The sequence below is a fragment of the Hyperoodon ampullatus genome (genome assembly GCF_949752795.1).
Source record: "Hyperoodon ampullatus genome assembly, chromosome: 10".
Classification (NCBI taxonomy): domain Eukaryota; kingdom Metazoa; phylum Chordata; class Mammalia; order Artiodactyla; family Ziphiidae; genus Hyperoodon; species Hyperoodon ampullatus.
The window spans coordinates 19,427,311-19,499,399 of record NC_136923.1 but is presented as its reverse complement, the minus strand read 5'-3'; the positions used below and the strand labels follow the sequence as shown (position 1 = coordinate 19,499,399).

General features: G+C 44.7%; 1 protein-coding gene across 1 annotated transcript; it reads right to left on the bottom strand.

Annotated features, from left to right (window-relative positions):
* Window positions 1-32,033: 32,033 nt before the first annotated feature.
* On the bottom strand, window positions 32,034-68,804 carry EIF4E3 (eukaryotic translation initiation factor 4E family member 3; the record flags this gene model as incomplete). The annotated part of the gene is made up of 7 exons (XM_079713562.1): window positions 32,034-32,080; window positions 36,416-36,571; window positions 40,532-40,598; window positions 43,232-43,292; window positions 44,907-45,001; window positions 53,970-54,042; window positions 68,635-68,804. 7 exons carry the CDS (start codon window positions 68,802-68,804, stop codon window positions 32,034-32,036), a joined length of 669 nt encoding a protein of 222 aa, XP_079569688.1.
* Window positions 68,805-72,089: the final 3,285 nt, after the last annotated feature.

Genomic DNA, 72,089 nt, shown 5'->3' with positions numbered 1-72,089 from the left:
GCACTTGCTCAGGAAATAATCAGTGCAATAAAAAGGGCTTTAAATATATTCAGAGGCCACGAACTCCTCTTCTGCTATTTTACCACTGGGAGTGCATATAAGCCATAACATGTTGAAGGAAGTCTAAATAAAGATGGTTAAAAAAATTTACATTATGTGGCACTATGTATGAATTGGTCAAACTATAGCAACTGCACCTTAGCCTCTGGGCAGCAAGCAAGCCTTCAGTTTAGATAAGGAAGCGCACATTTCCTTCCAGAGGAATGAGGAAGTTTCAAAAAGTAGTCTGGTTTATCAAATGTATACTGGGTAGAAATGTGACTCATGGTCAATCAGACTGAAAATCAGGTAGATTAGGGTTCCTGATAGTCTTAACAGCTTAGAAATGAGAATCGGCTTAATGTGGAGGAGCCATTGGACAATCAGGTGAACAACATGGTGGATGTTGGAATTTAGGAACTATACTCTCCAATTTCACAGGACGGGCTGGTGGGTTAAGACCCCGAGAGTGGGGACAGTAGTAGTTAGAGGAAGAAAGGCTCTGACAGTGAGGATGAAAAAGAACCACGAGGGGGATGGACCCTACTGGTTTCAGTGACTGCTGGGATGGGAAGTGCGTTAGGTCACGGATGGCTGATTGTAATTCATGAACAGGAGAATGGAGACGAGGAAGAGGATCTGGATTAGAGAGGAATGTGCGAGGTTCCATTTTGGAGAGGTTGAGTGTGAGCAGCCTGTGGAATATCCAACTGGAAGCTGAGGTCTTGTCTCTGAAGAGAGACGCCACACCTAAAAGTCTAGATTGTGTAATGGCCGAGATGGAGGTTATGTCCAGGTTTTGGCAAAGAATAAAGTGGCTGTGAGTACAGGGAGGAAGGGAGCTGAAGCCAGAACCTGGTAGGACAAAGCTGGAGTATGGTGAGTGAAAAGATGGGGGAAAAAGGAGGAAACCCAAGGCATGTAATGACATAGATAACAGGGAAGAGGGACTTTCAAAAGGTGTAAACAATTCAAGTTAGTTCAAGAAAACACAGAAAGAGGTAAGTGGCGGGGGTGTGTGTGATATTTGGGAGATTGGGATGGACATATACACACTACTATATATAAAATAGATAACTAATAAGGACCTACTGTAGAGCACAGGGAACTCTACTCAAGACTCTGTAATGGCCTATATAGGAAAAGAATCTAAAAAAGAGTGGGTATATGTAAATGCATAATTGATTCACTTTGCTGTACACCTGAAACTAACACAACATTGTAAATCAACTATACAATTTTAAACTGTATCATACAGTTTTTAAACTCAACAAACAAACAAACAAACAAAGAAAACACAGAAAAAGCCCACAGGATTTGTTAATTAGGGAACTGGTTTATTTCTATTGGGTCAGATTGAAAGTGGATGAGCATTCTGCACAGCAAAGGAAACCACCAACGAAATGAAAAGACAACCTACTGAATGGAGACAATATATGCAAATCATTTACCTGTTAAGGGGCTAATATCCAACACATATACAGAACTAATACAACTCAATAGCAAAAAAACCAACTCGATTAAAAAATGGGAAGAAGATACAAGTAGACATTTTCCCAAAGAGGACGTACAGATGGCCAACAGCTTCATGAAACGATCTCAATGTCACTAATCATCAGGGAAAAACAAATTAAAACTGCAAGGAGATACCATCTCACACCTGTTAGAACGCCTACTCTCAAAAAGACAAGAGATGACAAGCGTTGCCAAGGATGTGGAGAAAAGGGCACCCTTGTGCAGTGTTGGTGGAAATGTAAATTGGTGCAGCCACTATGGAAAACAGTAGGGAGTTTCCTCCAAAAATTAAAAATAGAACTACCAAAGGATCCAGCAATTCCACTTCTGGATTCTCAACCAAAGAAAATAAAAACTTTAATTTGAAAAGATACATGCACCTCAGTGTTTACTGCAGCAGTATTTATGATAGCCACGAGATGGAAACAGCGTAAGTCTCCATCAGCAGATGAATAAAGAATATGTGGTACATATACACAATGAAATGTTACTCAGCCATAAAAAAGAAAGAAATCTTGCCATTTGCAGCAACATGGATGGACTTTGAGGGCATTATGCTAAGTGAAATAAGTGAGACAGAGAAAGACAAATACCATATGATCTTACTTATACCTCGAATTAGAAAAAGAAAAAAAAAAAAGCTTATAGATACAGAGAACCGATTGGTGGTTGCCAGTAGCAGGGGATCAGGGCGAAACGGGGAAAGGGAGTCAAAAGGTATAAATTTCCAGTTATAAAATACATAAATCATGGGGGTGTAATATACAGCATAGTGACGATAGTTAATAATACCGTATTGCATATTTGAAATGTTGTTAAGAGAGTGTATCTTAAAAGTGATCATAAGAAAAAAATATTTTATAACTATGTATGGTGACAGATGGTAACTAGACTTACTGTAGTGATCATTTTGCAATATGCACAAACATCGAATCGTGTTGTACACCTTAAAACTAATATAATATTACACGTCAACTGTACTTCAATTTAAAAAACGTGAATGAGGAGACGGGACAATATGCAGAGGCATAATCTGTGTGGCTCTTTGGAGAGACAGGCGAGTGTAGGAAAGGAGAAAACAAGGGTGCATAAGGGCATCCTAGGACTGAGGCCCTCAACATCTCATTAGTGGGATAACAGGAATAATGCAAGGTCTAGGCTAAAGGGGGTCATTCTATTATATCCAACACACAGTTTAAATACATGGCCATGGGTGTCAAGGTTGAGTAGGGAGGCCATCAAAGCCAGAGTGGAGGGGCCTCCCTGGTGGCGCAGTGGTTGAGAGTCCGCCTGCCGATGCAGGGGATACGGGTTCGTGCCCCGGTCTGGGAGGATCCCATATGCCGCGGAGCGGCTGGGCCCGTGAGCCATGGCTGCTGAGCCTGCGCATCCGGAGCCTGTGCTCCGCAACGGGAGAGGCCACAACAGTGAGAGGCCCGCATACCACAAAAAAAAAAAAAAAAAAAAAAAAGCCAGAGTGGAAATGACAGCGACCACGAGAAAGCAGGGAGAAACTACTTGGGGGAAGGTGAGGATGATGTGCTAACGAAAACATCCCAGGTGATATGCTTTGCGTGGAATGTTTAAAAAATTGAATTATTTACTAAGATTTAAAAGTTGAGAGTATTTCAAATAATTTTTTTCTGATTTATCTTGATGAGGGCATGACCTGGGATATTCTCCCATGTGGCAGCAGACATCAGGAGCTGCCTGGTTGTGGGCGCCTCCTCTGGACACTGCGGGGCTCTCCTTTGCCCTGGTCCTCACCATTCCCTGTTGTCTACCACCCAGTTCACAGTATCTTTCTGGTCTCCTTAAACACACGAGTTTGCAACCTCGTGGCTGGAGGTTTTAATTAGTCAGTAAGAAATAAAAAGTAGAAAGTGATGGATATATAAGAAATTATGATTAGAAGCAACTTCAGAGCCAGACCTCAAAGTCTACCTTTCTACATAATCCACAGATTTTGAATGTAACTTCAACACCGTATTTCTTCTAAAATATAAACACACTTATACAATATAAAAACAGATCCACATTCCCTTATTCATAATTCATAAATTCAAAGTTTTGTTTATTTTTCTAATTAACTCAGTGTTGGCAAGACCTGACCTGATACTGGATCTTTATAGATGTTACTTAGACCATTAACCTGAACATTCACACATTTCACCGTAGAAATATTAAAGTACCAGTTACAGGGTACATGATGTATGGTCCATGCACCATCATACCTTTATAAAATCCCTCTGATTCTATATTCTGGCACCAAGAGTTTCAGGAAAGGGATTGGGATCCTTAAGTATCAACTTTCACACACCTATGAACAAAGATACAACTTTGTCCATTTGAGAAAAAAATGTCTCGGAGGGTGTCTAAAACAGTATTTTCAAAATAACATTTATGAAGACAATTAGCAAGAGTTGGGAGGGGTAATTCAGTATTCTTAACTAAGCAGGTAATCAGAGGAACAAAGCAGGTATGAGATTTCACAACAGATTTTTGCCAACAGAAGCAGAGGACACCGGTGTGTTAAGAAGCGAGTCTTTTCCCTTTGCTCCACCCCCAGGCAAACCTCCACTTAATGTTCTCTGAGAAACAGACATCTTAATACCACAGTGATTTTACAAGGGGAGCTGAGAGGTTGCAATGGTCAAGTCTACTCACTAGAGTGAGATCGGTCATGCCTCCATGTGTGTGCCATAGACTCTCTGGCATGGGGCTTACCTGCCAGAGACCAGCCAAGACTGTCTTCCCCCAAATGGAGGCTTAACCCACCAGAGAGAAAACCCATCGGTTTTCGCATCAGCTAGAAGTTGGGCTCTCTGGGCTTCCGAGGCCACGTTACCAGGCGTGGGCTTTCTAGCCTACAACATCCCCCATGATGCATCTCTGATTCGTCTTTGACCAGTACTGTCAGTTGCCTGATATTCCCCCTATTTTCTCTACTGGAGTGATGGGGGTTAAAAATCATTAAGAAAAGGAGCCTGATGTTCTACATAAAGCCAGGCTCCCCAGTGACCTCCTCTTAGCCAAGCGTAGTCCGCTGTTTGCAGGGATGCTAAGTGCTTCCAAAAGCCATCTCATGACTCCAGCAGCATTCAGTACCTCTCCCGAGTGTACGGTATTGAACAGGGCCTGGATACCTGCTTGCTAAGCAGAGAAGAGCACGTACCTGCTTTTATTCCAAGCCAAAGAGAGTACCCACTTGGTATCACAATAGCTTAAGATCTCCAAGAAACTGATTTTTTTTTCCTCTTTTTAAAGAGCTTTTCTATGAAGCCAGAGAACACACTGGTGAGACTGCTGTTTTCCACTGCACCTGAAGCTATGACGTTTCTGCCCCTTTCCTCTATAATCTCTAAGGGATTGCCACTAAACCCAGGGCCACTTTGGCAGAGGCAGCACTGACTGACCCCTCTCAAACAGAGCATGGCAAAAAAAAAAAAAAAAAAAAAAAAAGCAACCAACAATGCCTACTGCATCAATATCCCAAAATACTTTTATTCCCCAATGCCCATCTGTAAAAGGCAATGCTTGCTTTGTTAAAAAAAAACAAAACAAAAAAACACAAACCAACAACAAAACCGAGGGGATAAATGTGCTGGCACCGACATTCAGACACCACAGCCAGGCCCTGTGGGGTTGGCCATTTTTCTAAGATTGCCTCTCTCCCCCTCCCGGGATGACAGGGAAGTCAGAAGAATGGGAAAATGGTTCAACAATCTTTTCATTCTGACCTCAGTTATTATATTCTTGAGACAGAACCCAGAGTGGAAAACACCTTCCCATTTTTTCTGTACCTGCAATTGCAGCTTGATTTCTCTTTCTTAGTATTTTTGAAATCTTTTCTTTCAGGTTGTATTGAAATTCATTTTCTCTGAAAATGTAAAAGGGCTTGTCTGCATTGAATTCCTGGACAGCGTCTCCCTGATTAAAATCCAGTGAGTAGAACATGCTTTTAGCACGTTTCCTAGTTAATGCAGCTCTTCGGGAATAATTCCCGTCTGCTCACCTGCAAATCTGGCGCTCGACTTATTCTTTCAGTCCTTACACCACATAGCTGACTCTTCCCATAATTTATGTTACAGTGCCATCTTATGGTAGTTTATGACCACCATTTATGGATAGAAGAACTCTGGACTGCCTCTTCAGCGTTTTAAAGAAAGATATGGGGTTAAAAACCATCTTTAATTAATCACACTAGGTAAATGTATCATAAACGGAGGTCTGTAAATAAAAAGCTGTTTCATTGCGGTCTGCTGATGGCCGAACACTGCAGAGAGTAAGTGAGCAGCCACACAAGCCTTAGAGCCAACTGATGAATTTTTTTCAAGGCATTTATGTTCTCATTCAGCGACCATTACTGCATAATCTGACATTAGGAAGCAGTATTTTCCGCGAAGGCCATGATGTATTTGGGAGGCATTTATCAGAGGAAGAGGCTGGTGTAAGTTAGTGACTTGCTGCCCAGAATTTTCAGCTCTGCATTCTCATGGTGCCTTATTTCTTCCTTCTCATCTTCAAAAAAAAACAAAAAACAAAAAACAAAAACCCACCCACAAAAGTCTCTGGGCCCCTATCAGCAAGACACAAGGAAACCCAATCCCACTTTTAAGCCTGATCATTTGCAAATGTGTTTCAGACCCAGGTTTAATTCGAGGAGAAGATTCCTTGGAGGAGCCTCCTTCTGGAAGTCTGCCTGCCAGTTTCTGGAGGCTTTAAGCCGTGTTTCCTCTCTCTTCTCCAGGTTTCTTTCCACCCACAAAGTGAACGTACATCGTGAATGGACCTGAACTGAGCGCCTTCATCAGAACTTGGCAGTTCTGTGGCTTCCACTGCCCGTCACTCTCAGGAGGGCACGAGGGAAAAGACGGTTTCAATTCCAGGTTGGTCTGGTGGGAGAAGAGGGGGCTCTCCCATTCCAGGTGGGTTCACGGAATGCGATGGGGATGGGGGAGATCTGGGGTGGTAGTGAGGGTTTTACTAAAGTCATGTCCTATCCTCTTTCATGACAACAAGTCTAAGACCTAACAGAGTACTCCACCTCCAACTCTCACATTCCGGAATTCTTTGTTCACATCCCATCTCCCTCCCAGACCGCCTCACTTATTTTCTCATCATTCCTATAGGATCCAGAGGGAAAGTCTGAGTTGCTGGTGCCAGGCAGTTTTCCATCTCTGGATGCTTCTTTTCTCTCCATAAAGAAGATACCGAGCACACAGTGATTCATGAGGAAGGAGGCAAAATTAATATGCATTTCACCAGATCTAAAAGGAGAACTTTGTCAAAAAGGCAATTTTTTTTTTTTTAAGGCATTCAAATGTCCAATGTATCTCGGGTTCTTCCTGCCCTGTCACAATGGAACTGCTTTCCTTTTTAACTGCTCCATTTTCAGTAATTGTGGGATCACAGTTCCAAATTACACATCTCCAACATGTCACGGCGGGTCTCGTGGGCTGGGTTTCCGCTCCCCTGAGTCTCTAACCCCTCCCCGCTTCCACCCCCTCCCCTCCCCCAACTCTCTTTGGCTCATAAACTTACCTTTGCTGACCTTTCTGCCCTCTCCTGGCGGGGGGTGGGGGGGTGCTATTCTTGCTTCACTCCCTGCACGTGAAATGTTCTTCTCTCTTCAACCGTCATCCCCAAATCAGCAGGGACACGCCTGGTGCTCACATTTTCCCCATCTTTTGTTGAGTGTGTGTTTGTGTGTCTGTTATTGTTTCCCCTTCCCGCCCTCCCCCCGCCCCCCGGTCAGAAGAACATGATCAGAGACTCGAACACACTGAGCTCAGAGTCTAAAGTGCCCGGAGCCGTTAGGAATTCTTCAAGCGCAGATCACTCTACAAAAGGACCCTTTACAGGTGCAGAAGCAACATCATGGGTTGCCTCACCCCGACCCCACCCCCCAACATGTATGGTTTTTTCCTTGCTGTTGCAATTTAAATTTCTCAGTTTACCAGTCAAAAGAGATGCATTTTCTTATCTCCATCCTGCAAACTCCATCTGGGATCCCCCAGACAAGCTGTGGTCTTCTGCCTCTCTCACATGCAGGAATTAGAAAAAGTCTGCACAGGAGCAGGGACCAGGTCAGGCCTTCTGATCCTGAACCAGGAGTCTCGATGACTGCAAGCACGCAGGACAAGTGAGCAGGGAAGATGAAATAAATGCCTTCCTCCAAGTGATTTTTTCCCCCCATCCAGCCTGCTGATCTTGCGCTAATTACCTTGGGAAAGCCCAAGTTCCAGTCCTCAAAAAATCAGAAGCAAGGAGCATCTACTATCATTGCAATTATCCTACGACGTCCATGCATCGCGAGATATTATTACCCTTCCAAGTTGTTGGCCTAGTGTCTCATGTGAACAGAGAACCAGATGGGAGTTTGGGGGGCTAAAATGCATACACCAATTATTTATAGATTCGGACTAAAAATCACGTGAACTGCCTTCTGTGGAGTTCCAACTTCTGAGAAAAGACTTGAAATAGACATAGTTGTGGAAAGTCTCAGAATCCTTCAGAATAATCCTAAACATGATATTGCAAGTAGGCAGTGGTGGAGAGAAGCCTAAAGGCTTTTAGAAGCCCCTTAATGAAGAAGAACATAGTTTTAGAGCTATCTTTTGGAAAACTCCAGAATGAGACCCGGTGGTTCAACTTTATATCCAGTTGGTTTTAGTAGCATTGCCCCTAGTCACTTTTACCTCCTAGAAAAACCTTTAAAATTTGACTTGACTGCTTGCGTAGCTGGATTTCACCAGCTTCTGAGTAGAAGGAAATTGTTCCTAGCACCTACACATGACAGGCGCTCAATCAACATTGACTAAAGGGATGAAAGAATAAAAACAGACTCTTTTATTAATACTAAGTATATGACTATGTCTTATTTGGGGAAGTTTCCTTAAATTCTCAATTTTATTTTTTAACTTTGACATATATTTAAGCAATTTTTTTTTTCCTTTTGGGGGAGGGAAGTGGAAGGGCAATATTTCTTGAAGGATTCCTTTGTGTTAGGTATCATACTAAATACTTTACCTACATTGCTTTATTTCAACCTTATAATGACCAACAATCTTTCGGACATCACAACAGTGGAATCATAACCTGGCTGAGGTTAACCAGCTTGCCTAGGTCACCCAGCCAACCTACTCTGGAGCCCAAGTCCTGACCGCTCCCAACACAGCCCGTTCTGCTCTGATTCAGAATTGAGAAATGCTGCCTTCTATTATTACTCATAAATCGAAAATCATGATGGAAGAAATTTTTGGAGAATTGCTGAGGACATTAAGATTTTTTAGGGATGCTTCCATTTTCATAGCCAAAAAACCATTTAAGGGAATCAGCAAAAGCTTTTGCTTTTTTTTTTTTTTTTTTTTTTTTTTTTAATTTATTTTTTTGTGGTATGCGGGCCTCTCACTGTTGTGGCCTCTCCCGTTGCGGAGCACAGGCTCCAGACGCACAGGCTCAGTGGCCATGGCTCACGGGCCTAGCCTCTCCGCGGCATGTGGGATCTTCCCGGACTGGGGCACGAACCCGTGTCCCCTGCATCGGCAGGCGGACTCTCAACCACTGCGCCACCAGGGAAGCCCAAGCTTTTGCTTTTGTTTGTTTTTTTAAATGTCTTTAACAGTGTCCTGAAAGACAGGAACAGGCAGCCTAGGCTCAGCTCTCAACTCTCTCCAGGCTCTCCTCTCCATCAGAAGACTATTTTGGTCCACAAACTAGTGAAAAAGCTTCAAGGAGAGAAATTTAGAAATGTACTTCTCTCTGGTGATCTCAATACTTGAGTTATGGTGTGCATCTAAACCACCTGTCTGTACTGATCTACCTTTTATTGATATCCACTGAAACATACAGAGCATCATTAAACACGGGGGAAGTAACTTGGATTACCATTTCCTTTTGACTTGGGGGAAAAGACCTCCTGCATCAGAAATGGAAGATTCTGCCACTCTATCAAACTCGCTTGGAACCAAAACAAACTTTTCTATTTTCCAGTCAACTGTCATTCTCAGGGGAAAAAGCACTCAGTTTCTCCCCTGAAAAGGGAACAACGGTACGCCAAGTCATCTCCCTGACCCCCGACGCATAAGTGATAACTGGTCCCTGAATGAGGATCTTGAGCAATGATCTAATTCTGGGCCCTCTTCTCCGTGTGGCTCGAATAATGTCAGGTGGAAGAAATAGACTTCATAAAAATTACAAGAAAGCAAAAAACAACATCACAAGAAAGCTTTCAATGAGTTCTCAAAACTCACTTGGCGTGGGGGACATTTCCAAGTCAATCACCTAAAATGAAAGAAACCCCTTTAATTTTATTTTAATGACACTCGCAAAGTTGCAAACGTGGAAACCTACCTTTCCACTTGGTTTTAAATCCCTTCATTCCACAATTAATTTTCCAACTGTCACAGCGTGGAATGTCGTGGGATTGTGTGTGTGTGTGTGTGTGTGTGTGTGTGTGTGTGTGTGTGTGTGTGTGTGTGTGCGTTCCCTGCGTATTCTTTATACTTCCACCAAACGCTACCTTAGATCATCCTCGACAAGAGAGTAAAGGTTATCATTAGCATGTTGAATAATGGACGGCGTCCATTGTATTTTCTTGTTTAGGACAATAAATCATCCTGAAAACTTTTATTATGTTCTCTATAAAATGGAAGCACATCAGCACTTGTTATGTTTGCCTCTCCTGAGTTGGTTTGGCAGGGCGCCTTAGGCTGGAAAGAACAGCCAGGGGTTGCCAAGCAAGGGCTGACTTGATTCTGTGCCCATTCCTCCGGGGGATGTAAACATCCTGCCCTGGAATACTTCACCAACCTGTAGCGAGAAAACTCCCGTCCATGGTGGTGCACCCGGGCGAGCTGGAAACCGTGAGTCACAGCACCGACCAGGCCCTGCTGGGTAACGAAGAGGTCAAAGGTGGAAGCCACATCTACCGACCCCAGCCAGCCCCAAACAGGAGGACAGCACTGGATTCCATGGAGAACCAGGCAGGAGTCAAGTGCAGACAAAGGGCAAGGGACACTAAGATTTACTGAGTACCCACCAACCACATGCCGGAGACTGTAGCAGACACTTTCACGTGCCTTATTTCATGTACTATCGAGGAAGGCTGCTCAGTGGTTAAGGCCATGGGAACCAGAGTGACACTCCCCTGGGCCACCACTCACTGGCTGTGTTGTCTTGGGCAATTTGCCTCATCTAATCCTCAGGATTCTCATTGGCAAAGTGGGGACGGACCAGTTAGATACTGACATCCTTTCATACCAGACCATCCAGAGCAGCGCCTTCAATCCCCAGACCCCAAACCCTCCCACTGTCCTGGCTGCACCAGCCCCCCACAGGGAACCTCCCCATCCACCGTGGGCCACCCTGCGATCCAGGAACTAAAGAGACAGGCGGGCACAGCAGAGCCACTGGGGCCTCTCCAGTGATACAGGCTGGTTTGCTCTCATTGGTGGGTATCTGCTCCCATCAGTCATTAGATAGCTTTCCAGGGCTGTCCTAGGGACAAGGGTGGAGTCTAGAGAACCTATCACATGACAAGCCACCCATCAACGATAACAATAGCTGTGCCTATTATACAGATGTGGAAAGCTAGGCTAAACAAGGTTCAGTAACACGGGGAAAACCAAGGAACCAGGATATGAGTCTAGGTGACTTGAACTCTCAGCTCCACGTCTGTTGACCACGATGTATCAACTGAAGAATCCTAAGAGCCCCTTTAAAGATGGTATAAAAGAGCTTCCCTCCTAGAGAAAGCCATTGCTTCGGCTAGATTTCAAATGTCCATGCTCATTTTGAATGTCATCCTTGAGGATTTGATAGAAGGGAAGCCTGAATCCAGTTGTAATGACAATGTTTTGATTATATTATCAGACTTCTTACATGGAAATTGCTTTTCTCCAGCCTGAATGGAACAGACTGATCTCAGCTGGGGAACGGAGGGTAACAAGCACACAGCCAGCCTTTTCAACCACAAGGGACTTGATGCTACTCTTATGTTTGGGTACTGTGAGTGACTGCTGAGTTGTTCTTCTGTGCTTCTCTGCGTTTTTGAGGATGGAGGGAGAAAATGCATTAAAAAGATTTAAATACCTAATTTTATACTGTCAATGAAGTGATTTTTAAAAAAATTCTTATTGAGGTAGAATACTGTCAGGATACATTAAAAACAGTTAACGGCTCACCAACGGCACATGGGATTCGCATAGTCATCACAGCGTCAATCTATACACCCTGCTCTCAAAGATACAGGCTTCTGATTCTACGTCCTGCTTATCTATCAGCTGTTATCACTTGAGTATGAAATAGTCACCTGGGGACAGGAGGGTGCTTCTACAGGAATAGAACTTAAGGCAGTGAAGTTTTACTAAGAGAAAGGAGGAGATATAGGAACATTACTGGCGGGTGGGGGGAGGCCAGAGTGGAGATTATTCCAGAAGTAATGGAAGACTCTGCTGCTCAACATGGGATTCATGGACCAACAGCGTGGACATCACCTGGGAGCCCGTCAGAATCTGAGGCCCACCCCCGGTTCACGCATCAGAATCACTATTCTGATCAGATGCCCAGACACTTCGAGAAGCCCTGCTCTAGGGGGTCCGGTCTCTGCTCACACTGGGTGGAGAGGAGGGGATGCAGGAGTGGCGTGGAGCAGAAAATGGAGCTGTGAGAGACGGGAAAGTACCCAAGTGTTCGCCTAGGAGGTTAGCTTGTCTGCATCAGCTGGAGGGGAAAAACCTCTGCTGTGGGATGCTGGGCAGGCCGTCACGGCGGCTGCACACAGCATGGTGGCCATCTGTGTATCAAGAGAAGAGGAACACTGTGCCGGAGTGTGGACTTGTGCGGAGCCTAAGCACGACCAGGTGTTTGAGTGGGAAAGCCAGTCTCCGAGATCAAAGCCACGTCGACTGTAAAGAGAACATCTTGCCCACCAAAGCCAGGCCCTCCGAATGGAGAGAGGGCAACGTCTGAACAGACCACATGTCAGCAGCCAAGGACTCCGGAGAGCCCAGAATAAACTCACCACAACAGCTCGGCGGCATCAAAACCTCATTATCTGCCAGGCTTACCGCTAAAGACAAACACAGGTTCTACAAGCAGGTGGGGAGATGTCCCCAGCGATCCGTGTGGTAAATGGGCAGGAATTAATTAGAGGGCAGACGCTGAGGCCCCCAAAAGTAAGCTCTCTTTTGCAGATGACAAGGGAATGTAGTTTTTGAAAAAAGCTGGGTGAGCACTTGGCACTAACCAGTCTGGGGTCACGCAAGGCGCCGTCCCCGCAGGCCTCTGAGATGGGCAGGCCAGTTATTTTTGTACAGAAGCCTGGGTAGTTCTGGCTCAGAAGCTTCCACCCCTTCGGGCCGGGACTTTAGATCCGGTGCCACGACCCTGTCACTCCACCAGCGACCCAGCGGCCTCTCAGGGACACGGGCATCTCACCAACTTGTGAATTTTCCACAAGTATAAGTCGGTCTCCTCTTCACTGCCCCCACGGAGATTTCCCTAAATACATTTAAATAGAATAATTATTACTGTTATTCTACTTGCTTCTTCTGGATGGCAACTTTCCTACAAGCCGCTCAAAGAACTGTTCTGAAACGATCCAGTTAATCTTTGCAAAATTCCTGGGAAGAAGGTGGGTGGTAGTTTCTCCACATTTCCGGAGGAGAGGGGAGACGTGGAGGGAGACTGAAGGGGCGGGGCTGAGGGGGGCGGGGCAGAAATGGAAACCAGGCTCCCGACCCCCATTCTCCCGGACAGTGCTCTCAAGTTCAACGTTGTCAAAGTCACCACTGCCTAGACCAGGGCCCTCAGCACACAGCTTGTATTCAGATCCTGGTGCCAGCCCTCAGTAAGACACGTGGAAGTGTCTTTGTGCAACTGAATGAGCCTCCCTGGGCCTCAGCATCCCTGTCTGTCGGATGCCTCGCTGACACACCGTCTGCTTGGGGCAGGGCTCTAAGCTGGGACCCTCTTGCTGTACTGGGTAGCACAGCCTCTGGCGTCTACGCCCGCCGTGGGCTCTTCTGATGTTTTACGCGTTGCAGTGTCAATGGTAAATATATATATATTTTTGGCATGGAATGGAGCAGGGGCTCTGAGATCGGCTTTGGAGATGAACAGCCTGGCTCAGCTCTTGACTCCAATTCTTCCTAAGTCTCAGGACCTGGGCAGGTCACTTAATCGCACTGAAGCTCTGTTTCGTCATCTATAAAATGGGGATGGGGATGAGTCCGTGAGACAGTGCAGACAAAGGGCCTGGCACTAGTAGGTGCTCAGTGCGGGTTATACAGAGACAGGGTTAAGAGGAGGAGCCTGCCGGGGGGCCACCTGCATTTGAATCCTGGCTCACCACCTCGAGCCAACTGACCTCAGGCACGCAGGTCACCTGACCTCACCATATACGGAAGGTTCCTGTGAGGCCCGACCAATTCACAGATGGAATTTACAACAGATTTGGGCAAAGAGCTCGAGAAATGTTATTAATCATACTGCTATTATTGTTTAATATCTTTAATGTTATCTGGGGAGCCATGAAGACTGGCCTCCACTCCCAAAAGAAAGAAGAGATGACTCCACAATTTGAGGGCGATGTGGAGGGGAAAACAGCTCAGTGTCAGGCCACGTTCCCCCAGTAATTGGACTAAGAGTCTCTCAGCTGGACAGTGCTCCCTGTGGAATCAGAGGGACCGCGGGCTGCCACTCACTGGCAAAGTGATGCTAGGCAAGTCTTTCCATCTTCCTCTCAGTCAACCCATCACCGAAATAATGGTAATACACTAACCACCTTGACTTGTTACAAAGGTGACCTGAGCTAATGTACACAAATGCCCTTTGTCAACTCTTACATGCTACATAACATTTCAACGGTTATGAATTCAAAACACATACTTTCAAAGTACACGCGGGTCTGAACTGTCATTCGAACAAGGGGACACTAAACACTTTTCTATGCGTGCTTTTATTTTTCATTGCTTTGAATTTAAAAAAAAAAGTTTTCTTTAAAGCTCCTGTCTCAGGTAGAAGAATGAAGACACTTTAATTTCCGGTGGTGCCAGCGCCCTGGATTTGGGCTTCACCCCCAGCTGCTCTCAAACCAAACCAAAACCAAACAAACAGTATGTCCACCCACCCGAGAGACTCAAAGTAACTCTGGGTTTCTCTTTGCCGAGTTTCCTGTGGGTACTTCAAAGCCTGGAGACTCTGCAGATGTCTTGGTGGTGATTTCCCTTTAGCAAACACATGGGAAATACTCCAGTAAGAGAGAGACCAACTCCACGAGAGGAAATTTGGCGGCAGAAAGAGAGGGAAGCAGGCGTGCAAGCCGAGCTGACGAGCACAGTTGCCCAGATTCATTTCTAAGACATACGGCATGCATTTGCAGCTGGGGTCTAATCCTTTAGCTCACCTCCAGCATTTATAGCAAGGAAGTATTTCTAGCCTGTGAATAGTCAAAACCCAACCTGACTAGAAAGAATTATATTCCCTACTTCACCTTTGGCAAGACCCTCCCTGAAAACTGCCACCCCCATGGGAAGAACAGTAGGTTCTTCTACTCAAGAAGGGGGAGGGGGCAGCCGGCAGAGGGTGGGTCCCATCAACCATCGTGTTATTTCCAAATTTCTGTTTCTTTGACATTTTTGATTCTCCTACCAAAGCCAAATTCCCTTAACATAGAGTCAGAGACATTTTTACTTTGAGCAGCTCTAACGCTTTAACACAGAAAGTAAATCTTGACTTTCAGGAAAGTTCTTTCGTGGATTACAATCTGCTTTTTGAATCAGGCAGCAGCTCATCCTTTGAAAACAAGAATTTATTACAAAATAACCTGGCCTATAAACCTAGACATGGACTGTTAAGAGTCTGTGCAGGCAGGGCCCCGGGGTTTGTTCCAACGGTGGGATGGTACGGGGCTGAGGGCACTCACTCCATGTCCAGCTCACTCTCTTTGGGCATCTATAGGAGCCCATGCAAGGCAAGCGGCCTAGACCTGGGGTGATGACTGCAGCTACAGGTCAGCACGAAGCCCCCTCGTCCACCGGGCAGCAAACCCTCAGGACCAACCAGGTCTTCAGCTGGGAGATGCCCATCGGCTGGCCTAGTGCTCACCCCTGGTTGTTTTACGTTCCAGAAATCCTTTGAACACCTGCTATGAGCCAATTCTGTCACCCAGTATTAATACCCCCTTGTCTGGGGACCACCACGACTTCACTCCTGCATTAAGGATGGGTATGTAACTTAAGCCTGCCCTGTCACCGCATGGCTGTGCCCTGTCCACAGTAACTGGCTCAGAAATAAGAATGAGAACCAGTTAGAGGCAATGGTACACAACCTTGGAACTTACTAGGACTCCGGAGAGAGGAGGAGAGAAAAAGTCTGTATTTTTGCACTTAAAACTGGGAGGACATAGGTTTAGACCTGGAAAATGAAGACAACAGAAAAATAAGAACGAAGACAACAGGTCTCCGGATCAGACTCTGCCTAAAGCCATTCCTCCACAACTTTTCAGTTATGTCATTCATAATTTTTTTTTTTCTTTAAGACAGTCTCGGTTGGTTTTTCTGTCACTTGGAATGCAGTAGCCCTAATGCAATGGTGATTATGGTGACCTTCTCTCATTGTCCCCTAATGTTTTAAACTACTGAAGTTAATTTGGTGTTTTACTTAATTCTTACTTTTTTTTTTTTTTTTTTGCGGTACGTGGGCCTCTCACTATTGTGGCCTCTCCCGTTGCGGAGCACAGGCTCCAGACGCTCAGGCTCAGCGGCCATGGCTCATGGGCCCAGCCGCTCTGTGGCATGTGGGATCTTCCCGGACTGGGGCACGAACCCGCATCCCCTGCATCAGCAGGCAGACTCCCAACCACTACGCCACCAGGGAAGCCCCTAATTCTTACTTTTAAAACGTGTTTTTTCCTCAGTGAAAACTTCAGGCTTGGAATACACAGAATTCAGAAAATAAAGGCAGAATAGAGAACAGGGATGTGTGATTTAAACAACTACAAAATTATAGTAGCCTAGAGAAAAGGAAACTGGATGTGGAATATGGGGAGTGTGGTACAGATTCTGCTCTGAGGCTCACTAGCTCTGTGACCTTGGACAAGGGACCTTTCCGCTCTAAGTTTCAGTACCCTCAGCTGAAATAAGGGAGTGTCAGTAGATGGGACCCTGATTCAGGTCAGTGACTGCTCTTGAATCATCAAAGGATGACCAACACGGATTTAGGAAGCCCATTCATATCCAAAGGTAAATGGCAGTTTATCTTCCTTCCAACAAGGTCCACACCTGTGTCTGACAGGTGCAGCTGAGAAAGGTTCATCATTGCGCTTGCTCACAGAGGTGGGATTAAGTAACTGACAACCCCAGAGGACCTAACTTGTACTGGATCTTGGAAATCTGCAATGGCGACCCTGGGAGAGGGTCTCCAACCTGCCAGAGTCCTACTGGGCTCAGGGGACCATACCTTACCACCTAACCGACGGAGAGAGAGGACTTTCCTGGGCTCACCTTCCACCACCGTGGAATCTCTCTAGAACGAACCCTCACCACGAGTTTCCAAGGCACAGCTGGTCTTGGTTGTCTCCTGATGACTCCATCTAGCTAATTGGGAGGAGGCCCGCAAGGATCTCAAAAAAACCACACTGGTGAGTTTATCAAGGTTGACGCTGGCGGGTTACACATGGGTAGTGAATTTGAAACCATCTGATGAGCTGAGTGCTTTGTTTACCTATTCGGCTAAAAATTAACCTTAGAATTTCTGCAGCTTTTAAAAATAGATACTTTTGATCTATTTTGAACTTCATTCAATGAGGAAAGTATCTTTAAGAACTGGAGATAAAGAAGCCAGTCACTGTAACAGACTGAATGCAAATTGCTTTCAAAACCTGTGTTCTCTCCCAGGTAAACATATTTTGTCCTCCAACAGCTCAATCTAGGAACTCATTAGGTGTTTCTGTCTGCAAGACAAGATTTAAAATTTTGTAAAAAATAAAATAAAATATACAAAACGAAATGGATATGTGAAATGGCTACTGAGCTTTGTTAGAACAAGGGTATGTTATAACCAGGAGTCACTGATGCCTTTCCACAGGCAGAAGGCATCTTCTCAGCTCCCATGGCACAAAGACACACACACACACACACACGCAGTCCCGGCAAAGTCCTCACACCACTGCAGCCTCTGCCATCTCATCTGAAGGACATTCCAGGGCTGCTCTGTCTGGGGGCTCCACGTGGGCAAAGAGACGTTAACAACCCACCGAGGAAAACCAAACAAGGAGAAGACCAAAGTAACTCCCATTTTCAGCCTCTTAGAATCCAACACATTCTCCAACTCTAGCCGACCGTCCAGCAGAAACCATTTACAGCGCACAACTCATGTCACGGGGACTAGAATTCAGCAACATAAACACAAGAGGCACAAGCCGCTTTGAAAGACGGGCGAGATGCAACATTGACAAGAGAAAGAATGAAAGACCACAAACCTCCACTGAAGCTTCTGCAGGGCCCCAAATTTCTGCCTCTTGGTGGCAAGATGATGCGACGAGTGTCGACGAGTGGGAGTGACGACTTAATTTCTAATGTGGGGGGCGCTCTGAACCCCTGAAAGGGCAAGAGGGCTCGCGCAGGTTCTCTGCCTTCAAACCTCCCCTCGGCGAGCAGAGTGAAGGGGTGGAGCTAGGCTTCCTTTATAGGCGTAAACACGGGGAAGAGACAGGTGTTCCTAATACATTACTTACTCGTACCACCTGCGGTAAGGCGGTGCCTCTGCGCCAGGCTCAGCGCGTTCCTTGGGTCCTTCCTCTTTCCTGCTCGCTATCCCTCACTTTCTTTACGTCTCTGCATTCTCCTCTCGACCCAACCCTGGCCTGAAGCAGCCCACTTTTCTTGCACATCTTCAGATATTCATAAACACTGTTACTTCCTACTAATCATTTAGGCATAAAAAAGCTGATGGGGAGGCGGCCAGCCACTATTATTATTGTTCACGTTTGCTTAAATGAGCGTGTACTACTTTCATCCTAAAACAGCGAATTTTCATAAAAATAAAGGGTTTCTGGACCCTACTTTAGAATGTGATTGTAAAACAATCAGCCAAATGCCTAAAAACCGAAACAAAATAAAACCCCAGAACAACACAAAACACCCAGGCCTACCTTGACCAAAACCCTGCAGTACCATGAGGCATGAGCCGCAAAACCTACACAAGAACAACGCTTAACGGCTGGTAGTGGGCCTTCACGCGTAATTTTCTCATTTACTCTTCCCACCCCACGACGGGGGCGTTCATCCTTCCTGTTACCCAGGTGAGGCGGAGTGTGACAAGGCCTGGGGACGCCTGAAAACGAACACGCACACCAGAATGACGCAAGGGTCACGGGGGTGGGGTGTGCGGAGTAAAAGACACTCAAGTATCTCCTAGACTCCGAGACGGGAGGGCTCCGCTCAAGCTGGAAAGCTCAGAACGAGCTCGAGCGGGGAGGGGGCCTGGGCTCAGCCCCAGAGCGCCAGACAGGGGTGAGCAGGGAGGGATGGGGGCGGAGGGTTTGGCAGCTTGGAGCCTGCGTGTCAGAGAGCAGGGGTGAGGACGGCTCCAGCTCACGGCTAGGTGGCGGGGGGCGGGGTGGGGGCGGCAGAACCCTCAGTATAGTTGGCCCGTTGCTGGAATCTAAACGACAGCCCTAAATTATTAAGGGTCCTGGAAGGCCACAGACATTTTGAAACCTACCTGTCAGGATCAGAAAGATAGTTGGAGGACGGATCTTCAAACCAAGTGTCCGCCGTGAGAGGTGGACCCCTGTGACCCCACTTCCCTCCACCCTCCACGTTTATCAGCCATCAGTCGTCGGGCCGGGGGAGGGGCTCTGGGCAAGCGGACCCCGCATTGTGTACTTGTGCGTGTTTTGCCTACATTATTAAACGGGAAGAAAAAAACCTTCCGGGACTGCTTTCCAAAATTGTGATCTCAAGGTATGAACCATTCTTTTCTGTGAAGGCGTTTTGGGAAAAGCGTAAAGCTCGCCCAGGACAGTTAGGGGACCATATTTCGTGCAACAGCAATTCTTCTCAATTTAGAAGGCAGAGCAATCACAAGAAGGATGCAAACTGTCCTTGGATGCCCCACAGAACCGGCAGATGACAAAGCTGCTAGGAGGGTTCTGCGTTGCAATCCTGTGCTCCCCGATTTAGCAGAAGGCTTCTCTCACTCTCTCCTTTGAGTGCGCTGTCGGCGCAGACCCACAGCAATTGCACTTTGAAGCCCATTCCTTCACCTTGTGCTAGGCCTGCCTTCACAGGTACATAAATCCCCTGCACTCGGGGAATTCCCTTTTTAGCCAGGTATTAGTCCATTTCCTTATCCAAACTCAGGGCTATCTCTAACGCTTGCCAGATATCACAGAGCAATTTCTTTCTTTTTTTCTAACTTCATCTTCACAGCAGAAACATAAAAGGAGAGATCTATAAACATTTCAGATTCATAATATACTACTTCCTCTCAGTCCTTCTAAGCGGAAACTTTGCTCTTGAGTAAAGGTGAGCATCTACTAAGAAGTAATTTTCTCTGTCAGGAGGGCTCGCCATGCACTCAGTCGCAGCTGAAATGTGTTTTAATAAGGCCTTTCTCCTTTACAAGCCCGGCTTGCTTTCAGCTCCGTCCCACAGCCTCGAGCAGGAGGAAGATGCCTCTCAGATATCCTTTTGTTACTCTAATCAGAGCCAGAAGGGCTATATTGACTTTCGGGCCTTGGGGAGTTGTAGTTCTTTTGTATCCATCTCGTACAAGAAATCAAGTTTGATTAATTTGTCATCAAGGAAAATGTGTGATCCGCTCAGAGCCAGGCCTTTGAAGTGGGAGGATGAACTGGGGCTTGCGAAAGCCCGGGTCAGCGGGCAAAACAGCAGAGGTGCCCAATCGAACACGTTCTGCTCCGCAGAGCTGCCTGTTCTCATTTAAAACACTTACACACGCGCACACACACACACACACACACACACACACACACAGAGCCTTTTCCACGTAAACGTTCAGGGTTGGATTGCTCCCTGGCCAGGGTCTCCTTTTGTTTACTTTAATTTTGAAAATTGAGTCATCAGGGCTACAAAGCAAGACCCAGAGAACATTTAGCCATGCCACAAAGCGTGGGGCTGGAAGGATTTGACCTCCTGCCAATCTTAAAAGACCACTAAGAGTGGGAGAGCCGAGAGGGCTGAACTCGGTGTCAGCACGTGCTTCTGGAATGAATAATCGGAGGGGTCTCCAGCTGGGTCATGGGACAGATGCTCATTTATGATGCTCTGGTCTTGTTAACCTGCACTTAGTGGAGTTCCCAAACTGCTGAAAATGCATAAGGTAGCAGCCCCAAGATATTATTTAATCCTAGACTTAGTGTCATATTTCTTGTTCAGATGCTATATATGCTTTATAAGGAATTACAGGGCTTTTAAAAATGACAGAGTAAGCAATCTTTAGACATTCCACAGTGTAAGAATGCCCATATTTAACATGTTGGTGCACAGGCTGTTTCATGACGGTTACCCCTCAGGTAGAGACAGAAAGACACAGTGAATTACTGAGCAAAAGTCAGGGGCTCGCTTGGCTTTGAAAGATGTTTGAAAAGCACCAACAAATTATAAACAGCCTTTGTGGTTACGGAATTCATTGTCAAAACTATTACCAGAGAATTTTAGAACAATACTGAGATTAGTGAAAACACTCAGCTTTAGAGATCTAAGGATATTTTGATTTAAAAAAAAAAACAAACCACCTCTGCTTAGGGTAACATGCAAACATTCCTTCATTCAAACCTGCACTGAGTCTGCAGTATGTGTAGGCATTTGGAACTCAGAGATGTTTAAGATCTACTTCCTGTCTTTCTTACCGTGGAGTTCAGAAGTTCTATGATATTTACCAATCCCCTGAATTGTAAGCTACACGAAGAAGGGATGATGACTTGTTTATATTTGTATCCCCAGCGCCCGGCACATCTTAACTAGGATACAATTCTTACTTTAACTAAGATTCAATACATACTTGCTGAATGAGTCAGTATCCCATATAATCCTTATCTCAGCTATATTAATGCCTATCAACGTTCCTTTAAGGTATCCAGGATTCAAAGAATATGCCTGTAACTCAGGGAATTCCTGGGAGCCTGCTACAATCTTCGTCCAGTGTCATGTTTATGTGCCTGCAATCCACGCTGGACAACACGGGACTCATGCTTCAATACGAATTTGCTCGGCCTGGAAATATTTTCATCTACCGAACTTCCTTCTTAATACATATTCCTGAGGAATGATGGCAGTCATGTCCTTAAAAAATAATTAACTGGAAGGTTCATTCAGGTTTTAAACCGGTTCATGGCAAATGGACTCAGAAGCCAGGTACACAGAGCAGGTAGCTTTGTTTTCCCCAATATGGTGTGCTGAGGTGGAAAGACCAGTAAACAAGCAGTTAGGAGACTAGCGGGTTTGGCCAGCGTTGCCACCAACAACTTGCAGGACTTCAAACAGCTGAAGCTGGGCCAATCCCTCAAGAGGAAAGTGCCAAAGTTTCACTGGATCGGCTCATTCTCTTTACCGGACCTACTCCATGGATACGGTCAACCAGCGGAAGTACCATTTACTAACGCTCTGCATGAGCAGAGTACTGAGCTGGGTGCCTAAGGATGCTGTTTGCCTTGAAGAAGCTCCACCTTCCTCCCTTCTAAAGATGAGGAAACCGGGGCTCAGAGAAGATGAGTGATTCGCTCAAGGCACAAGCTAACGGGATTTCAACCCAGTAACACCAATTTCAAACTAAGCTCCGTGCATTATGCCCAGTTTGCCTCCCTTCTGAAGCTTTACACCCAAGCCTAAGTCGGGCATCCCTGAGAGGTTCAACCCAGAGAGAATCCCACAGTCTGCCACCAAAACCTCCCAACCTTTTACCGGGATGCCTAACCTTCTAGTCATGGAATCAAATTCCATCTTCTCTGCTCTTCTTTGCAATCTCTGGTAGAAGCATTTGCAAACACAAATAGTTAAAGGTCACCAGTAAGAAGCAGAAGAGGGATTTTGCACAATCCATCTGTGCTGGGATAATCCAGAATTGGCCGTGAATATGCTGAAGGGCCTACACTATCCCAGTAATTCTTTTTCACCTGCCATCCACAACAGTCAAATGTGTTATTCTTGTACATTCTTTGGAGAAGAGTGTGAAGCACATGCATCCACAGATTGGGCACTCAGTAAGTGCCGCAGGAAAGCAAACTTCAAATACAAATTTTTAAATTCCCAGTTAAAACCTTGAGAAAATAAGCAAGTGGGTGGTGCGGCCTAGTTATGAACTGGTTTCAAGTCAACTCTGCTCTGTGGAAATGATGCAAAAAAGCAGATTAGAAAGTGTCTTTTTTCCACATAAGGTATGGAATGAAGGAAAGATCATTGATTTTAACAGCTGGAAGGCTTGGGGATCTGTCTGTAAACTTTGCCACCAACTGTCTGTGTGACTTTAGACAAATTCTTTATATTCTCTGGGTCATTTTTTCATCTGTAAAAGGAAAAAAAGGTGATCTAGGACAGCAATTTTTCCATCTTTTTCTTAAAGCTGTAGATCCTTTCCTTTAGAAGTAAACTCTTATATGGAATCTCAAAATTCTTGTGCTTCGGAATCTTCAACTCCCATCAAGGCAGCATAGCACTGGGAGAACAGGCTGGAGCCATTACCTTGGATATAACTTGGCTCTGAGACAGACCGACCGTGTGACCTCGGACACGTTATTTCACCTCTCTGAACCTCAGTTTCCACACACAGAAAATGGGGACAACAATGAGAGGATCTACCTCCTAGAGCTTTGGAGAGAAGTACCTCAATTATTCCATGTGCTTAGAGGGCACAGAACTCCATACACATTAGCTATTACTGTTAATAATATAGCTATGGCCAGAGAAGCAATCCTCAGCAGAAGCACATCAGAGTCTGTCCAACTGTTGACTTGGGGGGATAGCAATTGTTTATAGAGGGTCATTCTGCACTTACCATTGAAAGGGCTTATAAATAATTTTTCTGACCTCAACTTTCCTAAGTAGAGGAGCTTCTACATAAAAAGATAAAAGTGAGGTTTATCACTCGAGTGATAAAACCAAAAGGAATGCAAGGAAGTGCTTACTGTTAAGTTAGGATAAAGGTTATTTTAATGGGGAAGGTGGGGCTGTGACCAGGAGGGGACTCATGAACGGGGCTCCTGGGATAGTGGGCACCAGTCCTCGACCTGGGTGCTGTTCTAAGAATCTTCCCTTTATAACAATTCACTAAGCTACACGTTTGTTTTGGGTGGCTTTTCTATATCTTTGTTTTATTTTATAATAAAAAGGTCTTAAAAGTGATGTTTCATAAAACAAAATCAATGAGCACATAAATTACGCTTACTGGCTTCCAAAATGTTAACGTTTTGCCACGCAATGCACGTCAGTATGGATGTGCTATTGTTTTACTAGAGTTTTAAAAATATATTTTACAATAGGAGCTTTGTTTGCAGTATCTAGAAGTATTTCTGTAGAACCAGCCACCTGGGGAACACTCTTTGACAGCCAAGGGACTTCTGTTAAAATTTTATTTCTGAGTCCGTGATTTTTTTTTTTAAAGATACACTCGGAAAATCAAAGCCTTGTCCTTCAGAACTTGACTATCTTCACGGAACACCAATTATGTTTGCCTTAAAAGGGGGCATTATTGCTTTAGTGTTGAACCTTCATTTCCTTCATTCTCCAGTAAGTCACAAAACCCAAAATTTTCCTAGGACCTGAAACCTCCTCTAGGTCTGTGCTTTCTAGAATTCTATGTGCATAAAAAACAAATGATTTAAGTTTCCCCAGTGAAAGAGGAAATCGGGGAGTAAAAACTTGTCCACATCTTTGAGGCTGGGCGGAGCACACACACTAACCATACCATCTGTACAAACGGTACCAGAGTTCAGCGTGCTTATGACTGGAAAGGCTTATGATTTATGCTTGCTAGTTAAATATGCTTATGATTTAAACTTATTTTCTCTGGCAAGAAATACGCTAGTCAGCACCACAGCTGAGCCAGATGATGGGAAATAGATACATATTTCAATGATACACATTTTAAGGCTTGCTGAGCCTTGTAAATGCTACTGTTTTCTTTTTATAACAAAAGACCTAACTTCCTGTAGAATTCCAGAGAGTTTTAAAAAATACATTCATTAGTGAAGGCAGTTAAAAATTCTGTAACAGCGGTTACTACACTAAAAGAGTCACCAGTTGGCCTCAAGAAAACCCCTGAATTTTAGGTGGGAAGGCCGAGCCTATGCTTATAAAACCACCAAGAACACATTCCAAAAATGCATGGATAACCTCTAGGTGATAAAGTACACACTGAATACATGGCTGCAGTAATCAGACTCAAATGGGTGGAGGAGATATTAGGAAATCTTAAAGCCTTCACAGTGTTATGCCTTGCTCCTCATTTAATTAATTAATTTCATTTCATTCACTGTGTTAAAATTAATTGAGCATCATATACACAATCCTGAACTGCTTGCTTTTACAGGCAGAGTTAGGAAGAGTCTGCAGATGAATGGGAGAAATAAGAGTGCTGGTATTTCGCTTGTTTTTAAAGGCATATGTTAGCTAGAAAGCAAGAGTAAATCGACTTTACGTGGCTAAACAAGGGGCAACTGAATCTTACGGGCAAATTGGGGGACAAAAGAGAAACAAGCGTGACTGGCTTACTCTAAAATGAAACCATTCTCAGTAAAGGTCTGTAAAGAAAAAGAATGAAAATAAATAAAATGTGTTTTCTAAGACACCAACAAGAGTCCTATCACCAAATACATTCAAGAAGGGAGCAGAAGAAACAGGAATAGCTGCTTCCTGCCGGAGGACGCATGGCAACCTACTAGGTGTCAGACACCACGCTAGGAGCTTCACACGCATCCAAACAGGTGAACAGAATGTTTCAGTAGGTGCCGGAATAAACAGGGTTTGACCATCACCACACATATACCTGGAACCTTATTAAGATGAAGCAGTGTGGTCTATAACATTGCATGAAATTCTAAACCTGAGGGAGCAGAACGACATTTCTATACTACAGAACCCAACTACAGCGTGAGAATCCATGGCAACAGGTTAGGAAAGCTCTCAACATAAAGCTCTACAGATTAATGAACACTTACACAAACCCCACCAAGTTCTAACTTAAAAAAAGGAAGGAGCCCCAATTCACAGCGATATAGTCCCAAATTAGAAAACGGCAAGAACTTTTGCATGAGAAGTCCAAACATGTGCACTAAACACATAAATCACTATGTTTTTTCAAGTCAGAAAAGTACAGTCTAGTCTTACCTGATGGCTGCCAAAGGCTGGAATAAAAATGACTGACTTAGAGAAGCAACTTTCACATGTATCTGAACATCAAACACAACACACAATATAAAATCAAAAATAACTGGAACAGAAAACTTCTCAGTCTGACCTTAAAAATACTGAGCAAATCACTAGATGAAGCCAGATCAAAAGGAAGGGCATTACACCAGCTTGTAGCCATATGTGAAAGGGCCCCAAATGCACAGGGCACAGATGGTATACCACGGGGAGGAGGGGGCACCAGCGGATCCAAAACATCAGGCAAATAAACCTGCTTCAAGTTACACAGGTAACACAGTTCAAAAGAATGGATAATTGTGAATGCAACTGATAAGATTTTAAATTGGGGACAAAGGGTACTGGAGGTGCCAAGGTAAAGTGTGCCCACTAGTTTAAGCTCAGAAATCCTTTTGTGTAACAATCTCAATGAAACTGAAATCTCGGTGAGGGGACATGCAAAGGGATGGTGATTTGTTATTACCCAATTACTGAGAAGATAGTTAAAACTTTTTGAAAAACCATACAATGGCTGTCAGCCATATTACCGGATTAAGGGCTGAGAAATTTTTCTTTGGGGGGGGTGTGATTTAATGTATACTCACAAAGGTAATAGCTCTATTTGAAAACAGAAACACTGTAACTTAATTAAAATGCTCGAAGTCCTTTAATATTCCCCATTCATCATTTATGTAAACTGCTAAAATTAAAATTTTCACCTCCTAAACCTTCATCAAAAGTCGCTTGTTTGTAAAAAAAAAAAAAAAAAAGTTCTAGAGAGAACTCAGAAATGCTGATATTTACTTCGTTTGTTTCTCTCATGCAAAGTTGCCAGGTTAATAAATCTCAAACACTTGTTCCCAGATAGAAGTTTCAGAAAAATTCTCTGACTTCAACATAAGTTGAAACTAAGCTGAAACTGTCATAAAGAGATCGTGGGTTCATTAAGTGAGTTGATCACTTTTCTCAGGCAGCAACCAAAACAAAACCATTTAAGACAGATTTCTTCAACCTTGTGATTTCTGGAGGACACAAGAGCATAGAATATCCAAAAGGCTGAAGTATTGGATATTCTAGTAAGGTACATTCAACACACACATATACAATGGGACTCTCAATTTTAGTAGCAACGATGAACAAAATAATACTGACTTCACAATGACTTTTGCTTATCATTCACGTGGTTTAGGGAATACTTTGATTTTTTTGGATACTTCCATGTATCAAAGGATCCTTCCAATTTAGTAACAGCTTTGCTAAGCCACATCTAGGAGTGACAATTAATTTGAGTGGAAATTCATTCCCAGACTACCTTGATAGTCATTTGAACAGTTTTGCATTATTTTACATGCAATTTTATAGCTCTGTAACGTTCATTTAATCTTGTTCAATGATGCTGAACCCCAGATGCCATAAGACATTATGAAAAAGGAGTTACTGCACATATGGGGTACCTACTTTTTCTGAACATTAATTTCTTTTCTCTTAACAGGCTGAAATGGTATCTAGAAAAGAGAAAAGCCACCATTCTGTATTAAAGGTTTTATATTATGGACTTCCGGAGGTGGGCTACCTATTACTGCTTGTGGTCCTAGCCATAAAGTGCTTATTTACGAATATCATCTTCTCAAGTCTAAGTAATAATGGCTTTCTCCAGCCTTCAGAAGGTTGTTGGTATTATACACGCAAATCAGGTGACCTGAGAGAGCTTTTCGGGGGGGTGGTGGCTGTGAGGCTCTCCCCATTTGAAACATCAGGGGGGTGGATATAATGAGGGGTTTGCAAAGTGGGGGTCTGAAGACCATCCACATTAGAACCCCTGGGGCGCTTGCTAAAAAGGCAGGTATCTGAATCAGAAACTCTAGGTTTGGGGTCGAGAAAGGAAGCACCCCCGTAAATTCTTCTGCATGCTAAGGGATGAGAAGCCCTGGTAGATGATCTCAAAGGTCCCTTCCACTCTAAAATTCTAAGAGTCTGTGAGCTTTAGGAGTAGTTGTATCAGCCAGATCTATAAGACAGTGACTCTGAGCCTGAATGGGTTAACCTAAATAAGAAGTGCTGTTAGATTTCGATGCATACCTAAAAGCAGAAAACAAAACCAGAACAGTATCATCAGATGCGTGAGGCATCTATTTGGGCTTTTTTCCTCATGGGAGATGGAGAGGAAGAGCCCATTCTCACTGCTGCATAGGAGAAGAACCCCAAGGGGGCTTTCACTGCACTTCCATTCCTATCCTTCTCCTCCTCACCTTCTGACCCCTCTCTGCTGCTGCAGCAGTTAGTTCTCCAGGCATGGACCATCCTGAGTCACCAAACTCTTAAGTAACTTGTCATCGGTCTGAATATCCTCTTTTAAGAAATAAACTGTCTACAGGCAGTCGTCTACTTTCATTTGTAACGAGCGAAACGTGACAGAAACATCAATCTAGGAAAGGTGAACAGCAGACTTACATTTTTAAAGGGGAGTTTCGTATTTAAAAAGAAAAAAGAACCAAACTCTAACTTTTTTTTTTTTTTCCAAACTCTAACTTTACTTCTCCCTTTGGGCACAAGATTTGCCCGCTTTGATGAAATATTTCTGGTATTTCCTATATGTTAGTTTATTTCATTCCTTCTCTTCCTAACTGCTTATAGGCTCAATGAGAGCCTCAGATTTGAGATTTTTTTTTAAAGCACATCCGGAGTACTCTATCTTTGACACGTTTTTATTATGTGTAGGAGAGCTAAACTTCTACTGGTAGTACCTCATCAAATTTTTATAAAACCACAAGAGCAACAGGCAGTGGAATCTTAAAATGATTGTACAAACAGAGCTGGATACATGATGCTGCTGAGGCAGAACCGCTGGCGGGAAAGCAGCGCCACCATGTGATCGCTCCAAACGTTGTCAGCTTTGTGTAAATACACAAGTTGGGATCCTCTCAGAGTTGGGCATCGTGTAGCAAGATGCCCACCTCCTGGAATCATAAGGTTATTTTCTAACACCACACTGTGACACTGCTTCGGTCACTGAGTGTGACAGGCAGAGAATGAGAGCTGCTTATAACAAGGGTATCTGATTATGTATCGGTGTATCAATGGCCAGACTGGATCAGATATTTAGTGCGTGACTGGGGTGACATGTTTTGGCGTTAGGGGGACAGACTTTGAGTGTTCCCTGTTTCAGGAAGCCTGGACTGCGGTGTAGCCTGCAGACTTCAGTGCCCAGCTCTATCACGCTGGCTAGTCCCCTGTCCTTTCACAAAGGGCAATCTCTTGGTTGGTAGATTATACACTATGTCTAGTGGGCCCAATTATGTTCAAACTTTCTTTCAAGCACAAAGCCTTGTGACTAGATGTATGATGTAGACATCGGCTAAATTCAAGAAAGTGGAGAAGGTCAGAGTCAAGTTAAACTCAGAGTTTACCAGAATTGTGTTTTCCTCTCCATGTTTTTTCTCCATCAACTGTATCCGTCAATTTAACAGGCACGTTATATTAACTGGACGTGTCCTCTGTAAACTACACCCTCACTTCAGAAATGCAGAAACACTGTGGGTGGGAGGAATATTAAAACGGAGTGAGCTGGCATTCAGAAAGCGCTTACAAAAGAGAACCGAAATACAGACAAGTTACTTTCAATGCGAACCATCTGTTCTTACTTAACAGGAATGACAAAGACCAGAGAGCAAGCTCTCTGGCTTCTGGATGGCTCTATGCAGAGAGTCCAGGCTACACCTGCAAAGACTTCGCTGAAAGACACCCGGATTCTACTGCAAGTACCCCCTTTCCCCAGCAATGGCCGAGGTGGGGGACACCACCCTAACACTAAAGTCACGTGCCCCACAAAACGTTTCCTTGTATCTCCAGAGTATTAGCTTCTTTAATCCAAAAAGGTAATGAGAGGTTTTTAAACTGATTACATCAGCTTAGTTCATACACTGTCTCTTAAGAACTAAATAGTCAATTAAAACAATTTCCAAAGCAAAATCTGACGAAATCCTCTCTTAGGGTAGTTTAGATGATAGGTTTTTAACTTGGGCAAATTAAACCCTTCTCACAGTTGGTATTTTCCACAGGGTCAGAAAGAGTGGCACAAGTTCTCTGGGACAAAAAAACCTACTTTGTGTGTTATGCCATGTTTCGTGATCATAAACGATAGAAACTAGAAAACATTAATGGGAGCCTAACGTTCCTATTCCTTTTATTTTTTTACTTCAAAAGCTACATACATGCAAAACTTGAACATGTCATCACAATGCTTTAAATAAAGTTCAAAAATAAAAATACTTCAACATCCATTTACTTATGGAAATATATGTGACAATTATAATGAAGAGAAGTCAATTATATCCTTTTTTCTACTCTATCAGAAAAATACTTATATTATAAAAAAGAATTTAAATTCATGCCCAGAATGTTTTTTTAAATCCTTGATCAATAATTTAAAAACAAGTTGGATGTTAGTACAATGTTTAAAAAAATAAAAGTTCCAGGCTTTTGAAAAATGGGTCTGATACCCTTATACTTCATTTTGAAATCACTGGAGAAACTCAAGTTTAGAAACAAAGCATTAAAGAAAAAAGAAAAGCCACGATCATTGTTATTATGGTTGATGTGGTTAGTGATGCAAGTGAAGGGCACGACTTTTGTAAAAAGATATTGTTTCAAATCCTTTAAAATGTTTGAATGGAGGATTTTATTTACAAACACAGGTTGCGGGCTGGAAGTAGCCCCACCTCTCTCTGCTGGTCAATACTGCAAGAGGAATTAAAAATCCTGGGTGCAATGAAGTTCGGATGCACCGCCCTTTTGTGAAATGTATAAGCATGCCTTAGCTCCCCTGAGTCCAGAAAAAAAGCCAGCAGGAGGAAGCATCTCCAAATGGCCCTGCCTTTTTCAGGTAGACTCAGAGGGAGGCTTGGCAGAGTCGAGGGAGGGAAATCAGAACACTCTGAGTGTTCCAGAGGGTGGTCATTTCCTTCTACTAAAACCGGTATTTATTTGGTAACACAATACGATGTATCTCAACAATTCTAAAAATTAATGTGAACAGAATGCATTCAGAGTTCAACTTTGTGAATGTTCACATTCATCCTGGAAATGAGATTTAACTTCTGCTCCTAAATGAAAAAGGCAGGGGAAAGCTGCCCAGACCGGAGAATGATTGATTATTGGAAACGACACACAGTATGAACAGTAAAAGGGGATCATTTAACAAAATGTGTCTGAATTGATTTGGAAAGCCCTAAGTGGGTACACACACCCAAAATTTAGAAGCAGCTTAATTCAAACAATTAAAATATCACCTTTTCTTTAGATCAAAAATTATAAGGTTTCCTATTGAGACAAACCCCTTGCTACCACTCCAAGTGCTTCCCTTTGAAAAGGCCAAATTGAAATTCTGGTTGGAAAATATTTCCAGAGGGTCCAAAGATCTACAGTTTGATTTATATCCTGATACTCAACTGTGATTATAGTTTTCATGTTTGGCAACCCAACTATTATTTTCCTTTCATCTCAAAAAAAAAAATCTTAAAAAGGAAAAATAAAAGATGTGTGTGCTCTCAGTGAAAAATCAGATTAAGTAAGGTTTTTCTTTTCCCTGGGACAGAAAAAACAATGCCCAGTGCACAGTATGTAGGAATGTGTCACAACAAATAATCAAAAGACAGGTTTCACCGAGCTAGTATTCCTCCGAGGACAGTGTGGTTTTCAAAAGCAGTATTGTCACGATTATGCATATTCTCATTAACTAGGTACAGCAGAGCTACTTAAAGGGAAACCAATTTCTTGTGCCTCAATGAAAGGGGAGTATAGAAAACAATAATTAGACTGAATGAGGAGTTGAAAAGGGCAAACAAAAAATTGGAGTGAAAAGAACAGAGAATTCAGAAAGCAAAAAAAAAAAAAAAAAAAAAAAGCAAGTAATGTGACGGTAAAAACCCACACAATCTCCCTCCACCCCACCTGCCACTTTGAATCCTAATTGCTCAATCTGCAAGGGCAGAAACCCACTCTAAATGGACCAGCATCGGGCTTCGGCAAGTCTTCTCTTCACTCTCCCTCCTGTTAAGACCGTTTCCAAAACCAATCAGCAAAGGACAAAGAATTCTTTACAGAGTGCAATTAGTGTTTTCCACGTCCACCTTCAAAAGCATGATGCTCTTCATGGGCTAAAGGACAGAAAAAAACAAAAAAGAAAAAAAGGAAAGAAAACTTTAAGCAAAGGATGGGGCAACCCTCCTCTAAGGCATCTCATTCAGTTTCCCCAAATGTTGGCAAGAACTCAAATACCTTTGTGTGCCAGTAACTGTTAGCTAAGGCGTGCATTTCCTGAGAAACGTAATAATGAAAATTAAAACAAGGAATAAACAAGCAATGGGCATGCTGCCTGTTCCTTCTTGCTGTGCCAGAGAGGATGAGTAATCCCAACAAGCTGATGAAGAGGATACGCTGGGCTGCCAGCAAATTCTGTAGGGAAACGCGCCCCGCAGAATGCAGTGCTGGGGAGGGGCCTCACAGAACCAAGACAGGGCCATTCACAAGCTTAGCTTTAAACAGAAAACAAAACAAAAGTAAAACAAAACTGAGAACGACACAAGGAGGGTAGCAATTCTCTTAGGTCCTCCCCTACCTTTAAACACCCTCTGTGGGCAATGAAGTTTCATTAAATGGATGGGTCTTTTATTTTTCCCAATCACGTTTTTTTTTCTTTCTTTCTTTCTTCTTTTTTTCCAGCCCTACTGTCTGGCTTGCAAAATGACTAATTAAAATTAGGAACTTCAGAATAAAAAAATGATGCTATGAAAAATATTTTCCAAAGACTTAAATTTTTATAAAGTGGAGGTGGGAATTGGGAGACCTGTGAAAAATAAAATATTTCCTCCAAGGCAAAAGGCCAAGTTTGAAAATCCACTTCCTGGACTTGGTTAAACCGTCATCATGAAGCAAGGGCAGATCCTCTTCTCTCAAGTGGAAAAGTTACTGACTTGGGGCTGAAAAAGCCAAAGGCCGCTCAGGATCCCCCAGGCTTTGTCCATCCCCCCTCCCCCCTAGGAAGGAGGTCCTAGGAAGGCAGACATGGGCTGGCCCCTCTCACCTCCTAAGCACCCCCTAAGTCTGTATTTTTAAGATGGACTAAATTCTTCAGACTAGTGTGTGGTAGGGGTGAGGCGGCGAACAGGACCATTTGCCCTTTAGGATCATCATGGTTATTCACCCAAACCTGCTCTTCACTTGGATAAAACATTGAGAGAAGCACACTTTACAGCTCCCGGGGTTACTGCAGGTTGGCCCAATTCCCAAGGGTGGCCAGGAATCCAAGCTGACTTAATGGAACATTTCTCACATGTAGAACTTTAAAAATATTTCACTTTTTATGTTTTTTTTTTTTTTTAAGAAAGATTTTTAGGACAGACATCAAACAAAATGTGGCCTGCTCTTCAATGAAGTATAGCATTGCTACTGGGTCAAATGGGGGGTGCCCACAGACCTCTTAGCGATGCTGGACCCCAAATGATAAATCAAGAGATAGGAACTGTCCACGGATTTTTATTACTTCTCAGTGTGAGGGACAGTTTGGGGCAGTCATAGTTAAGACAGTGCAATCCTGATGGGTCACGGAGATGGGAACAGAACATTCAGAATCGGGAGAGTTCTGGGGAACAGGGGAAAGTTCTGTGGGCCTTAGGTTAGCCTTGGGTCAAAGCCAGGAGTCAGCAAACTTTTTTCTGGAAAGGGGCCGAGGATAAACATCTTAGGCTCTGTGGGTCACAGGATCTCTGTCTCAACTATTAACTCTACCCTTGTAACATTAAAGCAGCCACAGATGATATATACCCAAACAGGCACTGCTAGGTACCGATACGCTTTATATATAAATACTGAAATTTGGATTTCATACAATGTTCATATGTTACAAAACGTAGTTCTTCTTTTGATTTTTTTCCAACCATTGAAAAATGTGAAAGCCACTCTTAGCTGCAGCCCATACAAAAACAGGTGGGAAGGGGGCAGATTTGGCTTGACAGTGTAGTTTGCCAAACTCTGCTCTAAACAATTCTCACATCAGAAGACATTTGTCATTCAGCTGCTCCGAAGAACCTAACAGAATTTGGCGGGGGGAGGGGGTCTCCATTCATTTAAGTTTCCCAGTCAAGTAACCAAACTGTATCTAACACACAGATAACTTATCAACAGCCTGACCCTCAGCCACCCGACTGGAGGCCCTGCCCAAATTCATTAGGGCTCTTTCTATGCGGGAAAATCTCCCCTGTCACGTGGCTCCTGTAACAAGACTGAGGAAAAGCGTGGAGTTGGCCATTTCTGACCTAGTTCACCCTACCACCCTACCTGTTCTTTACCTACCTACCGAGCACCCTACCTGTTCTTTATCAAGCTGTGAGTAACATTTCTGCCCAAAACCTCATTTTTCCAAATCAATTCTGCAGCACGTGGTGTATAACCCTCCTGAGTAAAGGACTGCCTGCTTTATATAAAATAAAGACAATTGCTTGTTTTTTCCAATTCCAATTTTTATTTGAATAATCTTTGAATTTTTAAATGTCAATTTATGCCCTTAAAATATGCATTTCTACTAAGACCCGCGGCCAGTTCTGCCTAACTCACGAACATCACTATGGCCTCCACATAAATGTAGACGCCCTAAAGGGTGCCTGATCTGGGGAGCTGCAACGTCCCCTCCTTTGTCTGGCTTTTTTCTCCCTCCGCCCTCCCCCAACCCCAGCCATCACAACAATGAAGTGATGACTCATCCTTGCTTAGTCTTACCTCCTTATTGCCATTGTTCTAAAACCTAGCCTAACCTCTCAGTGGCCCGATTACCTCTGTGGCCTAAACACTCTTATCGTGTGTTGAGCCTGCTGCTACCCTACGTGTTAGAATTTTGAAGCAGAAGGGACCTTGGAGATCATTTAAGACCAACCTTCTCAATAGTAAGACGGGAAAGTGAAAGGAGGAGAAACCGTGACTTGCTCGAGGTCACAGTGTTGAAGTGGGACAAAAATCCAGAGTGCCTGACTTCACCATTCCAAATTGCTTTTCTCCTCTTTGGAGTCAAATGTGGAGAAGGTTCTAAGGAGGTAAAGAACGAGTTTGCCCCGTTCATAAATGGCGGCGAAACATACTTCCTTTTGGAGAATTTCTGCTGGACTTAGTCTCGTGGAGTACAAAAAAAAAGACCCTCGGTGAACTTTCAATTAATATCTGGGCTGAAAATACAATTAATGTTCCCTATGGAGTCAAAATTGCATCTACAAATGTGCGACTTCCACACGGCACAATCAATAAGCGACTTCTGCAGTGCCATCCTCTTGTCTCTTTTATTTAAACTTTCACTTAAAATTCAGATGCTAAGCATCTCCGGAATATCTGCAGCAGCAGATCTGTCCCACTGCTTAAAATCTAAATCACTGGGCCTGTGATTATATGATAGCTTAGAGGGAGGCCTTAGTCTTCATATCATAGTAAGACAATCACAAAGCAAAATTTGATTTTCTTCTCCTTTTTGACAAGGGGTTGGGAAAAGTGGAACGGTAATACAGTATATTTCACTAATACTAAGATGCACTCCCCACCCCGCCTCCCCACTGCACATATGAAGACCCTCGGAATCAAGAATGTGCCACAGTTTAATTAGGAGCCTTGTATTTTTCTTTCTTAGTAATACTAAAATAATACTTATCATCAAGAGCACCTTAGATTCAATGAAATACCGTGGTTTAAAAAAATTGGGTTACTGACTCTTGGAATAGTTTGGGGAATAGGAAATTCATCATGTACGTGTGGGGCTGTCAATCCTTTTCTCTAACTCACTGTTAAAACTGTAACCCGCAGTTTGATCTACCAAACATTGGTTTAATAGCACTAAGCTGTTTTCATTATGAAAAAGATGACTTTTTCAAAAGAGCACACAAAAGCAATGAACATGAATCATGATGGAAACAATGGGTCCACACAGCTATTCATACTGTTAACATTTCACCACTATGCGTGCATTCTCTTCTGTGTCACAGTCATCCGTAATGAGGACGTATTAGCATCTCAGTAGAACATTCAATCTTGCCTGTGCGCAGAACGGGTTCCTCCACAGATACAGATGTTATACATTATAAATCCCTGTTTATGAAGGGATGATTGAAAATCTACCTGCCGGCTCATATAATAACTTTTTTTGTTATTGTTGCTTCGAATAGAAGGTAATTTTTTCTGAGAATGACAAGTATGAGATCAGCTTTGAATTTTTGAAATAACAAAAACAGTAAGTATCTCCTTTTCTGATCCGTGTGTTTAGGAGACAACTGAAATCTCACTTCAATTTCTGAGGCTAAAGTTTTTTTTAAACACCCTTAAAATGTATTTTATTGAATTATTTAGTGGATTATAGAATTTCAAGAGATTCCCCCTGCACCTCATTGGCAACACGGTTTCTGTCTTTGAAAGTATGATAGAATAAGCTAGAAAGTAGTAACTGGAAATGAAGCACTTACGTTTATAAAATACGGCTTTAAAAGATATGTGGGGCAGGAGTTCATAGATCTTTTCTAAAACGGTGGCTTCCCCCACTACAGCGGCATTTACGTTCCAGACTTGGACGACGTCTTCCCGGTCCCGGACACTGACACTAACTCCTATTACTTCGTCATCTGAGTGGAAGAAAGGGGGAAGAAAGAAATGAGTGGTAATTTCAAGTCCACTGGAGCCGGTTTTTTAGCGCTTATCATTTTATCTGTAAGCTGTAGAGAAGATGATCAAGACAAGGTGGCACGAGAGAACCCGTGATAAATATTGTTTCTAAGGGGAATCGTTGGACAAAGGCAAGTTAGTGGGCAAAAGCTGTAGCAGTCACATCACATTTATCCGGCGACTTAGGTAAACAGAGTGTCCCGGCCAAACAAATTTTCCAGACAAGTAACTTACCCTTCTTAACATGTTACCGAAGCTTTGGACTATTTCCTACTCTGTTTTGATGAGACTTTTTCAAGTTGCATAATGATTGGCCCTCTGAAAGCCAACTGAACTCACATGAACTTTTCCTCGATGCTTGGCTGTCTTTGTTAAGAACAGCAAGTATTCCTCCCGACTTCCTGCCAACCATTCAGAGATCTCGGGGTGGTTAGTGCTCTAGGCCCCAACACTAACTGGACCCAGACTGTGTGTTCCGAGTTGCTCATTCTGCTTTCCGTGGTTTTGCTTGTCTGCTCCTTTTCTATTAATCATCCCTGCTCTTGCCTGCTTCTTTCTCCCTAGCCATCCCCCTTCTGGTTTGGGCATTTTCACTGTGGGCTAGAGAATGACCATCTGTTAGCCCTGTGTATAAAGTAAGTATCTTCTAAGTGTGGCCATGTCATTAGAGCACTTCGGCAAATGGGCAGGAAAGCATTTATCTACGTTGATTAATGTAGGTCTTTTTTTTTTTTTTTTTTAACTAAATTCTGGATTTGGGGCTGCTCTGTAGGCATTCGAGAATGGTGGCTGGATAAGTGGGATTGGGTACTGTCCTGTGGATCCACGTTGTGTACAGTAATTTGCAGTAAAATGACAGGAGTAAAGACTTGACTCCTGGTATACATGTTTGCAGCATGTTACTGAAGTAGGGTCACCCCGCTGCCCTTGCACACTCAGCATCAATGAGTGAAATGTGAAAGATGAGCATTATCAAAGTTAGGAAATTTTGCTTTAGTTAATATGTTTTGCCTAATTTTCCTTATTTGCTATAAATCTGTACATCTCAGTATTTCTGCTATCAGTTTTTCCGTGTGTCTTCTGGAGGTTAAAACGTTCCAGCATTTAGATACAATTTAAATGAGGACCTGTCCAATTACTAAAGGAGTTCATCTTCGGTAAAATAATTCCTTTCTTTCCTCCGTCCTTCCCTTCTCTCCTTCATTCCCTTTTTCCCTCTCTCCCTTCTTCCCTTTGTAAATAAAGTTGACTCTGGCTAAATGTGTATGACGTGACACTAAATAATCCATGTATAGAAGTGTTTGAAAGCAGACAAAATCAGTCGAAGGTGTCAGAAGTTGGGCTTGTGGCCACCTCTGGGGGAAGGGAGGGTGTGGAGAGATTCTGGAGGCCAGTAACATTCTGTTCCTTGATCTGGGTGCCAGTTACAGGGATCTGTTTACTTTGAGAATATTTATCAAGGTACACACATCATAGTTTGTGTCCTTTTCTGTATACATGTCACATTTAAACAAAAATTTCCAAAAGAGTAAACAGTACCTGATCATGGCTATCCACAGAAACTTATTATCCCATCAAGAAATGTGTTTTAGGTACATGTTTCTTGTTTTCTCATTTATCTTCAAAGTATATTTGCTAGAGCTCAATGTTAAATTCTATGTGAACAAAAAAATCATCAAGTGAAGAGGGAAGCTTTGGCATTTACCACTTTCAAGAACAGTCATGAAGACACTAGCTCAGCCTTTCAGGAAAAGAGCAGCATTTTCCAGTCTTTTTGTTTTGCCCATTTCTACACTATTGGTCAGAGGGTACTGTAGCTTTACGGGCGCTGAAAATGCTGAACTGTCAATATTTCAGTCTTGCCTGGCTTTTGGTACCTACGTGTAACCTCCTAGCACAGCACTTTCAGAAAGGGCATGGTAAAAAGGCTGCAGCCCATATGCAAAAGGAGATCCATCAGCAAACATGTAATATTCATAAGCAGAATCAACCAGCAAAAACGCTGATTATTTTAGGGTACTGGCAGCACAAGACGTCAGAGCTAGGAGGAGCCACTGTGTGAAGATGGGGGAAGTGAGGACCAGAGAGATGAGCTGACCTGCTGTAGTGGTGGAGCTGGGTTAATTAAGAGCGAACAGTTAATACTTAATGGTGCTCTCGTTCCAAAGTCAACCACGGAACAATAGGTCTTCTTTGCTCAATCCTGCCTATTTATTATTACTTAGGCTATTTTCCCTGGTTCTGGAAACAGGAATAATTCATACAGAAAACTTCCTCTCCCAGGGATTTACTTGTTTATAATTATACCGAAGATGCATTTTTGACTACATATTGTAAAGTTGCTACCTACCCCCTATTTAAACAGAAGGAACCTGTACTTTTTTTTTTTTTTTTTTTTTTTTTTGTGGTACGCGGGCCTCTCACTGCCGTGGCCTCTCCCACTGCGGAGCACAGGCTCCGGACACGCAGGCCCAGCGGCCATGGCTCACGGGCCCAGCCGCTCCGCGGTATATGGGATCCTCCCAGACCGGGGCACGAACCCGCATCCCCCGCATCGGCAGGCGGACTCCCAACCACTGCGCCACCAGGGAGGCCCAGGAACCTGTACTTTTAAGACAATTTCATCTTAACCCAGTTTCTGTCTTCAGTGAATAAAAAGAGGTGTAAGAATTAAAGAAAACAAAAGTAGAATGATTGAAACTGTTAGTGAGGTAAATCTGAAACCTGCTTGGCACCAGCTAGGCCCATAAGGGTTCCCAAAGACAGAACCAGTTAAGAAGCCTGAGGGCAAATCAATCAATACCAAATAGTCTAAAAAAAAATTAAAGCTGAAAGCTGAACAGGAAAAATGTTATTCTAAATGTTACCTCAGAAGCATTCAGAAGGAACTACCCAAGAAGAAAACAAAACTTTCAACTAGCAATTCAATTTTCCTCTTTCAGTGGTTTCATGACAAAAACAAAGCAAAATAAAAATGGGGTAAGGGATTAACAGGTACAAACTATTAGGTATAAAATAAGCTACGGGGATGTGTCGTGCAGCTTGGGGAATAGAGTCAATATTTTGTAATGACTACAGATGGAGTATAACTTTGAAAATTGTGACTCTTTATGTTGTGTACCTGTAACTTATGGGTTTTGTACATCAGCTATACTTTAATTAAACAAACAAACAAAAAAAGCAAAATAAAAATGTATTCACAGGGCTCTCAGAAACTCACTCAGTATTTGAAAACTGAGTGAGTCTTCAAGTAAAGTCTTCAAAGTAAAGTCCTGAAGACTTTACACTTTAGCCCCAATTGTCGGATCACAGGCACTAATGGTGATTCACCCCCACCTCCCCTTTATCTCTCACTTTGAGTAGAAGGGACCAAGAGAGGGACAGGAGGAAGGGGCGAGTAACTGAGGGGGGCGGAAAGGACTGTGCCGACCTAACTACAAACTTCAGGTGCCAACGAAGGCACGGGGCTCTTCTGGAAGAATTGGAACTGATGAAGGAAACCCACCACCAGTGGTGTTAGGAGCCCAATGTCAAATTTCATTTTCTTCTGGAACAAATATAAGGCTGTATGCCAATTATACTTCAGTTAAAAAAAAAGTTTTCCTTTTTTTCTGCCTATTTATTTTAGACAGATGGTCATGGATACTATGAAGATGAGCTATAAGTGCAAAACATATATAGGCATATACACATATGTATATCCACGTAATACACACATATGTAAATATACATATGCACATACACATGTAACATGAAAACGCCACGATCACATGGGAAAAAGCTAAGTAACTTCATAGTTACAAAATAAGCGACTCCAAAATATGTAAAAGAGGCAAACACACAGAAACAAAGCTCAGCAAGGAACAAGCACAAGCCAAGCACGCGCGAGTGGGGACGGCCAGAGCTGAGGGTCTCATTACCTGCGACGGCACAGTCTGTGAACTGTTCCCCGATAGTCGCTAACAACAACTCTTTCCAAACTGTGGACTGGTGTGGGAAAAGAACAGAAAGCAAAACAAAAGAAAACCAAAGAAAAGGAACACATACACATTTTTAAACAATTATCTTCAGGAGCTACCCAAGTCACATTTTCTTTAACCTCTCATGCCCTTTCCACGCCCGTATCTGGAGCCCGCAGACATCGCTGAATCACAGGCGTAAACACCTACGTGGTGGCATATGTTTGTATTGTTTTACACATCGCTTTGCACAGAGAGATACAAGGGATCCCAAGTCACAAACTCTGTGTCCACAAAACTGTGGGGGGTCCGAAGTCACAAAGCTAATCTCTAGTGCCACCTCTGATGAAGCTGAGAACAACGTGGGAAAAATGCATTCAAATGACCTACACTTTTCCAATTTCTTTACCTCTCACTGATTCAAAATGTATAAGCTGGTTATAAGTGAATGCTATTAGGACCATCCTTCTCTTCAAAACCCTTTCCTGCTTTTCCTGCAGTTTATAAGGTACTTCGAAGGTTACACAAGTGAAGAACACTTAAGGAAATTCCTGCTTTACTGAATACCAGAGACTTGCAGATTTCCATTCACTTGAAGGCATTTTGTTTCTGCTAAGTGACTGAACTGTGGTGTGTGTGTGTGTGTGTGTGTGTGTGTGTGTGTGTGCGCGCGTGCACACACACGTGCATTTCCCTGGAAGAGTTAGTGCACGCTCTAGTCCACCTCTTCCCTATGAGAAAACCTTGAGTCTCTTCTGGCTGAAGATCCCCTAATGCTGTCCAATCAACAGCCAGCATCCATGCACAGGTAACTGGAGGTCTCCCAGCTCTTTCCAGTTACTCCTCCTTGAAAAGTTCTTGGTTCCGTATCTCTTCCTTGTCTTGGTTCGCAGGCCCTGAACTCCACCAGAACCGGGTTTGATTCCTGACAGTCGGCTTAGAGCTGTACCCTGGGCAGGCTTATTAGCCTCTCTGAGCATCAGTTTCCTTCAGCGAACAGGGAATAATAATAGGACCGACCTCCCAGGGCTGTTGTGACCATGAAATTAGTCAACAAATGTTGCGTTCGACGGGCCCAGTACCGTGATTGCAACAACAGCACTGGAGATTTAAGATCCATTCCATAAATAGCTGCGTGTTTGCTCTGGACCAGGCGCCCACTAATATATTAACTACAATGAGAGTAGGTATTATCATGTTCTAATGAGCTGAAAGCAGCCTCACTGAATTTTTAACCAAGACCACAGCAGTTAACCGTCATGGCTTTTCACTCTCAAGGAGGGTTTTCTTTTCTCTTTCCTAGACCCTCCGTCTGGCCTACCTGTCTCCCACCTAGAAACCACCCCTTCTGTTTTTTATCTGTCTCGTCTGCAGTCTCTTACGCTATAAGGAACGAAGATGACAGTGTTGAGAGGAAGTTAGGGGAAGGGGATGTTCCCTCTCCTGCTGTGAATTCAGAGGAGGTTGACCCACCGGATTCCCACTGGTCAGCAACAAAGAGAGGGCTGAGCTGCTTGGGGTGAGGACACTTGTGCAGATGTGAAAGCGTTATTATTTGCGACTGAATGTGGTCAAGTGAGCTGACAAGGAGGGGGGACAAACTTGTCTTTCAGCCACCTTTCGTCCAACGCTGACATCATGATTGTTTCTACCAGAAGTCACTGTCTACTGCAAGTACATAAAGAACATGGCAAGGAAAACGTGTTCTTGTGGAAATTCAAAACAACTTTCTCTCCTTTTAGGGGGGCAGGAAGAGCTTCACAGGCCTTGCTTGGTTTTTTGTTTGCTCCCCTGACGTTTTAAAAATTATATATGCCCAATGCTAGCCAAATCTCGTAGCTATGCATCTTAACGATAGTTTGCACCTTTAACAAACAAACTGGGTCATATCTTTAGCTTTGTGCTCATGGGGAAACAATGCAAGGTCAAGCCTATGGGTCCCTGGAGATGTTTCAATCCTTTGAGCTCAGCCACATGAAAGAAACCATGAAAAGGTGAGACTGGGGAGCATGTGTCCTTTCATCCATTTTCAAAGGCGGCTTAAGAATAGATTTGAAGGCTCTTTTCAGTCAGTACAATGAATTAGAGCCCACTCCTGGGAAACCCAGGTTTCTGAGGCTTGACCACTGCCAACCAGCGCCCGAGCAGGCCGTGCCATCAACCAGGGTTTCATCAACCCCAGAGGGAGACTGGACACAGCCTCGCATGAAATCCCAAAGAGCGGTGAGATGCAAGGCCTCCCACACATCCCCACTCTCTGTGCCAGGGTCATTCTCAGAAGTGCTTGTCGCCCCAGTGGGGAAGGGACGAGCCTTTGCTGGGAGGGATCCTGCTTCTCACTATGTAGACCCACTTCCACATGTCGGTCATGGCTGTGGAGGACATGACGGCCCTAATCAGCTTTTCTGTAAAGTTTATAGGCATGTAGCTGTTCAGAACTCTATGATACAGTCACACTATTACACCATTTCTACAGAGACTCACAATATATTATCAAGGTGACAGTGTAAGGCAGAAAACCACCAAGGTCAGAACAGAACTTCTCACCCCCAGTCCCGTTCTGAGTCTACCAGGCGGACTGTCTAGAACGCACAAGAGGTTCATCATAAGCGGTCAACAACCCCGAACTTAGCTTCTAGAAAAGCATGAGAAGAAACCTACCGTGCTGTCCTTGGGAACTTTCATCTTCCATACGCCACCCTTTGCATTACTCTCCTCTTCCCTGGATCAAAGACCAATGTTCACAGTTACACTCATGGATTAAGTAGCTCTACATACACCTAGTTTAACAATGGATGACATTAAAAACAAAAAACAATGGAGCATTCTGCAATAAACTCTCCCCGGTTTGTTTTACTGGAAACAGAAGCAGATGAAAGAAAAAGGGAGGGGATGGAGATGGGGAGGGAAGAAGGTGGGATTCAGTGGCCAAAAGGGTAGGGAAGGTGATGGGACACCAGGTTCTCATGCTCAAGGAGGTGGTGAGGACAGAGGTTCCCTAGACCACCCGGGGTGGACAATCTAATACAAGTGCTTCACACGTGTGAAGGCCTTTACATTTCAATGTCATGCTCTTGACATCGCCTCATTTGATTCGCATTTCAATCTTGTGTCATAAGCCTAATAGGGGATTCAGTCCCGGTAGAGGACATCTGCTGTTTCCCTGTGTAGTAACTGCTCCCTCTTCTGGCAAGAGCACCCCAATTTCCCTTTAAGGAGCTACTTGTCCCCTACTTTTATGCCAGACCCTTTCTGATATGGCTGATTCCATATCCTAGCTTTACAGGTGGGCTTATGACCCAGGTTTGCTTCCTAGTCTTTATGATTGGCCAGGGATGGAAAGGCAACCCACGCTGGGCCAATGAGAGCCTGCCCTGGCATTTTACTGGAGCTGGTCAATGCTGACATTGACAAATTTGTAGGGCTTAAGACTGGAGCTTATAAAAGCCATTTTGTCACCACAAATGGGAGAACCTGCCTGAAAATTAAACCAAGGCAGAGCAAAGCAAAGCAAAGCAAGTCTGACAGAGAGTGTCAGATTCCTAATAGGAATTGAGCACCCAGATCTGCCCGAAATCAGCCCTACCGGTAGACTGTTTAGTTACAGAAGCCAAAAGATTCCTCTTTTTTGGGGGGGGGACTTAGTTTACGTTTCTGCCATTTGCTACCAAAGAGCTAAGGTATATTCCCATTTTATTAATGAGTAAATGGCTTAGATCAGTTGAGGGACATGATGCAAGGATTGACTACTAACGGGGACTCCAGCCTAGGCAAACTGGCTTACTGTCCTCCACCCTCAACGCTACTCCGGCTATTAAAGAAAAAAGACACCTTCCCCTCGACCCTGGGCCATGATCAGTATCATACACTTTCTATGTGGTCCACATGAGGTATGTCTGAGGTTATATGATCTTTGTTCATATAACAGATGTGGGTACCACATCTGTTCCCTTATCTCCCCTCCAGCCTATAAGCTTTTTCACTCCACTGTCCAGATCATTATTGAACAAGTGAAAGAACAAACCCAAATGATGCCACACCCCGATACAAAGACCTGCATGGCACCTTGAGCGAGCTAATGAGGACCTACGTATTGTGAGACTGCAATGGGGTCCTCCATGGGCGGATGCTGAGACACCTGCGCATCACTCTGGAGCACAAGGGTTAAGGGGTAGAGGGAAGGGGTCTATTTCAACATTAAATCATGGCTAAAATGACTTTGCAGCACCACCAGGAGAAAATTACTTTGGCATTCCAATTTGGCATGAAGTTATTTTATTCAGTTCACAACCATTTCCCTCCCACCTTAACCTCAAACTATACAGAAGACACTTACCAAAGTGGCCGCCTCTCTCCTCTCATTAAATGATAACTACATCTCAAGGGCAGGCTAGTCACAGGAGGAATATTATTGTACACACTCCAGAATATCTTTAAAAGAAAAACACTTTGTTTAATACACCCAGTATTGACTTACTGTGCCATTAGCTCATAAAATGAATGCATTAAAGAAAAAAAAATCAGATTCTCATTAAGTCCTATCCATTCAAACTAGATTTTTCTCAGTATTCTTTCTAATTTTCTGCTAGAAAACGTAACATAACATTAAAGAATGTTCTTTTCTTTTCTGAAGGCAGGCTAAGGTGTATGCTTCAGGAAGCTATGGTTTAGCAAACATTCCTATGCAATGTGTCTCCACATAAAACAGGGTAAGGATCTTGCTAATGATTTTTCTGACAGGTATATGGCATCTAACAAAGCCTGTAGTGCTCAGTATGTGTACTGAACCGTATTTCCTTGTGAAACAGACTCTGGCTTCTTTCCAAGCCTAGAAGGAGTCTGTTACACTTTGGATTGGGGTATGGGGTACAGAGGAGGCAAAGGGGAATCACCTCATGTGCTCTGGCCCCCTTCCGTTCCTCTCCCAGGAGGAAAAGGGAATAGATCAGCTGCCAAAGCCACGAGTTGCCCAAGATACACGGTGTTAGGAATTCCATGATTGGGTGTGTTCTCCAAACTCATATAGTGAAACCCAAGCCCCCAATAGGATGGAATTAGGAGGTGGGGGTCTTTGGGCATAATTAGGCCATAAGGATGGAACCCCCCCCCCCATGATGGGATTAGTGTCCCAATAAGAAAGAGAGTTAGCCCTCTCTCTCCACCATGTGTAGATATAATGAAAAGATGCCTATCTGTCTATAAGCCCAGGAAGACTGCCTTCACCAGGACTTGACCATTCTGGCACCCTGATCTTAAACTTCCAGCCTGCAGAACTGTGAGGCATCAATGTTTGTTGTTGAAGCCACCCAGTCTACGGTATTCTGTTATAACAGCTGGAACTAAGACACAGGGTGGCTGATAGTCAGAAACAGATTACATAAAAATAATAGAGTAATAGTAACAATGAGAGTAACAGCAGCAACAGTAATAGGGCCAGGATTTGGTCTCTGACTTTTACATGTTTATGTAATTTATCTTAATGACAACCTAATTATTACAATTAGGAGGTACAATTATTATTCTTGTTTTATAGATAAGGAAACTGAGGCACACAGACTAATCCTCCCAAGCATCACTGTTTGGTATGACCATCAGGATTAGGACAAGAAGTGAGCTTACAAAGAAGAAAACCCTTCCCAGTTTGTTTGGAATGGTACCAAGAATCTCTATGCTACGAACTCTATGCATAGAATTACTATACAAATGAAAAATATCACTCTGCGTGGTGAAGTCAGTCAAGGGTGGTTGTCTGGGTCTCCTAGTGGATCTGAGGAGAACAGAACAAGCAATAGAACAATCAGAAACATGAATCCAAGGGCATCATGAATGCAGCAGCATAGGTGGAATGAAATTTTATCGATGTTGAATGATAATCCTTATGGGTTGTTTGAGCCCACGCTGTATAAAAACTGAAGCCAAATTAACTGCAAGGCCAGCAACAGGGAATGATAAGATAAAACTAAAGGCAAAAAAAACCCCAAAACACCTGACAGTAGATTTATTAAGAATAACTTATAAGAACCTGCCGTATAGCACAGGGAACTCTACTCAATACTCTGTAATGGCCTACACGGGAAAAGAATCTTAAAAAAAAAAGTGGATATAAAAAAAAAAAGTGGATATATGTATAACTGATTCACTTTGCTGTACACCTGAAACTAACACATTGTAAATCAACTATACTCCAATAAAAGTTATTTAAAAAAAGAATATGATGAGAAAAAAAAATTTTTAATGCTAGGAAAAAACAAAAAAATAAACAAACAAAAAGAATACCTTGGGTCCCTTATACTAAAACGGTACTAATGTAGGAAGTAACTGAAAATAGCTCTGTAGTAACAGTAGATCCTCAGACATCTGTCTTTGTGGAGATACCCACCTTATAAATGGTTTGCTGTCAGTGCAAATAATAAAATTACTCCAATATTTCAGTTATAGCCTGTGGTGTGGGTGTGAATAGGCAGAGCTGGAATTTGAGGCCAGGCAGTTGGATTCCAAAACCTGTACCCTTAACCACTAAGCTATTTCCTCTGCAGATACTACTACATATTTTAGGCACATCTTTCTCCAGTCCTAGAAGCCATGGACCAGGTCACGAGGTCATGGACGAGGTCACAGAGTGAGGGTCACCTGTTGAAGATGTTCTCCCACAAGCACGTGCCCTTCATCACACTGACTATGCCACTACCTTAGCTCCAGCCTAGGACTTCTGCAATGGTGTGGCAATGACCCGTGCAGAATTTATGGACACACTTATGCTAGAATACACATCCCTGCTTCCACCAAGAGGACTTTGGTGCCAGCAAACTTCCAGTCTCCTAAAAGGCATACCAGGCCAGAGCACCTGCCCTCACACCCTTGCCAAAGTTCTCAAATCCTAACTTTTCACCCAGGGTTTGAAGCACCTTGGAAAACATAACAAAATGCTTCTCCCGTTCCAAAGGTGAGAAAATCACACTAAGGATCATGCTACAGTGTGCAGCTTTAGAAGCTTCTCTTGAAAACACAGACAACTGATTTTGTGAGTCTTGGCAAATGTGAGAGGAGGAGATTACAGCCCAAGAAGATACAGTGAGAGACTTCACCCTGACCTAATGTACTTATTCAAGTGCATATTTGCATGTTTCTGCATGAACACAAAATGAGAGTGAAATATGCGGTGACCTCATTGAAAAGACCCCCATTAAAGTCCGTGGCACTAAGTCGGTCTGTTTCCATATTGCAAACTTCACGCAGTGTGTAGAATACTCGTCAAGCATGTATGATGGCAAAAGAGCTGAAGGAAGGAACCCGGCATCACACAGCTCCTTAGACCTTCTTCCTCCCCTGCAGAAGCCAAAGTGCTGTTTCACTGGAAACTTGATAATTCTTGGTCATATTCTCTGTAACATACTTTTATGTTTGTTAAATCATCCAAATTTTACTATAGATAGAACCTTGCAAATAGATTTCAAAAGCCCTTAGACTTATAATTAATTCTAAGTGGTCTGTAAACAGTAGATTGCAGTAAAACTAAGCATAATATTTATTAATAATAATGAAGTGTTTTTTTTCAAAAGCCTTAATGACAACCCGAGGAGAGGGAGGGAAGTCAGGCATCACTTATTCAGTCAACATGTGTGGACACCAAGGAAGGCAGGACGCTGTGGTGAGTCCCAGGTATGGTTAGATTCACTAGACAATGGTGTCTGCTTAACAAATCCCCAGCCTACTAGTCCTGACTGAAGCAATTATGCTCCTCCCAACAGTCCTTTCCAAATAGATAATCAATCATTACCAGGAAAACTGGCAAATTTCCTCATTTTTGTACTAAATGTTCGCAAGGGAAAATAAAAAAGAATATACTTGAAAATACTTGAGAAGAAAAGATGCCATGTGGTGACAGACAACATGGTGTTTAAAAAAAAAAAAAAAAAAGAAAGAAAGAAAAGAAAAACATCCAGCAAATACACCTCCAAAAAACCCAACAAATCCAGAATTTCTTCCGTGGGTCATAGCATATAAATCTTTGAAAGTATTTTTGAAATTTTAAACAAACATTTTCATTCCTTAGGTATTTCCAATTGGCTGGGGCTTGCAGCCCACCAAGTAAATCAATGGTTTATGGAAAGGGCAGAGCCCAGAAGAAAGGCAACTGAAGAGCTTAAGGGATGTCTTTTAATTCACAGCAGATACAACAGGCTGAAAACAAAGTGTTTCTGACCTGAGAGAGCCAGGTAGTGGAGAGAGAAATGGGTTTTGCTTTGCATTCCAAAGGGCTTGACTTAAAGTGAGAACCAAAGATTGGAGGACTGATAGGGGAGCGGGCAATTTCTCACCACGCAGTTAAGTTGATGAATGAAAAACAAAGTCTGAGTTGGGGAGCTAAGTGGGGTTCACACATTGAGAGAACAGGAGAAAAGTTGGGGGAAACAGCAGATCAGTGTGTATTCGGCTTCCTGGGTAAGGCCCATAGGTATATGTTTATTGATGTTAATATTTTTCAGTGCACAGAGCTTTCACTCTGGTGAAAACCCAAAGACGTGATTGGACTCAGAAGCTTTATACACCATTTTAACAAAGGATGATAAATTGTGGAGAGTGACCAGACAAAGGAAAGGGGGTCTGGGGCCCCTAGAGGTGGTATATGGTGTGACTGTGCTGAGGAAATACTGGGTACATACATTTGCTTAGTAGGTTTGTTATGCAGACTCAAGTGGTAAGAAAAAGGGATACCTTTACACATGTAAATTTATGTCACCTTTAAAAGGGTAATTTATGCCCTGATTTCAGGCCGATTGAGGAGGTTGGAGAGCTCCTCCTGGGTCTGCTGTTTTTCAACTGCCTTCAGTTCAAAGTAATTCTTAAGTTAAAGTGACATTTCTGGGGTGGCATATTCTGATCCCCCTTGAGAGACCAAGTTGTACATCTGAAGTGACTGAATCACTTTCACTTGACAAGATTTAATCTCCCACCCCACCTGCACAGCGGCTTCCACTGCCAACATGCCAGCAGACAGAGGATCCAGGTGCTTTGACTTCGGTTCTGTTTCTGCACAACTGGGCTGTGACTATAATGTTGATCCCATCACGGACCCCATGAATAAATTAAATGACAGCTACATAATCCTGTTATTCTCGATACTAAGCTTCACTAAACAGAACTGTGAAGTAGACCTGCCTGCAGGGCTTTCCCTCTCTTTTTGCAGGAGGGAGTTTCTCTCTTTCTTCCCTCGACCCTGTCCCTTCACCCAAATAGTCCACTGCAGGTCATTCTATTGCAGGATGCCACCCACCGTGGGCTGCCCTGCTGTGTTCCAGGGCAGTGACTACTCTGAATCAATCTTTCTATCATTCTCCATTCTCGGTCCTGACCTAGAAAACCTCTCCTCCCAAAAGGGACAGCCCTCCTTTCCCAAGGATCTGCAAAGCAATCTGCTGTCCTACCTTAATGACCTGCAAGAGCACAGCAGCTGCACAACCTTCTGATAAGGGATGATGCCTTGATATCACCAGCCATACACAGGTATAGAAGGAAAATTCTCTTCATTTTAAGAGATTGTACCTATATTTCTCTGAAGACCTTCTGTTTATGATAAATGATACTGGATATCCATGTACAGAAGAAATATGAAGCTTCTGTTTTCTGTAAATTTAAGTAAAAAGTCGGTCAATTTATGGGACCACTGCGTAGGACACAGAACAACAGGACACAGTGTGGCGAAACCTTGAACGTGATACCTGAGGTGGGTTAGAATGCTACACAGGAATGAGTTTTAAGGGCTGGAATTTTGGTCTTGGGGTAGCAAGGGAGCACTCCCCTGCAAATCGTTACCTGGCCGGTAACTCCCTTCTGCCACAGGTAAAATCGGGCTTGTTCAGAAGCTGTGCTCTATTCCGCGCTGCATGCATTTAGGACATAAAAACACAGAAGAAATGTGGAAAATTTGGAAAGGTTTACAGAAGAGTAAAAGGAATCAGTAAGTGCCTGGAAAACACATCTAGATGAAACATGGAATTTTCCAAGAAAGGCAGGTAAGTAGGGAATAAATTTAACTCCAACCAGAGGGCATTACTGGTGGCTGTGATGAGACTGTCCTCAGCAGGGGTCGGTGGGCCAGCTGGAGACACAGGCCTCCCTCACTCCTCAGTCAGGGTGGACCAAAAGCAAGAGGATGGACCTAGAAAAGGAGGGAGTTCTGGTCCCAGAGCACAGCGTGACTGGCTGTTTCTACCACTTTTCGGGCCACTTACCTCCCAGCCTCAGCCCCTCTAGCTAATAAACGGGGATAACAATCCCTCTGCCACCCCCATCAGCATCTCTGATTTGCTGAGGGCTTCAAAGTACAAAAAGACATATTATTCAATATGTCCTTATGGAAAGCAATCATCAATACCACATGATAATGGCACTGCATCTAAACACAGACGAGGGAAAAACAGACACAATTAGGGATGTAAGTTTTTAGTGCTGACAGAGCAAGAGTTCAAGAATCAACATGTAACCACAAAATAAAAAGACAGCGGGGCAGAAGCATATCCTCAAATGACTTTAAATTCAGCACCCAGGCTAGTTCTCAGATACTAAGGACTATTCACAGATATTAAGGACACAGCCTGAAATCCCCAAACTCATCGACAAGTTAAACACATTTTCATAAGTAGAGGTATTCGCAGTGGTATAATCTGGGGAAAAACTGCTTGAAATAAATCATCTAGAAGGAGCGGTACACGGTTTTGTGATTTAAAACATGACTGAGGAATGTACAAGAAGATGTTCCAATAGAAGTAGGCAAATAACGGCAGACGAATTCATTATCATTATCTGGCACTTAGTAGGGTGCTTTTTACGTCCTTGTGCCATTTCATTCTCACAACCTCCTGATGCACTTGGTATCACAATTACTCCCATCTTAGAGATGAGCAAACAGATACAGAGAAGTTAAGCAACTTGCCTGAGCTACTAAGTAGCAGATGTGAGACACCAACCCAGGCAGTGTGACCACCCTACACCCAGGCCCACATCCTCCCCGGTCAGCCGACGGAGCTGAAGCGTAGAATCCGACCTTCTGTAAAAGCTGCCAACAGCTGAGGGCTAAGTACCAAGCACTACCAAGAACTATGCAATCTCATTTAACCCTCACTCAACCCTAGGGAGGAGGAACTGCTACTATCTGTTTTACAGATGAAGAAACGGAGGAGGACAGGCACATCGGAGATAGGACAGAACTTCCTGACCCCCTGGGGCAGTGTTTCATTATCATCCCCCTAAGTTGAAGGAGCCCTTTTCCTAACCACTTTCTTGTGAAACTTTAATACCACCAAGAGACTATTTATCTATGTATGTACCGTATGCCTATCTGTGCTTTCTACGTACAAACAGCATGATTTTTTTGGCCACACCAAGAATCAATTTTTGCCGCCGTTGAGAATGTGTGGTTACAGCTTAACAGATCGTTATGTGAGCAGTCTGCTGTGACAGGAAAGTGGTTCATTTATTAATTTCTCATTCACTCATTTGATCCTTCAGTATGTATGGAGTGAAAGGAACCAGGCACAATATAGTACTCCATTTATATGAGGTTCAGTAAAAGACAAAACCAATGCATGGTGACAGCAATGTGAATAGTGGTTGCTTCCGGAAAAGAAGGATGGTAGGAAAAGGGGATGAAGAAAAACCTCCTGACAGGATGGAATTTTTTAATCTTGATCCGGGTGATAGTTACATGTTTGCGTATCTTTGTCAAAATTTATCAAACTTCTACACTTGAGAAACCTGCGTTTACTGAAAAAATTATATCCCAATGAAGTTCTTAAGAAGGTATTTCCTAGTATGTGCCGGCCTGGGTACTTTAAATTGGTCCCTGAAGACCCTATGTCACTTGCTGCCAGATACCAAGGCTCAACCAATGCTCTGTTGTCATCACACAGGGTCAGGGAAACAAACCAATCCCTCCGTGTAACTTTACCAATGTCTTCCTGGAAACCCAGGCACAGCTGTGATGTGGATCCAATGTCACAACAGCATGGCAAAAGTCTAATGAGGACCTCAAAAAAAAAAAAAAATCAGTGGGCTCTAAGAACTTCTACATGAGGACAGGCTTTGGAATCAAGTGCTCTGAGGTTTACACAGCGGTGCTGGGAAGAGGTAACAAGGTCCATAATGTCACCACGGGGAGAAGTGAAGGGGACCCCTTCCTGGACTCTGAGAGCATCTGTCCCTCTGGACAGTGGCCCACGTGCTGTCTTGTGACACTGCTTGTACTTGGCACTGAATGCTTATTTACAACAGCACTGTTATTCTGCTCTCCACACGCTTAGGTCATTTTCTCAAATAGTTCAGAGACAGCCTGTGGTAGGGACTGCATCCTTACACCCGGCTTAGGGCCCTCTGTGGCCACACGAGGCACTTTACAATCAGATTCCTGGGGCTGCCTAACAGTGAGTTCTAAATTTCCTGAACCAGATACTGGGAGAAGTGTCTGAAAAAAGATCTCGGCACAACTCCTGTGCAAGTGAGAGGCTGCCGACGAGACGCCGATCTATTGGGATTTCTAAGACATTAAAAGATTTAAGGGCAGAACACACAATTTAAAACTGGCCCTTCTAGAAAATTCAGGACACATAGTCAATGCAAGTATGAAGCAGCCTTAACAGGCTTATCGTGTGTACAACAATGTATTAAACTAGAGGAGGGGGAGAAACTTGATAGAATTTGCTTTGGAAGAAAACAGTAATGTGATCAACTAAATAAACCAGGTTTTTTTTGTTTGTTTGTTTGTTTTTAATGTTCATCCTAAGAGTTGGGGAGAGAAAGAACTAAGAGATCTAAGAGCTTACATTGGCTGACAACCTACCATGTATCAGGTCTCCTGCTAAGCCTGAAAAAGACATCATCTCGTTCGGTCCTCATACCCACCCATGGAGGCAGGTGCTACCATCACACCAGTCTTACACAAATTAAAGGGCTGATGCCTGCCCAGTTGAGGATGATGGAATTTGGACGTGGAGGACGACACGGGTCCGAGACCTTCCACTTTTAGGCTCAACACTATCCTGCCCTGTGACCTTCAGTAAGCTTGCAGGTGGGTGCCAGGGCCTCTCACCGATGGCAAACAGAGCCCAGAGAGTGAGCGGCTAAGCTGGTGCTTAAATGAGGGCACAAAGTGATAGCGTCAAAACCACACCAGAGTCACGAGGGTCTGGGAGACGATAAGCCTCCACACGTCACCAAGAACAGAGCAGGCCACTCGGGCATGTGCTCAGCTGGCCTTTGGGGTAGATGTGGCTGAGGGCTGCTCTGCCAGAGTGGACATGAGAGCTGAGGTCAGGGTACAGCCCCAGGTGGGCGTTACCAGCACAGCACAGGTCTCAGGTTGGATGATTGACTGTCCCACGAACAGCAGGTTTCTTGATCTTACCTGTACCGTTTGTACTGTGTAGATTTTCTTCAGATTTGATGCACACTCAGCGGCTGTGGCACCAGGGAGGGATCTAAGCAAACAGAAGCAAAAGAGCAAAGAAACAAGGAAAATGTTTCAGTGTTCATGAAACATCCCACGATGTAATATAAGTCTGCAGGTCTTCACACAAATCAGGTCTGAAACCACAGAAGCGGACACTTCTGGGATGCTAGTTAGAATTTAAAATGTGAAACTCCTTCTTTGTCAAGTCAGGTGCTCGCGTCTCCTAAAAATAAGCATATCTATCCTGTGGAAGTTTAACAGGGAAACTGGAAATGTAAGAACGACATTGGAAACCTTAAAATCACAATTTAAAAAATACAAAAATAACCATGTGATAACCAAGCCTTTTTGGCCTAGGACTCTGGATAGGAAACTGGGCCTGTTGTATAGATGACAATGACAATGCAGGGTCTTGACCTGGTTATATGTTTGAAAAATTTGTTAGTTCCTTGGTGGTAAATATTCATGAACTCTTGGGTGACCTTTTGCCAACTTTAAGAAAACATGATTACTAAAAGTCACCCTTCGCCTCACTTGAATGTGCACGTGTTTCCAAAACAGCTGCCTGTAGAAAATACTTTCAGTTATTTTCTCTGGCTGATTTAATTAGCTCTGCTGAACTCTGCGGTCAGAGTACATTAATCTTTAGTTTGCCATATGTTCCACTAGATGGCAACATCCTACCAGCTTATTCAGCAGAAGAGCCATCCACTGAGACGGGCTTCACCCAGCACCATGTCCTGGGTTTGAGGGTAACAGGACGTGGTGTCATCCATCTGCAGAAGTGAAGCCTCTCCACCCTTGCTACCTTTCCTTTCTCCCTGTACTGAATTAGCAGGTCTTGCTCAGGAATGTTGGGTCCAGGTACATCAGGCCTAAGGTTGAAAAACTCCAGTAATGCTTGACAGCCCCATGTCTGGCTGTAAAGAAGTAAGAGGCTGGCGGTGAGGGGCAAGCACCAGCCCACAGCTGACCCACCCGGGTCTGGAATCTGTAAAAGGAATGCTCTTTACCAGCCACTGACCCTCCGAGACACAGTCCCCAGGGGACCTCAAGATGGTGAACTTCCTGGCAAGAGATGTGCGCAAAACTGAGCCAGCTCAGAGGTGGAGGGCATGGCAGAGCAGAGGGCTAGGTCCAGGTGTGGGGCAAGCATCAGGCACCAGGGGCAGAGCTCTGCAGACTACAGTCCCGGAATTATGGACCTGGGTGTTGAACCTGATATCAAAAACGCATTTCTGAACACCGCTCCCTAGCCCGGAGGTCACAAGGAAGCATAATTACGGACTAGTGTGGAGGCAAACAAGGGACCCTGCTGAGCAGGTCGAGTCTGATAAATCGATCTTCCCCAAAGCACCAGGTTTACAACTCTTTTCTGGTTATTATGAGCATGCCGGACGCTGTGTGACAAACGCAAATCCACGATAACCACCACGACTGCATTCCGCCGCCAGACCCGAAGCCTCAAATAGCTGTGCTGCAGAACGTGAAGAGCGAGGCGCTGGATCAGCACCTGTGACGGTGACATCTGACCCACGATGCATCCGTCGCTCTATCTGGACTGCCCGGGGTACCACAGTATTGACTTAGATAAATACTAATTTGCTACTTGATACAGGTTTTATGCTGTTTGGGGGGTTTAAATTACAAAAGGATTGGGGAAAAAAACTTAAAAAAAAAAAACCCCAAACCTTAACCTTTTCTGAGTAGGTTTTCACATGAACAGTCTATTGCCTTTATATGAAAATCTACTGGCACTTATTCTAATACTGACTTTTCTTCCTTTGAAGAGTTTAGCTGACTTCTCCACCACATATGCCCAGAAGATATACCCCTGGCTGCCCAAAGCATATAGCAGAATATAGACAGGGTTCTTTCCCTAATGGGGTCGGGGGAGGGGGTGGTATAAGGATCCAAAGGTAGGAAATGTCCATTGCATTTTTTCGTTTTTAAAACTGTGTATTTTGAATTTTTACTAATTTTTTTTTTGGCGGTACGTGGGCCTCTCACTGTTGTGGCCTCTCCCGGTGCGGAGCACAGGCTCCGGACACGCAGGCTCAGCGGCCATGGCTCACGGGCCCAGCCGCTCTGTGGCATGTGGGATCCTCCCAGACCGGGGCACGAACCTGCGTCCCCTGCATCGGCAGGCGGACTCTCAACCACTGCGCCACCAGGAAAGCCCGAATTTTTACTAATTTTTAAAGCTACCATTCAATTTATGATGGTTTAGCATGAGTATAATTTGAGTGTTCACCTCATACAACATGATGTCAATTTAAGCAAATACAACATGAGAATACCACCATTTCACCCAGAAAAAAATATCACTGATAAACCTTTGCTTTATATGCCTCTTTTTAAAAGCCTCTGTCTCCACGTTCTGGTCTTTTACTCATATTCTAGTGCAGGAGACAATTATACAAAGTCATTTAGGTCTGTTCAGTTTCACTGCTCTAGGTTTCTGAAGAAACCTCTATACTCTCCAGAGTCCAAGAAGGGTTCTAGCATGAAACAAGGAGGCAGCGCTTTGTAGGACAACAATGCCAGGGGCTGACGTGCATGGACTGAATTCTTGCTTGTGTGCTCAGCAAGTCACCTTCATCACAGCACTGAATCCTCGCAAGCCTGCGTATTCAGATGTCATTATTACTTCTTACCATTTTACAGCTGAGCAGCCCAGTACCTACAGAGGTTTGATAAGGTGTGGCCTCAGGCCACAAAAACCTGATTTGCATACAGGTGACCTGAGACTTCCTGCTCTTTACCCCTCACTGCTAAACTGTCCAGTCAAGCCATATACAAACTTACTTTTTTAAAAAAATAAATTTATTTATTCATTTATTTTTGGCTGTGTTGGGTCTTCGTTGCTGCGCGCAGGCTTTCTCTAGTTGCGGCGAGCGGGGGCTACTCTTCGTTGCAGTGTGTGGGCTTCTCATTGCGGTGGCTTCTCTTGCTGCAGAGTGGCTTCTCTTGTTGCAGAGCGCAGGCTCTAGGCATGTGGGTTCAGTAGTTGTGGCTCGCGAGCTCTAGAGCGCAGGCTTAGTAGTTGTGACGCACGGGCTTAGTCGCTCCGTGGCATGTGGGATCTTCCCAGACCAGGGCTCGAACCCATGTCCTCTGCGTTGGCAGGTGCATTCTCAACCACTGCACCACCAGGGAAGCCCCTACACACTTACATTTTTTAATGGAGTTTTATAACTGACTCTTGGTGTGTTCGCATCAAGGCTGCCGTTTTTGCTGAATCCTACTTTTAATACAAGATTGTGTTCACGTTATGTTCTTCGAATAGTCTTTCCATCAGATCAAGGTAGAGAAGGTCCTCACTAAAACCAACAGGATCACACTGAACAATAGCTCTATTCTGCTTAACATCTTAGGATGCTGATGTATTGGTGTTTGAAAGGAAATGTGTCAGCTTCTATGGAAAATGACTTGCCTAATTTCTTTTTTTTTAACATCTTTATTGGAGTACAATTGCTTTACAGTGTTGTGTTAGTTTCTGCTGCGTAACAAAGTGAATCAGCTATACATATACATATATCCCCATATCTCCTCCCTCTTGCATCTCCCTCCCACCCTCCTTAGCCCACCCCTCTAGGTGGTCGCAAGCACCGAGGTGATCTCCCTGTGCCATGAGTTGCCTAATTTCTTAATGAAGGAGGTTGGATTCTCTAATTTTCAAGGTTCCTTCCAGATGCTGGACAGTTTTATGAATATCCAGGTGTCAAAATAAGAAACATGCTGTCGGCACTTCTGACAGTAGTGAATGGTTGGTTGGCTTGGCCAGCGCAAGGAAAGCCATTCTCCTGCAAGCCAAATCTGAACCTCAGCCATCTTTAGCAAACAGAACTGGGCCATATCCACAAAATCAATTTCAAAAGGCAAAACAAGCCGAGGTTTGTACGTGATCTGCCTTGTAAACAGGTCAGTCTGTACTGGACTTGCTGATTCAAAGTTGAACTGGAAGCTGTACCATCTACAGTTACTGTTTCTTAAAGTAGCAGTGCCGGCAGCTGCTGGCAAAGCTGAAGCCCTGGCAGCAGGCGGCCGGCAACCCTCTCTTCCCTGTCCCTCTAACAGACAGTTGCAGCAACTGGAAGGGAAGTGTGTGTAGTGGATTTCAATGAAAGAGACTTTTTTTTTTTTTTTTTTTTTTTACTGGTATCATACATACAGTACATTCTCACATCTTTAAAAAAATCTTTTGACTTCCTTCATGTTACAAACCCAAACCTCTCAACAGAACCCTAGCCAAACCCTCTCTCTGCAGACCAAGGGGGCTCACCTAGGTAGAAGTGATGGGGCCTCTGAGGAGAAGACATCTGGCAATATCCAGAGACATTTCCGGTGATCGCCACCTGAGGGGTGCTGCTGGCATCGAGTGGGCAGAAGCCAGGGCTGGACAGGAGGGCACCCGCAACAAAGGGTGATCAGGTCCAAAATGGCAAGAGTCCATGCTGAGAAACCCTGCCGTATACGTGCAACAAACAGCCTAAGAAGACCTATAGTTTATTTACCCACCAAAGATTCACTGCACACCTCTTTTAGCTGACGAGGACACAGCAGTGCTCATTCGAGACGAAGCCCTTGTCCTCAGGAAGTGTATGCTCTAGAACTGGCACCCCTGCCTCTCTGAATTTCCCACATTCCTGAAGGCAAAGAAACAATGTTTAGGTTCCTCTTTGTTGGCCTGGGAGGCAGGAAGTGTGAGAGGAAGTTGAGGGAGGAATATACCAGTAATATAACGTTGAACGTGTCCATTCCTGGAAGGCTGTATGGCCAAAGCTGTGGACAATCGCAGAGGCAAGGAATCAGGACCTACTTTCACATTCTTTGAATACTATGTCACCCTCTCACAGTACACAGCTGGAGCTGAGAACACAGCAGTGGAACAAGAAACGCCTCCTGGATGGATCAGGTTAAGGAGTTTGAGTTGTTCCACTAGGAGTTTCCCCTCTGATTTAATGATAGTAATATAACAATGGCTTCCTTTTACTGAGCACGTACTATATGAGAGGGGTTTGCATATAGATCTCTAATCCTTACAGCCAGCTTGCCAGGTTGGTATCATTATCTCCATTTACAGACTAGGAAACAAACTCAGTGAGCCTGTTTTTGAGGAGCAGATCTGGGTCCTTTCCCTGGTCTCTCTGGCTCTGAGGCCCACGATCTTCCTGTTGGATGAGGACGCTTCTCAGTAAAACACCAAGCAGTCACTGTGAGCACGGGTGGTCACAGATGGCACATCTTCCGCCAAATCCCCCTCTCAGCCCTTCTTAGGTTACTACTTCATCCTTGGGCCCACCCACTGCCCTTGCCACTCACTCTCTCCTCCACCACCACCCATTTAGCCACACTGCTGGGGCGCAGGGGCCGGGGGGGGGGAGAAGCACAGACGCAGGACAGGGTTAGACGCCACCAGAACCCTTGGCAATGATGATACCCCAAAACGTGATACAAGGAACACAATTAGGGAAGAACGCATTTACAGGTCATCATTTTCTGAGGCTGGACATGAGAGGAAGATAACTTACCAAACAAAAGCCAAGCTGGGCTGTGGCAGGAAGGCAGGAAAGCAGAGGGCTTGAGAGGACGGTCTTTGAAATCAACAGAACTGAGTTCCAGCTCCGCCAGCCACCCGCTGTGTGACAAGCCTGACTCCCCTGACCCTCGCTTCCCCTTTCTGAGAATGGTCTCTACCCCTACTTAGACTGCTACTTAGGCTGCAAGAGCTAAGGCGCGTAAAGTATTTACACAGCAACGGGCATCTAATAGGCGACAGTGGCTGTTGTCCCCAGCGGCAGCAGCAAGAGAAGAGGAACAGAGGGGGAAGCCGTCACAACTAAGAGACACCAAGCACATTTTCTAATCTGTGGGACCGAGGGCAAAAATCCCAAGAAGTCTGTGAGAGTGACACCGAGATGAGAAACTCCTGGGTCCATCCTCAGGAAAGAAAGCCCACCCGGTGCCAGTCTCTCTGGGCTTAAGGCCACAGCTTCCAGGAGCTGCTTCCACTTGGACCTGGCGAATCCAGAAGCTGTTATGGTTAAGGTAGAAGTGGGAAGGGATCCTCCGAGGTCTGCCAAGTAGATGATTAGTGTAAGATGTCAGGGGAACTCTTAATGTTACAAAATCCCCAAGTCCAGCTTTATATTGCCCCTGTGTGTCTTCAACTTAATCACGGAATTAGAGCAAATGCATCTTAAGATTCTCTATGTAAAACTGGTTAAAATCCCTTTTCACTTGGGGAATTAGGAGAAGGCAGGAAGTTCAATAAGTTGGACCAACTATTCAACGTAAATGGTTTCCAGGCACATAACCACCATTTACATGCAATAATTCAATGTGTTATTTGCAAATCATCTTTATCCATTCATTAAAGCAGGTTCCTGAGAATCTTCCCAAGACAGAACTCATTTAGCTCAATTTGAGTCTGAGATGCTTCAAAGCATTTTTATCCTCTCTCTTATTCAAGAGATACTTACTGTGCTCCCAGTAGGTGAAAAGACCACACGTCGTGTGCTACATGCATGCATCACTAATTAAACACCGTGAGGTAAATAACGGTTGCAACCCCACTCTGCAGATAAGCAAACTAAGTCTGAGGGTGGCGACTTGCCCAAAGGCTCACAGTTGGCTAATAGGAGAGTAGGTACTTGAACCGAGGGTCCCTGGCAACCTGGCTCTTTTTCAGGAGCCTGAACTAATCACTTCCAGCATGACCCCTACCCTGCTTGGTGCTGTGAACACAACGCGGCACCAAATACATTCTCAGCTCTTTTGCACCTTGCAACCCTGAACCCTGACTTTGCAGCAGTCCAAACGTGCCTTCTCCATTAAACCCCACCTGGTTGCTGCAGGCTGAGCTCAGGAATAAAATTCACGGGGACAGATGCCTTTGTCAGTACCTCAGAAATTATCTTAACCATTCCTTGGCTAGCTCTTAGCAGACCACAGCACCACTTACCAGGGACCTGGATTTCTGGAGATGCTTCCTACAAAGGAAAGAAGCTGAAAAGGTTTCCCCAAACCCTGCCCACATCCCTGCCACTTATAGTCCATCAACCAGCAGCATTACCCGGGAGCTTGTTAGAGCTGCGGAGTCTCCAGGCCGCACCTGACACCGGCTGAATCCCAGGTGATTTGTCTATACATTAAAGTTTGAGGTTTGTTGATTTATATCATGTAAAGCAAATCACCATAAGAAATGGGAAATAAGAGCTAATGGAATATAGACAGCATCATAGAAAAATGTAAAAAAATCATCATTTTCACAGATGCATTTTTTTCATCGCCCAAAGAGATGATTAAGACGGGGTCATCATTAAATGTGAAGGACAATCCTATAAAGGCCCTTAAACATGGGTCTTAGGTGGGGCTCTCTTCTTTTTCTCTGTCAATTTTAAAGCAGGGAGTCCTTGGCTTAATTATCTCCTGTGACACTGGCCCCTAGTTTCCTTATTTGAGAAATTCAGTGGCAGGTCCAGATGACCTCTCAAGTCCTGCCCAGCTCCCATATTTGAGGATATGAAATATGGGAGAACTGTGTCCCATTCGCTGTTCATATGCACAGGGAAGCAGTGTTCAGTGGGGTGAGGGATGCCAGTGCTCGGGGTCACAGTCTTTACTCCAAATCCCGTTTCTGTTCTACGTTAGCTGTGTGACCTCAGGCAAGTTACCTATCCGCGCCTCAGCTGTCTCATGTGTAAAATGTTGCTGCTACAGCCTACTTCAATATTGTGAGGATTCTGTGGATAATTATGTACAGCTCCAGTCTAGTGCCCAGTGCACTGAAGTAAACAGCTGTGAACATTAATAGGTTAAAGTGAAAAAAAATGTTTAAAACTTTACACGTTACAGGATAGCCAAGTTATGGATAGACACGCCCAGGGCACATGCACACAATAAACGTTTGGTGAAAAAACGAATGATGACTTCACCTTATATGAGAGATCAGTTCATTTCAGCCAAGAGAATAACCTAAACGGGGAAAATTTGAAAGCCAGGGATATGTCTCCTAAAAGCCCGTCGTCTTGTTGAATTGACTAACATCAGGCTCAGCTGCCAGAAAGAAAATCTGCACAAGCCCAGATACTTGAAGGAGGTCCCTTGTATATCATTCACTCCATTAAAGATGATTTCATTTTAATCACTTTTAAATAGATCTGTGGCTTGTGGCTACACCAGCTTCCTGTTTGAGAAAGGGTCACCTGAAACAACGGGCCAGGGCCTATTAATAACATTTAATAGTGCATCTATTGAAACTATCTAAATGCTGTATTTTTGCAGGTTTATTTGATTTTGATTTTTTTTTCCCTTCTCTTGTCTACTGTCACTCCTGGCCTATGAGCTACTTGCCGGTAGCAACTGGGACTCTTTTCATCTCGATATCTAATTAATCCTTTAGTACACGGAGGCTGGGTGAAAGAGAGGTGTAACAGTGTTCCGGAGCTGACGACAGAACTAAGAAGGGCCAGGTCACTGACGTCTTGCCAGCTGGCTTAGGTTTGGAAACAAGGAAATGGCATCTGTAGGTCTGAAAGCAGGAAAACATATTTTCGAGAAGCTAGTACCAGGTAAGGACTAGTAAGCTTTCTGAGTGAGGATGTTTAGGGCCTTCAGGCCTGTCTGTAGGAAGCAGCTACTGACCCACAGCTGGACAGGCTGTGATCCCCTAGGTCAGGGCCTTTCCTTGCCTGAAGTACCCAGAACCCCTTTGCCTCTTACAGAAAATAAAATCCTGGCCATTAAGAGAGCTTGTGGGTTCAGAAAGGCAAGAATGGGGAAAAAGGATAGGAAACATCGAAACTCCAGCCACTTTCTCCCTGTCACCTACGGCCTTCCATGCAGCCCCCTGTCCTGACCTAGACCCAGTAGGCCGCTCTGGGATGAACAAGGATGATTTGCGGATCCTCTCTGTCAAGCCTGGTCCCACCCCGGCTCCATGAGACGTGTTCTCATGGAGACACCACTGGAACACGCTTGAACGTACTCCACCCTGGAAGGCGGGTCCCTCTAGATTTCAGTACCTGGCTGAACTCTTCCCTGATGCCACTGAAGCAGATAGTGTGTAACCTCCTGGGAGGCCCAGGCCCATGTTGTCATCTTTGCACTCTCAGCACCTACAACAGTGACTGGCGACTAACAGGTTCAGGTAATCTCATCAACAAGCAGAGCAGTAACTGTGAAGTTCTGGCACCTGAGGCATTTGTTACAAATGCACATTCTACCCCAGAGGTCTGATGGTGCAGGTCTGGGGCAGGGACGGGAACCTGTGTTTTTTAACGCTGACTGGGCGGAGCTACGTCTTGATGGAGTGGGGTCGGTGGGCGATGTAGTGAGGGCCCACCTTTGCGATTCAAAACACAAGAGCGCGAATACTCGCTAGGTACCTACTCTGCACACTAAGGCGCACTCGGGAGCAGACACGAGGCAGTTCTGTGTCTCGTGGTCACGAGCGAGGGACGGAGGAGGAATTAACGATCCTTAATACAAGTACAGGCTATAAAAATGCGGCAGGACCACAAAGGAGGTGGACTTAATCACGCCTGGGCCAAGTGCTCTGAAGGACAATTACAGAGGTGGCAACTCAAGAAGGCCTCGAAGGATGTGTGGCAGCTTTTTAGGCAGACGAAGGGGAGGAGAGCGACCCAAGCAGAAGGAACTTCACAAGACAAATCTCAGAGGCTGGCAAGTCCATGGTTTACCCAGCAGAAGGGCCAGGCGTTTGCTGTTGTTACCAGAGAGAATGGGCAGACTGAGAGGTATAATGGAGCTGGGGAGACACAGGTGATGAAGCTGAAAAGGAGGTGGGTTTCACATTAAAAAGAGCAATACAGAAGTTTCTACCACAAAAGTCAATCAGAGCTGCTGGTAAAGGTAGGGCTGCAGACCCACAATTCCACCTGGCTGGAGCACACCTCCCCACAACAGAGGCACCCTTAGGGGGTGAGAGACACAGAGTCAAAATCCACTGCTGTCCTCGGTGCTTTGTGACCACCTAGAGGGGTGGGATAGGGAGGGTGGGAGGGAGGGAGACGCAAGAGGGAAGAGATATGGGAACGTATGTATATGTATAACTGATTCACTTTGTTATAAAGCAGAAACTAGCACACCATTGTAAAGCAATTATACTCCAATAAAGATGTTTAAAAAAAAAAAATCCACTGCCGTGGCAGAGGAGAGGGGCAGGGGGGTTTTGGAACGGCGAGACCAGGCGTGGTTTAGAAGGCTAAGCTGTGAGCCCAGGTCAGGGAGGCTTGGGGAGAGACAAGCTTGGGAGCAGGACGCTACAGCGTGTGACTGCGGCTGGAGGGGCCCAGGATGTGCAGAGGGAGGGACACAGGGAGGACGGGACGGCTTAGCCGTGGAGCAACGTCAAGTACAGAACTGGACGGGGAAGGGTACGTGAGACAGAAGGGGATTCCAGGTAGGATGGTGGTGGTGTCGACCATAACAGGGTAGGTCGTGCGTGTCCAGAACTCAGGAGAGAGGTCAGGACTAGGATGCACATTTGCAACTGATAATTAGAGTAACATCAGCCGCCACAGGAGAAGGGAAAGTCACTGTGGGTAGAATTCAAGAGCCCCCTAAATATTTAGTGTGGGCTGAGCTGTCCTGGGCTCTGAGCTGAGCTGAGGACAGAGTGGTGGGGAGAAGAACCCTGGGAAGTGGACATTCTGGTGAGAGAAGACAGACGAACAGTGCCAACCCTACAGAGACAGTAAAGCAGGAGCGGGGCCTCGGGGAATGTGTCAGGAGATGCGGGCCATTTTGTACCAATGGTCAGGGAAGGTCTCGCTGAGATGACATTCGAGCAGAGACTGGAAGTAAGGGAAGCGCAGACCTAGCAGATGACTGAGGGAAGAGCATCCCAGGAGGAAGGACCCCCAGTGGCAAAGGGCCATGCTTAGGATGATGGAGAAAGAGCAAGGGGTCCAGCAAGCTAGAAGGGCACGTGCAGTAGGGAGAGTGACAGAGAGACAGCAGGAGAAAGGTGCACCAGGCGGGGGCAAGAAATGCTGCAGAGTCTCATGGGCCATGAAAAGTACTCTGGCTTTTGCTCGGAGAGGACCCGGGAGCAGAGAAGTGACATGTTTGAACTGTGGTTATTTAAAGGGACCGCTTTGGCTGCTGTGATGGGAATGAACTGTATGGGGCAAGAGCAGAAGCAACGAGAGCAGTGAGGATGCTCTTGCCTTCACCCAGGTGACAGACGTGGTGTGGTCCAGGGTCTGGGATGCAGGTGGTGAGAATACATTGGATGCTAGATGCATTTTGAGGGTAGAATCAAAAGCATTTGTTGTTAACGGATGTAGCAGGAGGAACAAGGATGGGGAAGGGGATAGAAAAGGGCGGGGGAGGTAAGGAGGAAGAGGAGGAGAATCACAGACGACTCCAAGATTTGGCGGGGGATGAACAACTGGAAGGATGGGGTTGCTGTTAACTGCTCTGGTCTGAGATGACACAGACGAAGGAGACAAGATGGGGAGGGCAGCCGGGGAAGTGGTTTGGCACGTGTTGAGTAAGGACGTGTATTAGACATCCACGTGGAGACGGACAGGAGGAGCTGGATGCGTGAGTGTAAGGTTTGGGGAATCACCAGTGTACAGACGGAGCTGAAAGCCTTGTGACTGGATGAGATCACTGGTGTGGATGGGAACAAGAGAAGAGGCCGGAGCACTGAGCCCATGCATACAACTTAAGAGGAGAAGGGGGGTCACCATGAGATGAAAACAAAGCAGTCAGAGGCACACAACCAAGAGTGGCTTCCAAGAATCAAGACGGGTCCGAGTTTTCCATAGCCAGAAAAGGGGAGGAAAACTCTTCATCCTATACCCCCAGCCAAAATTATCCCCCAAATGTTTGAATCCGTAGCCATAAAGTCTAATTAAAAAACAAAAAAACAAATAAAGACTTACTGGAGTTTACTACTGAAACTGCACATAACTCTACTGGGGGCCTCTCAAATTCATCCATGACGGGAATAAATTAGGATGCTGGCTTCCTAACCCTGAATTCAGACAAGTTGCTCTGGGGAACCACTGATGGGCGAATGGGTGGTAATGAGGGAGCACTGGATAATAATTTTAGTAGTTAGCATTTACTGAACACGTATTCTATGCTAGGACACTTGTTGGTGTTTTACATTCACAGCGCTCATGTAGCCCTCAGAATATCCTACGATTATTTATCCCCATTTCACAAACCATGCAAGTGAGGCACAGTGAGGCTAGAACATTTGTTCATCGTCACAGAGTAGGCTGGAAGGTAGGACAGGCCAAGAGGTAGGTGCCAAAGACTTGCAAGTAGCAGGAGACCTTTGGATGGTGTGGGTCTCGAGACTGGCGTCATCGGCGGCAGACATCAGCTACCTGAGGTGAAGGCTGCCCTTGGAGGGCTCTCCTGAGAGCCTTACCACCCTCTCTACAATCTTGTTTCTCTCGGGGTGGGGGGGGGCGGGGGAAGATACAAGGGAACCTCTAGAACACAATGTGTTCACAACCCCGAGGGAAACAGGGGCACCCTGCATCTCCAGAGAAGTGGAGAAAGTTCAATAGTAGCTATGGGATGACTGATCAGGCAAAATGAATTCATATGTGCAATGCTGGAACTAAATATTATTTCTAAATTAATACAGCCACTTCTGTTGAAGATTTGGACATGGTGGCAGTAACGTGTTTCATTTGATTACTGGCTTTCAGAGAACAAAAACGTGCAAACACACAGTAGAAAAGCTATAGTCTGTCTTCACTGGAGTTACCGTGGTCTTAACTTAAAAGATATTAGATATTCTTTAAAAGTTGTGTTAAGCTACAAAGATATATTTACAACACAGGGAATAGAGTAAATATTTTATAATAACTATAAATGAGGTATAACCTTTAAAAATTATGAATCACTATATTGTACACTGTGTAACTTACATAATACTGTACATCAACTATGCTTCCAAAAAAAAAAAGGTACCAGATAGTCTTTAAAAGTTGTGTTGCTATATAGTATTAGTATCTTAGACCATTCTTAAAAATGTTGCGCCTGTAAGGAGACTAATTTTTGACCTGTTTATAAACACACTCTCTTGATACTGTTTCCAGCAGTCCACCAGTATCCAATGGTCCAGAGGTCCAGATTTAACACCTTGAAAACAGATACCAGGTAACAGCAATTACAACACACCTTGGAAAACAAAGACGCACATGATTTCATTCTGCTACATTTGTCAAAACCATTCTTGTTTTGACAGTAAAACGCTCTCTTAGCATCTCATAACGAAAGTGAAAATACTAAAATAAAAAAAAAAGCAGACTCACTGTATCTTACCCACCCCCCAACTTCTCTGTGTCCCCAGAAAAGACAATGATGCCAAGTGTCAGTTCTTGAAGATGGGTGCTAATTCCAACAGGAAGAAAGGAATGAGCTTGTCTCCCTAAGAAAAGATGAATATCACTTTTTAAAAATCTTGCAGGTATTTTACACAAGGCTTTTAAAAACCAGATTTGCATCTACTGAGTAAATTTCACTGAAAACTGACACATCCATGCCTCCCTAACACTTAACCATAGAGATACAGTGTCATCAAAACTTCCATAAGCTCTTGGGACAACCTTGAAGTGTCATTCTTGGGCACCGGCTGGGTGACAGATACTACGAAGGGACTTTGCAATTCATCCATTTATTCATCTGTCAAAATTTTCTTGCGCTCCTACTAGGTGCCAGGCACAAGTTCCTGCTCACTGGCCCATAACAGAAGGGGAAATGTTGAGGGATTGAGACAGATGGAAAAATAAACAGTTTCCTACACAACACAACTCGGTAGCATTATGAACTTTATGAAGAAAAACAGGGAGGACGTGAGTGAAGGGAGGGAGGAGGGGTGCTGACTTAGGTGCGGCACTCATGTAGGCAGTTCTGAGGAGGTACCTGAGCTGTCCCCTGAGAAAGCTATAATTGTTCCCACTTTACCAACAAGGTGAGGCATGGCTCACCACTGAATCCCCAGCGCCTAGCAGGCGTGTGGGTCCACAGTAAGTGCTCAAGAAATAGCTGCCCAGTGGATGAGAAAGAATTCAAAGGCAGCATCGGTGGGCGGGGGTAGGCGCCCGCTGTGCCATAGTAATACCATCTCCGCACACTTCCCAGGGGGCTGGTCGACTTTCCCGAGCGCTGTCACGGCGAGGGTCGTGTCCCGAGTTCCCCCAAGAGCCCCGTGGGGGGTGACCAGGACAGCATCACTCGCCCCACTTTACAGCGAGGACGGATCACCCCCGCCAGGCCCGGCATCTCCCACTGCCCAGCCAGGATACCCGCCCGCCGGCGTTTCTTCTTCGGAAGGAAAGAAAGAGGAAAAGTGCTGCCGAAACTTTGGCGACTGCGTGTTTTCTCTCCCGGCCGTGAGGCGAGGCCGCCCGACAGCCGCTCGCGCCGGCCCCAAACCCTCGGCTTCCGAGCCGGCTCTGCGCGAGCTCGCGCGGCGGGGCCGGCGCCCGGGGCCCGGGGCTGGGGGCCGGGCCGCCCAAGCGCACCCGGCCCGGGTTGTGGGAGACGGGCCCCGAGACAAAGCGGCGGCGCAGGCCCGGCGGGCGCACGGCGGCGGTGGCGAGCCCCGCGACCCCCTCACCTGTCGAGCCAGAAGGTCCAGGGCGAGTGCAGCGGGACCCCACCCGGCTCGGGCCGCAGCTCCGAGAGCTGCTGCAGGCCCAGCGGCGGCGCGGTGGCGGCGGCGGCGGCGCAGGGCACCGGCGGTGCCCGGGCCCCAGCGGGGGGCGCGGCGGCCGGGGGCAACGCCATTTTCTCCGCCCCGCCTGCGAGGCCGGCGGACGCACGGACCGCGGGGCGAGCGGCGGCTGAGTCACCCAGGCCCCCGCCCGCCCCGCCGCGGCCGCCCCGCCCCGCCCCGCGCGCGCCCCGCCCCGGCCCGGCCCTTCGCCCGCCCGGCCTGGAAGCCGCGCCGCCGGGCCGCCCGGGCCCGGCCCGGCCGGGCCCGGCCCGCCTGGGGCCGCCGAACAAAAGCATGGCCCACGCGAGTGGGGGGCCGATTCGGCGCAGGCACCGACCCAGCGTGCGGTGACTGACGGACTCGCGGGTCTGGGGGAGGGCAGGGCAGCGGCGGGGACGGATTCCAGGCCACAGGGGTGGGAGGAACAGAGGAAGGGTCAAGCGGTGGGTTCTGCATCCAGAGGTGAGCAAGATGTATGGGTGGGCTACAGAGAGGTGGAGGGAGGGAGGGATGGATGGTCCAGTGGATGGAGTCTCAGACCCACATGGTGGGAGGGGAGGAGGGGTGGATAGACATACCAGCAGTCTGAAGGATGGGTGGGCAAGCTGGCAGATGGTTGGAAGAGGGGTGGAGGGATGGAAGGGCAGATGGAAGCACAGTTGGATGTGAGAGACAGATGCCCGGGGAACCGCTGGCCCAATGAATAGAGACTGGAGTGCCCAAGAGTGCAGAAAGAAAGGGTCAGACAGACAGAACCAGGACCACTGACCGGGGGATGAAGTTGTTCCAGGTCAGTTTTGCATGTTTCCTAACTCAGCTGATTTGAAGGGGCCACGAGGTGCCCAGAGTGTGACCAACTTTGAATGAGGGTGCCCAAAATCAGCCCAAGGTCTCCACACTTGCCCCAAAGCACCCACAGGGAAGGAGGAGGAAACTGGGCATCAGGAAGCCAGCCCTCCGCTTTCTGCACCTTTGACTACAGAGGAAGCCCCTATGGCCATTAAGATTCCTGAGCCTCCTAGCACCGCCCCTTGGCAAGTGTCTATCATTCTCTCTTTCAAAAGAAAAGGAGACGCATGAGGGCATGTGAACACACATGCCATAACTGGCATGGACATGGACACCCTCCTCAAGCTTGAAATTTCTGGATAGTGCCTCCCTGGCCTTTACCAGCTGTGGACGTAGAGTTCTGTCTCCTCAAAGATTTTCTCCGTGGCCTAGCATACATTCCGCCCTTAGCCTGAGCATCTCTGGGATGGACTAGAAGAGGAGCTACAAAACTAGATGGGTTCGGGGGTTTCACAGGCATTGTAAACACCTGTTATGAATCCCAGGGTAGGTGCCTTCCCTAAAAGGTATTCAAGTTCTGATAAAATGACCACAATGAAAACAAAACCGCTGCTTTGCTATCCCTGCTTCGAACATAATTTTTATACAACGTATGATGCTGGAAGCAGCGACATATTTAAAAGCCCTTGCACCTCTGAGATACAAGGGGCGCTTTCGGTTAGATGCATTTTGGGGGTGGGTTAATTTCTCCTTTTATTTTTTCCAGAAAATGCATATATGGCAGTGTTTAAGCTATTCTGAGCACTTTATCCTTATTAACTCATTTAATCCTCACAAAATCCAATGAGGAAGATACTATTATTAGCACATTTAAGAGATGAGAAGTGGAGAAGTTAAATTAACCCCAAGGTCACCCAGTTAGTGAGAGAGCCAGGACTGGAACATACGTATTCAGGCTCCAGAGTCTAGGCTTCTAACTGCCAGTCTCTACTGCCTCTCTAACTGGAAAACTAACAGGTCCACACAGTAAAAATAAGAAAATGAATAGTAAGTCTCCTTCCCTCCCAAGGCTGTCAGCCTTCTTGCCCAGAGGAAACCACTGTTAACAGTTTCCTTCCGGAAAAATCCAAGTATGCCTGTAAAGGCATATATCTACAAATATAAATTGTATACCTACCTATATCTTTTATAAAGAAATAGAAGCATTTTATACCACTGCCGCACCTCCTTACCTTAACTGACATTATATAGTTGAAGACTTTCATATCAAAACATATAAATCTACTTCATTTTAAGGACTGCAAAGTAATCCATTCTAAAGAAGTAATGTAATTTAATTCACAAGCCCTCAAGATTTATTTGGTTTGCAGTCCTTTTCTTTGATAAATAATGCTACCATAAGCATTTTTATATTTAATGTCTTTCCTCATCTGCACAAGTTTATTTCAGAATAAGTTTGGAGAAGAAGAATTTTTGCCTGTGTCTAAAATTGCTAAATTACATTGCTAAATTACCATGCAAATGGTTACATACATTTATATATAATTGATTTATAAATAATGGCTGATTCTGAAATTTTATATTTACTTAGTGACACCTTTAATCTTTATATAAAATTCTAAGGCATTGGTAGAAAGGGAGTTTTTGCTTTCTGTTGATTAGAACTAGTCAAACTGCCAAGTTTAGCTTCTTCCTTATGTTCTGTGACAATACTCTCGGCAAGAAAGGAATATTTTAAAAGTTTTATCTGCAGTTTCTAAAAGAGAGTATGCACCACATGATAAATTACTTTCAGAATTTAGAACTAGGAACAGTCTGGCAATTTGTCTTTATTGAATATCAATTATGTACCTCCCTCTCTTTTTGCTTTGGCTTCCAGGATGCTCGAAATTACACCTGCTGTTCAATCACAACATCAGTATTAACCAATGAAAAAGCATCACTATTTTTATGTTAATATATTCCTATTTTTATGTTAATGATCCAATTGCACGTGTGCATCTTATACCGTGAACCCCTCAAATCTATTTTGGAAGCAGGTGATATACAAAAAATATAAAATTTAAATCACCTTAAGGTTAATAAAAGAAGTCAGGCAACATGACTAAGGTGAGAAGCAAGGAGGGAACAATGGGCATTTACTTTCGCTCCCTTCCTGTCTGAAATGTGTAAGAGACTTAACTCTTGTTATCACTCTTCAGAATCATCCTTAGAAGATAATAAACGAGGAAAATTCCCCTCATCTTTTCCCACTTTGCAACTGGGCAGCAGGAATTCCAATAATTTCAGGGTAGAAAGGGAACCTGGAGATTACCTACGCACACCCATCATATTACAAATGGAGAAACTGAGGCCCAGAGAGGTGAGGTGACTTACCCGAGGCCACAGCTCTAGGAAATAACACAGGCAGGACTAGAACGTGGGTAGCTTGAGATCCAGGCCAATGTGCTCTCCCACTGCGTAACACGCAACTCAGACAGCTTGGGGCGGCAGGAGGGAGGAAGAGAAGGTGACCCCACAGCCCCTAGCAATGAAAGCAACAAAAAAGACTTGAGGCACTCATAAAT